At 39.0% G+C, this 72,089-nt stretch overlaps 3 protein-coding genes and 2 long non-coding RNA genes across 7 annotated transcripts; 1 reads left to right on the forward strand and 4 right to left on the reverse strand.

Annotated features, from left to right (window-relative positions):
• Window positions 1-6,727: 6,727 nt before the first annotated feature.
• On the reverse strand, window positions 6,728-9,073 carry LOC139193099 (uncharacterized). The gene is made up of 3 exons (XM_070816062.1): window positions 8,766-9,073; window positions 8,237-8,636; window positions 6,728-7,609 (listed from the first exon to the last, which is right to left on the reverse strand). The coding sequence occupies exons 1-3, from the start codon at window positions 9,071-9,073 to the stop codon at window positions 6,728-6,730; spliced, it is 1,590 nt and encodes a 529-aa protein (XP_070672163.1).
• A 5,316-nt stretch (window positions 9,074-14,389) lies between these two features.
• On the reverse strand, window positions 14,390-21,433 carry LOC103453831 (probable receptor-like serine/threonine-protein kinase At5g57670). The gene is made up of 7 exons (XM_029095925.2): window positions 21,051-21,433; window positions 20,688-20,924; window positions 20,348-20,505; window positions 20,172-20,251; window positions 19,856-19,991; window positions 16,368-16,517; window positions 14,390-14,648 (listed from the first exon to the last, which is right to left on the reverse strand). The coding sequence occupies exons 1-7, from the start codon at window positions 21,256-21,258 to the stop codon at window positions 14,487-14,489; spliced, it is 1,131 nt and encodes a 376-aa protein (XP_028951758.1). The 5' UTR covers window positions 21,259-21,433; the 3' UTR covers window positions 14,390-14,486.
• LOC139192717 (uncharacterized) lies at window positions 16,842-19,588 on the reverse strand. Of its 3 annotated transcripts, none has more exons than XR_011577041.1 (6): window positions 19,167-19,588; window positions 18,994-19,042; window positions 18,808-18,856; window positions 17,856-17,918; window positions 17,479-17,636; window positions 16,842-17,093 (listed from the first exon to the last, which is right to left on the reverse strand). It is a non-coding gene; the product is annotated as an uncharacterized lncRNA (long non-coding RNA). The 3 variants fall into 3 exon arrangements; XR_011577040.1 differs by having other exon boundaries at window positions 19,129-19,588; XR_011577039.1 differs by having other exon boundaries at window positions 19,125-19,588.
• A 7,995-nt stretch (window positions 21,434-29,428) lies between the features above and the next one.
• On the forward strand, window positions 29,429-30,345 carry LOC103453832 (uncharacterized). The gene has a single exon (XM_070815475.1). The coding sequence runs from the start codon at window positions 29,531-29,533 to the stop codon at window positions 30,140-30,142; it is 612 nt and encodes a 203-aa protein (XP_070671576.1). The 5' UTR covers window positions 29,429-29,530; the 3' UTR covers window positions 30,143-30,345.
• Window positions 30,346-40,605: 10,260 nt separating this feature from the next.
• Window positions 40,606-43,028, reverse strand: LOC103430908 (uncharacterized). The gene is made up of 3 exons (XR_528809.4): window positions 42,536-43,028; window positions 42,332-42,424; window positions 40,606-40,804 (listed from the first exon to the last, which is right to left on the reverse strand). It is a non-coding gene; the product is annotated as an uncharacterized lncRNA (long non-coding RNA).
• Between the last annotated feature and the right edge of the window lie 29,061 nt (window positions 43,029-72,089).

Below are 72,089 nucleotides of genomic sequence, written 5' to 3' on the forward strand. Positions count from 1 at the left end.
ATACATCAATTCATGCCAGAAACATTATCCCATTCTCTGCCGCAGCCATCACCCCCAATTCTTCATAGTTCCTGACCAAAATCACCCTCTGCCGCACCACCCATCCATCCTAAATACTACCATACCATTTCCCATCCGTTCTTCCATACACATAACCCCAAAAACCTATCCCCAAGCTTTGTGCCGCAGCAAGGAGGAAGGAGGAAATCGTGGATGTACCTGCTGTCCAAGTTAGAGCGTCTAGGTGTTTTCTTTCTTTGGTTTTCAATGTCTAAATTTGTTTATCTTTGCTTTGTGCGTATGAGGAATTAAACCCCCCTTGGCTATGGGGGGATTCGAAACCATGTTCATGCTTGCTATATGATTTGATTACTTTCAGTTGCGTTTCATAAGTTGTGAATTCAATTTGCTTATCTATATGAATTAAAACTGATTTGTGTGTGTTGGTTGAAGTGCATGCTTAATTTTCATGCATAAATCTGATGCTAGGATATAAGGGAGTTTCACCTAATCGTTATGAACTTATATTCATGAGTAGTAAAGGTTGCTAATCACAATCGCGTTAAGTAAATTCTTGGCATAAGTTTCTTGCAATTCATAGTAACAAGTGCCTCGTCAATGCTTATGATTTTCATAGAACTTAATGATCTTTGCTTGTATCTCTATTATGCAATTCATGTGGGGAACTTGTGGGGAATACTTTGGGTTGTCGTATGCAATCATCCAATTCAATAACTTTAGGAAAATCTGAGGGTTAATTAGTGCAATTCACGGTTAATCTGGGGCGTTCAAAATTCATGGTTTATTGAAAAGCAATTGGAAATCGTTTTGTATGCAAGTGTGACATGTGTGGAGAAGAACCTCCTAGCTAGCCAATTATCCATCTAATTCACCCAATTTCGTCTAGAATCTGTTTAAGTCTTTCTTGTTTTATTTTATTTGATTTTCGTCCAAAACCAAATTCCCCTTTACTTTAGACTGTTTAACTAGTTAGAATATGTTTTAGATTGTGGTTTTAAGTGTTTTGAGTCTAGGAAAACCCAAAATTCGTCCAAAAGAGTGTTAGAGTTCAAATCTGCCCAGTTTGTGTTTTTGGGCAGATTTGAGTGTTTTTAGGTAGATTTGAGTCTTTTGAGTTGTTTTAGTGTTTTCTAGTTTAGTTTTGCATTCTTTGAGTCTAGCTTAGTGTTTTAAACTTTGTTTTACGTTTTTGAGTCAGTTTTAAGTGTTTTAGCAATCCCTCCTAATCCCCGGCCTAGAACGATCCCTACTTACATACCTTGCTATAATTGATAAAAAGAGAATTTAATTTGTGTGCTTATATATTAATTTGTGTGCTTATACATTTCGCATCAACCAGACACTGTCTAGACCGAGTTAAAACCCGACTCGGATTAGAATTTCTTCTTCTTATCAGACACCATCTTGACCAGTTTTATTTTCACTATGACTTTGAACCTAGTCCTTTATCAAACCAGATTCACTTCTTATCCATCTCTAGCCAAGACTCCTTATTGCGCCAGGATTCAATTACTCGTCTCGCAGCATGACTTGACCAACCTATATTAGGAAGCTCATGAACTAAATGATCCACAGTAACCTTTTTTGTACGGCCTTCCGGGCCGAGAATACATCTCCACCCAAACCAATATTTTGGGCCCAAACATTGCCCCTTCGCTTCTTAGGACCTTTCGACCTGAAGTCTCTGGCTGAGCCCTGACCTTGAAGAAGCAACACCAAGCTCCATTTTCTAAGGAGCATTTACCAAGTGTCCTCTTCTCAGCCAGACCTAAAGTGTCCTTTCATTATTACCCCTTTGATCTGCGAGATTTTTTGAATTCCTTAAGACGTGCGGATGTCCAAACATCTTCAAATCAATATACATGTCGCCGCATGCCATCATACAATTGTGATTTATGAATCTTTCGGTATCCTCAAGATCGTACGGACACCAAAACTTCATTTCTTCATAAAAGGACGTCGTCACGATATTATCATGACCCCTTAATCTGCGAGTTTTTTGGTTCTTTCTCCTGAGTCTGTTAATATTCTGCATCACTCTATCATTATTAGTGATCTTCCCGATCACTATCCCCATTTGGTCTTCCATTCCACGAGTCTATAAATACCTGGCCTTCTATCATTCATTCTTACGCTTTCAAATTTTCCGAACTCTCTCTTGCTCAAAGATTAAAAGAAACCTCCTGACTTTCTCCCAGAAAACCCTTCGAAACCATTTCCAATGGCCTCCTTCATTTCCAAGCTCTCTAAGGAATGCGACAAATGTGGGATCATCATCGATCAGCGCTTAATTAAGACTTTGCACTTTGAGAGCGATATGAGCACCCCCCACAAAATCCTTGGTCCACTTTTCAAGGACGCAGTGCCACCAGCAATTACCGAGCTCTTCAAGGATCAATGCCTAACACCCCTACTGTCAGGGTTTGAATGGTCGATGTGGGATTTGGCGAAACCCCAAAGCTCCTGGCCCTCGACCACTGTGACCTGGGCAGCCTGGGATGCTCGGATGGAAAAGATATTCGCGAGCAATGGAAAGCTTTTGGCATTTACGATGCTATTCGTCTTTCGTCTATGGAACTCGTCATGGACAAGGAGCTTCTTATGGCAGCCTCAAGCCTATGGTGCTCAGCTACCAACACCATGGTCCTTCCCCTCAGCCCTATGGGCCCCACTATCCTTGATATCACCGCGATTTTAGGGACTTCCCCTTTCGGTATCTCGGTTGACGCTACCCTCTCCGGGTACCCGTCGACCATTGACCTGAAGGCTCTTTTCAATGATCGGGCCATCAAAACGCTGAGCGGAGAGGGCCAAGAACCCTCGAAAGAGGAAGTTCAAAAACTTTATAAGAACTTCCTCAACTACAACACTTTCTATCTTCACATTGCCGGCCAAGGGGATAAAAACCTACGGCAGGGGGAACACGAAGCCTTCCTCTTCTACTGGTATAACAAATTTATTTGTTGTACCAAGTCCAACAAATGCTTGGTCGAGAACATGCCGGTGGCTAAAGCCCTGGCTAGTGGTCATACCCTGGAGCTCAGTCCAGCCATTCTTGCCCATCTCCTTCGCTGTTTGGCCAAGATAACCCTTCACAAGATCGACCCACACCAGAGTGGTCCCCTCTGGGTATTCCAGCTCTGGCTGTAGGTTTATTTTGTCACCCTTTGGCCAGAGCTTGCCAGCTTCTCACCTATTGAATTGCTCGGTCTTCAGGTGGCCCCTCGACCAGTACCTCTTCACCAAGCTGAAGACGTGTGCAGATACTTCTTTAGCCTTGATTTCTTTTCGATGACGAATTCTTAATCTGCCATTGTCGAGAATATCCTTTATCGATCAAACTCCCCATATCAGCATGGAGTGCAGATGCTGATGCTGATCTTCGTCAATCCCGGGGGTCGTTTGTGCTTACCTGCGACCTTCCTCTTGGGTGTGACGTGCACCGAGCAAGTGGGGAGTATATCACCCCCAATTCACTGCTCGGGAACTCGGATATCTTCAGGGTTGCCCGGTGCCTCTTCTTACCTCTCACTCGCTGCTGAGTCGAGGACACCTATCAGGCTCTTCAGACAAGGAGTGCAAGGATGCCAAGAAGGAGTTTCAAGAGCGGTGCCAAAAATTTTGCCGTCAACCAACCATTCCCGAATCTCTTAGCACTGACACTTTTGGTGATTGGTGGGAAGAGTATACCCAAAGCTTTTTTGGTGCTCCGGTCGAAGACGTCCTGAATAAGATCTTCGACGATCGACCCAATAAGGCTTCTGCCCCCCAATCTCAAGGTAACGATCTATTTCTACCTTCTTCCTTCGACTTTAAACTCTACTAACTCACTCTTGCTTTATCAGGTGGTCGGTCGCTAAAAAAGCAAACGTGGTCATTGCGGCTGCGGCCGGGAAAAAATCAACCATCTCCAAAAGGGCTAAGACTACCGCGCAGGCCTTGCTAAGCAAACGACCTCGTTAAGAGGCCAAGACGGCCTTCGACCCTCCTCACCCTGCAAAACGGGTCAAGAAGCTGGTGAGGAAATGAGAATTGGAGATTCATGTTATCTCCAGTCAAACTACGGGTGCAACGACTCCTAGTGTTGCCTTTCTACCCCTGTCGTTCAAGCTTCGATAGAGAGAAGGCCAATTTCGACCAAAGAAACAGCCCATGTACAGTAGGTTCCTCAAGTTGCTGGACCAGTTGTTGCTCTACTAGTTAAGGTGCCTGCAACCTTGGAGCCAGCTACTGCGCCTGTCTTGGAAGGGGCGGTCCCCTCGGCTGAGAAAAAACTTCCTGAAAATCTAAAACCCACGACAGTCGTTCTAGAAGAGAGCGACGGAAGCTATGAGATTCCACTGACAAGTCACCTTCAACCACACGATCTGCCTCTCCCTACGTCAGAAGTGGTTATCCAAGTCGGCCCTTCTGCGGCCGTTCGTGGCAAACGACCTACCATCGAGCCAGAAGCGACGACGAAAACACCCGTTCATCCGCAGGACCAGGACCTCAACATTCCTCCCCAAGAAGCCACTTCGACCTTCGTAAGTACCCCTACCGCCTTTCTTTGGTTAGTTTTCTGTCTTAGATCTCTAAACCAGGAAGATACTGAATGTCAGGTGCCTACCCATTCTTTTCATCGAACATTCTACGCTCAGAAGGGTGTTATCTATATTTCTTGGCCGCCTCCGTGGCCATCGAACGTAGATAACCTCCATCAGCCACGTGAACTACGAAGCAGTCTAAGGCACTGGGCTCGGCCATTAAGTTCTTTAGGTTCGAGCAACGAACCCGAAGATATGATCGAAGTTTCCTCTCGGTAGGTTTAAAACAAAAACTTTCTTGCTATATTCTTTCATAATTTCCTTGTACTTAACATGATTTTTGTGTGTAGCCTTCATGGGAAGTCGAATTTAATGCTCTCTTGTCGAGCACTTCTGAAGCGACTGGTCCTTCGGCCGCTACAACTACACATGCCGATTCAGCTGCTTTGGTTCAGCTACAAGAAGTTTTATCTCTCTCGACATCACAAGTCCTTGAGCGCAAAGGGCTCGATTCGTTGGATGCATGCCTAAACAATCTCAGAGCAGATGGTCAAATAAGCGCCGACGCTGTCGTTCAGGCATCATCCACCTTGGAATGAGTTTGGGAATCTTTTAATATTCTTGAGAACACTCTTCGGGCTAATGATGACTTGAAAACTGCACTGGTCATTTAGGAAACCCTTCGTCTGAAGATCGATACCTTAAAGACAAAAGGGGAAGCCTTGGCCGACCTCGACCGTCAAATGGCTGAACTGGCAAAACGAAGGTCGGCCCTTGCTTCTGAGCTTGCGAGGGACTTTGAGTCGGGCGGGAAAACTTGTCTAACTGAATTTGCGACGAACGTGAGGCGAGTCGAGCAGCTGAAGTTGGATAAGAAGAACAGGCAGGTCGAGGTCATAATGGGCGATGTGAGTGGCTGGAGTTGAAGGCACTTCTTGGAACTCTTCTTCCTTCATCGCCTTAGAATAATTTGATTGTAAACCATCTTATTAATGAAATGAAACAAGCTTTTACTCTTGCATCTCCCATGTTACTGGGTAGTATTTTTTTAAGAACTTTCCATTAATTGGTAATTTGTGAATAATACCGGTTTGATCTCTAAGATGGTATGCCCTCTTACAGAGAACTTTATGGACGACAAACGGTCCTTCCCAATTCGGCGACCATTTGCCGAACCTGGGGTCTTTAAGTCCCACAAGTAACACAGTTTGCCAAACTAACTCTCCTTCATCGAACGTTTTTTGTTTAACTCTTTAATTATAAGCTCGCTCGGCAATTTTCTTTTGTGCCACTAGAAGATTGTAAGCATCAAGCCAATCTTCTTCCAAATCTTCTAACTCTTATAACATGGCCTGATTATATTCGGCATTGGACAAACTACTCTGCCCGATCGCACGTAAAGAATTTACACTTAGCTCGACTAGTAACATCACGTTATGTCCATAGGTTAACGCATATAGGGTGGTCCTCGTTGCCGACTAGGTTGAAGTTCAGTATGCCCATAAGGCTTCATTCAATTTTAAATGCCACATGCCAGGTCTTTCTTTTATCATTTTCTCGAGAATACCAATCAAAACCTTATTACTTGTTTTAGCTTGTCTATTCGCTTGTGGATAGTATGGTGTGGACTGTTCGAGTTGGATTTTTAAGCTCGCCGTATACTCTTTGAACCTTTCAGCTGTGAAGACTGTGCCATTATCAGTTATGATCATTTCTGGCACGTCGAACCTGGTCACAATATGTTCCCCCACAAAATCGTAAACCTCTTTGCATGTTAATTCGGCGTATGATTTTGCTTCGACCCACTTAGTGAAATAATCCGTTGCCACGAGTATCCATGAATGTTTTGCTGCTCCAGAAGATGGTGTGATTTTGCCGATCACGTCCATTACCCATCCTTTGAACGACCAAGGTTTGGTGACCGAATGAAGTAATTCGGCCGGGGCCCTTTGGATGGGTCCATGAATTTGACACTGGATGCATCTTCGTGCATACTCGATACAATCTTTCAATATGCTTGGCCAAAAGTAACCATGTCGGTGAAGTAGCCAACACATCTTGCATCCTGATTAATGGGCTCCGTAAATTCCTTTGTGTACCTCTGTGATTGCTTGGGCGACTTCTTGTGGGTCGAGGCATAAAAGTAATAATTCATCCTCGCCTTTTCGATACAACTCGTTCTAGTATGAGACGTAGTTTGTGGCGTGGACCCTTGTCTTTTGGTCGTGTTTACCTCTAGGATCATTAAGGTATTGCATAATTGGCCTTCTCCAATCGTTTGGTAGCGTCTCGACCGCGTAAATATCTACAGGATCCTCCCGTTCCAATAACGAAGGTAAGGACATTACCCATGTACGGATGACTTGGTCACGCTGAAGGACTTGTTGATTAACCAAAGCTGGATATGATTGCCGTAAAACGGGTATCATCGGTCCACTTTTACCCCTCAGGAGTTGTGCTTCGGAAGCTATCTGAGCGAGTTCGTCTGCGACGGTGTTCTGTCCACAGGAAATATGTTTGAATGTGATACCGTCGAACGACTCGACCAAGTAATTGGCCACCATGTGATAGGGCGCCAAAGTGCAACTCATACACCGAAAAGTGCCATTGAGTTGGTTGATCACAAGCTCTGAATTGCTGAAAATGAGGACACGAACAGCGCGTAAATCATGAAGCATGCTAAGGCCGATAATAAGGGCTTCGTACTCGACCTGATTGTTGGTACAATCGAAATCTAACTTAAGGGAAAAGAACCAACGGTGTTGGTGTGGAAACTGGAGGATGATCCCCACGCCAACCAATGTCGACGTGCTGGAACCATCGAAATACATCGTCCAATAATTGTCATGTGCTTCCACCATTCCGATTTCAACATCATTGCCCCCGAACCTATAAGGAGAATGGTGATGGGCTAAGAAATCAACAAGCGTTTGTCCTTTGACGGCTTTTTGTAGGACGTACTGCAAACTAAACTCTGATAATGCCAGTGTCCATTTCCTGATTCGGCATTTGACTATTGGCCGAGTAAGCATATATCGAATGACATTTGTTTGGGCGATGACCTGCATAACGGATGAGAGCATGTAGTGTCAGAGTTTGGAGGCGACAAAGAACAAAGCCAAGCAAAGCTTCTCGACGGGTGAATAATTGATCTCTAGAGTAGTGAGGTTTCGGCTGAGATAGAAAATAGCTTGTTCTCGCCCAGTAACGGTATCTTGCGTGAGGAGGCAACCGATGGATTCTTCAGCTGTGGAAATGTAAAGCTTAAGGGGTTTATCACGTCGGGGCGGTACGAGAACATGTGGAGTTGTGAGAGCAACCTTGATTTGTGTGAAAGCCGCTCGATGTTCTTCACGCCACTCAAACTTGTCTGAGTCCTTGAGTTTCAATAATGTAGAAAATGCTGTCATTTTGCCAGCGGAATTAGCTATGAATCGGCGAAGAAACTTTATTTTCCCGAGCAAGGACTGGAGTTGTTTTTTGGTCGTCGGTGGTGAGGCGTCAATAATCGCGCAAGCTTTGTTCGTGTCAACCTCGATGCCACGATGGTGGATAAGAAAACCTAAGAAATTACCGGCCGACACACCAAAGGCGCATTTGGCTGGGTTCATCTTAAGGTTGTGTCATCGTATGCGAAGGAAAACTTGTCAAAGATCATCAATATGCGTTCGGCAATTTTTTGATTTGACCACGACATCATCAATATACACTTTTATGGTAGTGCCGATTAGGTCATGAAAAATGGTGTTCATCGCGTGTTGGTATGTGGCACCAGCGTTCTTTAGACCGAATGGCATGACAACCCACTCGTAGGTTCTAAGTGCCCCCGGGCAGCGAAAAGCAGTTTTATGAACATCGGCCTCGATAATAAATATCTGGTTATAACCGGCATGTCCATCCATGAATGACAGCATTTCATGATTAGCCGCGGCGTCGATAAGCAAATCTGAAATGGGCATAGGATATGCATCCTTGGGTGTTGCCAGATTCAAATTTTGAAAATCAATGCAAATGCGTAGGGCCCCATTTTTCTTAAGTACGGGTACGATATTCGCTAACCACTCGATGTATCGAGTGGTTTGGATAAACCTGATATTTAATAGTCGAACAATTTCATCTTTTATGCCGAGTTGTACTTTAATCGAGAATCGGCGAGGAGGTTGTCAAACAGGTTTGATACATAATTCATGTTCGACAAGGGTCCGTTCGAGACCCGACATTTCATGATAACTCCAAGCAAAACAATCTTTAAACTCGTGAAGCAATTGATGGAGTTCAACTTTCATGGCATGGGGCAATAATGCACTAATAAAGAGCGGCCAAGGATCATCGGCCGTTCCAACATTTATTTCCTCTAGAGGATCCTTTACTTGGGGTCGGTTGTCGTCGAGCTCGGCTGGTGCAGCCTGAACTTTATCCAACGATAGTACCGGGCCGTTATCGTCTTCGGCCAAAAATTCGATTAAGTTGATGCCCCAATACAGGTGCTTGGCAATAGCATACCAATGGGCCAGCAGGCGTTCCATTGTGGATGAAACCGCTGCCCAACGCCTCTCGCTTTTGGTGTCAATCATCAGTGGTGGGGAGTAAATTGGCCAAACCGAGTCTCGCCAAATCCTGGTGGACAGTCTCCACGCCTACCTCGATGGCTTTTTGGATTGAGATCCAGGTCAGCCATCCATCTTCATTAAAACCCTGTAGGGTAATATAGCCGATGTTATCATCATAATAGCGGGCCTAAATCATGTTGGTTTCAAATGGCTAAATGTCGGCCGGGTGGACCACAACTGATTTACCATCCCAAAAAATGAGAACTTGATATAAAGAAGAAGGAATGCAATTCGTTTGATGAATCCAATCCTTATCGAGCAAAGCATTATATTCGATTTTGGAGTCGACGATAAAAAATGCGATCATGTGATTGCGACCTGCGATGTTTACCTCTAGAGGGAGTACCCCTTTTGTCTGAGACTTGTCGCCAACAAAGCTACTCATGGTTATTCCTAAAGGAATGAGTTTGTCGGTGGATCGTCGTAATGCTTTCATGACGGATACAGGCATGATGTTGACTGTTGCTCCGCAATCAACGAAAATTTTGGAGATTGGGTAGCCTTCAATATGGGCCGTGACATACAACGGTTTTAAATGCGAAAGATTAGTCAACGAAGAACGGGGAAACAAGATATCCAAGGTTGTTTTAAGTTTATCGTCGCCGTGTGGTAACTTATCCTCCGTCGTAGTGACGAAATCAACTTGTGTTGCTTCCTCAGTGACCACATCGCCATCCAAGGAACTTGGTTGGTGTGTAGTCAGCTAAAATTCGGTCGGTAGAACATGGACCATGCTGATTTCCATATTTTCGAGGACTGAAAGGCCCATTGGATCCTGGTCGTCATCTTCTGGAGTTGTAAGGACTATATCATCGTGTGTCGAAGCGTTCGCGGCCAGCTCGATGTGTGTCTCAACATATTCAAGCGCTTACGCCATACAATCTGACGATATATCTTGTTAACTATCGTATTCGGGTTTGTATGCATCTAGTGTCGAACTCTGCTCCTGCCGTATTTTGCGAGCTCATTCTTCATAGGCGATCCGGGCATTCCTGGTGTCCAAGTAAGCGTCCAGTCGTGCCACATGCTCTGTCTCATCGGCCGTTAAGCCGAACAAGAAGACTATCGAAAAAACTTCGAAGTGATACCGAATGTGTTGAAGGTCTTCAAAAGAAAAAATGAGTTCGGCTGTGTCAATATCCTTGTATGGGTCGACCTCGAAGCTGAGAACCTTAGCTTCTCAAATGTGCTGGAATCTGGCTTTCATTGCTCGATCAGTGGTTTTTTGGATGATCTACTCAGCATCAGGGCAAGTTAATGCCAGGTCAAGAACTTCTTGGCAGGCCTTCGGCAACCCATATAAGGCGTTAGTGGAATATTTCTTGTGAAATTCTTTCATATATTCCAATGATTCGCCAAGGAATGGAAGGTGCAGATTCCGTCGAACTTTGATTAGAGGTTCTTTCAATGGTAACGGAGGCAGTTGGCTTTCAGCCTCTTTCTTAAATTGCTCGAAACGAGCTTTCATTTCCCCGGGCCAAAGAAGAAGTTTGATGCACTTCTCAGTTTCTTCAATGGTAGTTTCGAAGTCCCGATTGGTTTCCTTCTGCCCTTGTAATTCAGCCATGATTGTTGGGGTTGGCCGATCATCTCCGCTTCCTGCCGTCTCTTTCGACTGCCATTTAGTGGCCGAGATAGGCTAGGCAACTTGTCGTCGAGCCAAGCAATCTATACGCTGACGTCGACGTTTCTGAGATTTGGATAGCGAGGTATACATGCCGGTAGGAGAATTGTAGCTGTACCAATGTTGGTCACGTGGTTCAGGTGGTTTGAAGGTTTTTTTATTTGCTGATGAGCTCGAACTGTTAGAATTGCGGGAATAATAGTCCTCGTTGTAAAACGGTGTGTCGAAATCAAGGCGCCGTTTGACCGATGTAGGTCCATCTGTCTGTTTCCTTGGGCCGAGCCTATTGAATACTTTCTGGCGCTGGCCTTCACTAGGTTCCTTTGAAGGTTTTGCTCTAGTCGCCGATTAGTGTTATCATGTCGGCATCTGCATCGGAGACAGTTTCCCCTTGGGCTCGGTTAATACAACGCGTGCCTTACAATTGCTACATAGAACTATCGGCCCGCCATTTCCATCTTCGCTGGAGTCTGACATGGACTCGACTATGGCAGGTCCTGAGAGTTCGGTGGGTGGTGCATTAGAAAACAAGTCAATCTTGAGTCGAGGTTGGGAACCTTTCTTTAGGATCTGTGGTACTATTGGCCAACCATTTTCTTCGTTGTTGTAGTTCAACATTGGTTCAACTATGGCCGGTCCTGATAGCTCGATAGATGGCGCGTTAGAAAATAGATCGATCTTGAGTCGAGGCTGGGAGCTTTGCTTCCGGATGTGTTGTACTGGGGTAAATTCGACCTTCTCTTTTCTATTTCTTTTAAGCAAACGAGCATCTACCATGCTGACTGTCACTGAAGGGAATGGATCCGTATCAACCGTCATGTGTTTTTCAGGAAACTTTAGCTTGCCTTTGTCAATCCAGCTCTTGATATCATCACGAAATATGACACAATTGTTTGTTGCATGCTTTGTGGAGTTATGGTATTTGCAATATGTCCTTCCTTTAAGTTCTTCGACCTTGGGAATATTATGCCCTGGCTGAAGTTTAATGATCTTCGCTGATAGCAATTGATTAAAAATTGCTTCAGCCTTTGTGATATCAAAGGTATAAACTTTTGATGTTTTTGCTGTTTCTTCAGTGGCCGAGCGGGTTTTGACTTCTTTGGAATTAATTTGAGTCAATGCCTTACACACGTATGGTTTATCTATTACTATCTCGGCCGCGTCCACGCTGACGTACTGAGATTCCTCGCCTTCGATCGACGGGTAATTGACTGTAGGTTTTTGTAAATCGTCCCTCGAGATGGGGGTTTCAACATCTTTTCTTCTCGGAGAAAATAGTCATATTGCTCGACATGCTGGGCTAATTCATACATATCCCGAAAGTTTGCCCCCAGAAATTTCTTTTTGTATTCTATATCGAGTTCGTTCAAAGCAAGTCTAACAAACTTAACTTCAGGGAGGGGTACTCGGCACCAATTCCTGGCCGATTTAAATCTGGTAAGATAATCCATTGGTGACTCATCAGATGCTTGAACCATCCTTGCCAACGAAGAAACTGACATTTCCATCCCTGGCCGATAAAACTGCTCGTGAAATCTCTCGACCAATTCCTCCCAGCTTTGGATGGAATTGGGTGGAAGGTTGATATACCAGGCAAATGTTGAACCTGGCAATGAAAAACTGACAGTCGCAGCTTGTGAAAATCACAGTTGACATCTCCGCATTGCGCGGTGAAACGGGCCACATGTTCTAATGAGGATAAAGACCATTCTCTAGTGAAAAGACTAAAATCTGGAATTTTGAAACCTTTAGGATATTCGAACCGTTCCACGTAAGCTGGATATGAGTAGATGAATTTAGGGAACTTCGGCCCGTTTTTCATGGCCGAATCAATCATCCGCTGGACCTTGGTTATATCGACGGACGTTACTTTTACTTTCTAGTCAGGTCCATCTGTCCTGCTACTTAATCCTCCTTTTTTTTCTAAGTCAATTGGCTTGAGCCGAGTAGGAATTGGCTCGGCCTATACTACTGGCAACAGATTATTCCTTGGTGGCAAGTACCGGGAAAGATCAAATGACCTGTCGTCGCAGACCTTGCTAACTAGTATTTCAAGCAATTTGTTTTGTACCTCACTGTTACTACGTATCACATCGTGCAGTTTATCGATTCTTCGACTAAACGTTTGTTCAACCACCCTAGACTGTTCGTCAAGTCATCTTCAAAGAAACGATCTTGTTGGTGGATCAAAGCCTTCACCACCATCCTCATCACAGACCTTCACTATCCCTTCATTGAGGACGCAGGTGTTCTTGTTGGGGATTTCTAGACTGCAAAGCTGACCACCTAGACCAATTTCCTTTTCTTGGCGAGTCGCGCTTGTGGACTCAAGTGTCACGGCACTAAGTGGATTCTGTGTCTGTGATACACTTTGTCCTATGTTCTGAATTAGCAAATCGGTTGTTGATTTTTCCATAGCTATTTTCTTTTTAACCGATCGTGTTTCAATTGGCATGAACTTCGTAGTTTAGCACTGGGTCCCACTGGACGTGTCAAAATGTTGACCCTAAAAACTACCAAGCCTACGTGGTGTGTAGGCCGAGTAATCTATAAGCTAACTACGTCCTTCGGTTGAATGCAGGGCGTGCCAACTCGTCGGTCGAGCTCAACCGAGGAGTAAAATTTATTGATGTTGCGTTAGTGCATGGCTAACTTCTGCGTCTCACGATTACGACTGAGGAAGGAACACATCTCGACCTCTTGGGTTCTCGAACCTGAAGACAAGGCTACTATTTTTACGAAGTTCACAAATCGTCATCGTTGTCGGATTCGGTCACAATGATGGTATTTGTCAAAGTAAACTCACACCGAATAGACACCAAGGTGTAAGGGCACAAATACTCAAAGCGGATATATATCTTAACAATAAACATGGTTCAGCCATCGGAATGCCGAACTCTAAATCCCACTTGAGAGTATCCAATCATAAACCAACTCGGCGTGCAATGTGCCGAGCTTAATAAACTGTAACACCTCACTTCGCCGAGAAGGCTAATGATATGACCTCGACCAAAAAGGATTCAGAAATCCTTTTCGGCCGAGACTTGGATCAATAACCAGTCACCCTCGATGCAGTGCTATCTATGCCGACTGAAGATGCTGCGAGACTGGCTGGTTCTACGGTGACAGTGCTATCTATGCCGACTAAAGATATCACTGGTTGCCTTCACAGTGTTGTTTATCCAAACTGAAAGTGTGTTGGCGAAAAAAGAAAAGGAAAAAGTCTCAAGGTTGTTGAGAGAATTTGCGCAGGGCAATTGTGTGTTGAATTGGAAGGGGCTTGAACGATGCACAGCCTTTTCTATTTATAACACCAGGCACTTTCTAGACCGAGTTAAAACCCTACTCGGATTAGGATTTCTTCTTCTCATCAAACACCATCTCGACCAGTCCTATTTTCACTATGACTTTGAACCTATTCCTTTATCAAACTGGATTCACTTCTTATCTATATCTTGCCGAGACTCCTTATTGTGCCAGGATTCAATTACTCGTCTCGCAGCATGACTTGACCGACCTATATTAGAAAGCCCATGAACTAAATGATCCACAGTAACCTTTTTTGTACGACCTTCCGGGCCGAGAATACATCTCGGCCCAAACCAATATTTTGGGCCCAAACATATATAATAATAATAAAATTGACATAAAGTTCATGCCTAACCCCTTTTCTTTATAGCTCTTCAACATAATTATTACATCTAATTAACAACTTGCTGTTGATATGGAATCGTGTGGTGAAATTGAGAAGGAAGCGTTGCACTCATATTCTAGATCCTCAAAACCCCAAAACTCATCTACTTCTTCCTCTGCCATCTTCCATCTCTCTTTGTCTATTTGCCCTTCTGATTCCATCACCTCCAATACCTGCAAATATAGTGGCAAATTAAATTACTATATCGAATGTATTCATGTTAATTCTTCGTTTTTTTTTTTTGAACAAACGATGTTATCTTCACTAAGAGGAGGGGATCAGCCTAGCCTCACAATGAGTTAGTAATACTGTTGATGCACAAAACCGGAGGTCTTGGAACAACGTAAATCCGACCGTGAATCTTCAAGTAATGTAAAGAACACAAGATGTACCGTGGTTCACCCCAAGGTTTGGGCTACGTCCACACTGATATTGTATTTATCTGAGAGGTGAGGAAGAGAACCTCTGAATATGAGAGGGGATGTGAGAGGGGTGAGAAGGCTTAAGAAATGGTCTCCCCTAATTGTAAGGGTGAGAAGTCCTTTTATAGAATAAGGACTCCTCACTTATTACATATTTGCCCCTCCATTTATTACATAATTACATTTGAGTCTCCCGAGTATTTGTACAAAATCTAAATACGAAGGCCCTAAGTATGGTATAAACAAATCTAAAGACCTCATTTACAAGTAAAGAGAAATATCATTAGACCGTAGTACTAAGTGACCATCGTTTCTTAAAGTTGAACCATAATATTGAACCATAATGTATTTTCTATATACCATAACAAGTATACTAAATCCACAAACTCATTGATTAGATTGGATAATGATTTTCGCACGCTTTTTTTTTTCTTATGCTTATCTCTTTTTATTTTTGTCTATTAAATATCATAAATAATTAGAAGTGTGCAGAAGGAAAAGATAGGTGTACAACCTACAACATAATTATGATACAACTAATTTTTATATACTTCTATCTTAAACTCATAAATTTATGCAAGGGGAAATGATATGGATGAACTTTTTGTGATTCACATTGTGCAATTTTGCGAGACCAAATTTTTCAAACCAAATAATGTGTCACCAATAAGAAATAAGCACGTTAATCGATACTTAATTAATAATCCAATCATCTACAACTATATCATTTATTTTACGAATTTTGTTTAAAAATTTTGATCTCCCTAAAAGCACTCATGTATTATATATGCAAATGAAAATGACTAGTGAAGATGACATGGGTTAAAAAAAAATGAGACAATTAGGACCCACTCGCCTAATCAATTTGGTGATCACATCTAAATCTTTTTTTAAATCATGGTGCATGATTGTTCCTTATTATAGATATTCACCAACTTCCAAAAGGAAAGGTAATTATAATTAGTTTCTTCTTCTTTCAGGCATACCCCCCTTTTTCTTTTCGTATTATTTTGCTTACTATACCTGCTGCTGTAGCATTATAAACATTATTGTTACTCTTGCTCCCGTCGGGATAAATCTGACCCCTTCCCCTGTTCCCGCCTACATATATGGGATATTTTAAGAAGTGCACATCTAACCGCATACCATAAATGACTACTTTAACTAAGGAGGTCATGTAGTAATGTGTTTTTTACGGCTTAAAATGCTTTTAGATAATCAAAACTAGCACCTGGGATAAATTTTGATAATTAAAAGTGTTTTTAAATTATAAGAATCATTTTGCGTATATAACAAAAGTGCTTTCAACAAGAATAGTTTCGGGCTAAAGTACATTGTACAAATGTCAATTTTTTGCGAAAGAATAGCTAGTTAGGTGACTGGTAAATCAGAATTTTACGATTGGGAATTTGCATTCATCAATATGACAATTGACACACAAATGAGCTTATAAATAAAATAAATAGCTACCTCGTTCATAGGAGGGCGCCATGTTGGAGATGCTCTAATGCAGAGAGATCCTGCAAAGGCGAGTCTTTTCAGCTGTGTAACATCAAAGGCCCCTCTAAGCCTTGGATCTACTAGCCTTTCAATCTCCCCAAGATTCAAAATTGGTTTTGCCTGTTGAAAAACCACAACAATTTGCAAAATATAATATATATATATATATATTTTCAATTATTAATCACTTAATTAGTCTTGCTAAGATGGAATAGGATAGTGACTTGCATGCACCTCTCGAGGCGGCGTCTCAGACAAATATTTTATTATATTTTGTGGAAAGCTGAAACAGATGATATTGTATTTTTAGCTTGAAACTAGCATTCATGCCCGCGCGCGGGTTCATCAATAGTGACATTATTTTTTCAGTAGGACATGACATTTTAGTTACATAATAGAAAATGATAGAAGACAGAAATTGTAAAAATGAAGTTGATCAAAAGATTAACAGCAATAAACTACTCATTATTAGAAATATACATGAAAGTTGTCATTCACATGATCCAAATGGTAGTTAATGCAGAGGACAAAACAGAAGGAAACAAATGTTATAGCAGCTAAGTTGAATAATTGCAGCAAGCAAACAAATAGAAGACTCAAAAATTGGAAATGAAAGCAGGTAACATTAAGTTTTAATAACCGAAAAGGGACCTCATTTAAGCAGCTCCACAACAACATTTATACTTGGATGATGAGCTGCAAAAACAGAAAAGAAAACACAAATTAAACTAAAAATATAGAATTTAACACTAATCCAAGGATTAAATATTAAATATCAAATATAAAGTCATTAGGATTAGAAATCCAAACAATAAGCAAATCACAATACCAATTTGATTTTATATGAGAAGAATGAATATGTATAAATTGAATATCAATCATATATATATATACTAACCTAAATAGAAACAGTCAAATTAAAAATTAAGATCAAAAGACTGATCACACACTCTATTCATCTAAATAAACCTAAGGGTTATTATTCAGCATGGAAAAGAACATGATAGAACAAAGTGTTATTTCTAGGTTAATTACCCTTGTTACCAGTCTTAATTAATACAAATGAATAACAACTGCTCACCATTTCATCAAGTAGCACAGAGTGCAGAGCTGTGTATGTTTGAACAGCTCCAGGAATCGACGAATTCCATATCCTGCAAATTTGGACTCTTATCTTCGCCACCTTTATATACGGCTGTAATTTATCGATAGGAGTCGGAGCTGCATTTTTCATTTACCCTGGTCAAACAAAGCATAAATTTTTTAATTTCTCTTTCATTCTTTATTTATCGTTCCCTATTTTCTCTACTCTAATTTAAACACCAAATTCATCCAAAAACATAATTTTTTTTAATCATTATTCCCTATTTTCTGCGCTCTAAGTTAAACATCAGATTTACCCACGAAAAGAAAATAAGCAAAAATAAGTGGAAAAAAAAAAAAAAAAGAATGACATACCTAAAGTAGAACCAGCGCGAAAATGGCAACACAACACCTGGGAAAAACGAACAACACCGTTTCCTGCAAACACAAAACAGAACTAAATCATGCACCCATAATAACATTGATGACACACAAACGAAAGAAAGATGAAGCATCGTTTGCTAAAACGTGAAAGAAAGAAGCAGAAAAAGCAAAGGAAAAAGTGAGGAAAGAAAGAGATGAAAATGAAAGAAATAGAGAGAAAACCTCTCAACAGAAAGCCCCCCGATGAACAACACGTGGAAGACAAAAAACAGAGCTAAACCAAAATACAAAATAACCAAAGGCAAAATGGGAGACCGGGGGGTGGGGGTTCTCACAATTTTTAATTTTTTCATGCATTCAAAAAAAATTTATAATTTTTTATTGTGTTATGTGCCACAAAACATGTGGCCTGGTTTAACTTACTTTTTTAAATATATTTTTTTGTTCTGTCACCAATTTTTTAATTATTATTTTATCTTTATATGTGCCACATGCTGCGGGAGACTCGGCGCGTGGAAGACAAAAAGCAGTGCAAAACCCAAAAATAAAATAAACCAAAAGGCAAAGCAATGGGATACAGGTGGGCTTCTCACAATTTTTAATAATTGTTTTGTCCATGCATCCAATTTTTTAATAATTTTTTAATGTAAGCATCCAAAATTAAATTAGTATAAAGAAAGTAAGAAACAATATTAAGCCTTTCATAACTCTTTTTTGCCCAACCTCACCATCACTTCTGATACAATCAAATTAATCTCCTACCTACCAACTTATTTGTCAAATTCTATACATTGGAAAAAACCACCGGACTCTTTCATTAAATCAAAACTCACAACATAAGCTAATTAAAAATTCAAGGCCAAAAAAATGTTCAAATCTTAACATTTTAAAATTGGAAAAAAAAAACTAAACTCGCAAATATAAATCATTATGTAAATCTCACCCTCAAATGTTTTAAAATCACAAAAGCTATCCAAGATGTTGTTGTCCCTCTGCAAACAAATCAAACAACAACAAAACCAAACGTTAAATAATAAAGCATAAAAAATCCAACAAATGAGAATATGCATGTTTGTTTATGGATGTACACATATGTTTATACATGTACTGGTACTATAGAGAGAGATACCTATTAGCTGCTGAACAGTGAACATATCTCTTCTGGGTTCTTCCTTTACCTACACAAAAAAAAAAAAAAAAATTAAAAACCCACAAACCAAAAACTAAAAAAAATAAAAATAAACTTTCAATTCACTCAACGAACTCAAGTATAGGTAGAAAGATCGTCAGGAGAGGATCAACTTTCTCTCTTGGGCCGAGACCAAATTCCGGCGGGATTGGGCGGAATGAGCAAAACTCCGCCAAAAAACCGTCACTGTTCTAGGCTCCAATCTCTGAGCACAATTGATTTTGAGGTGTGGGTGTCATATCAGATGGAAGAGGGCTCTGATACGAATCTATAGGTTCCGACCTTGCGCGATTTCGTTGCCGTATGAAAAAGTTATGATGAAATGAAGTTTTTGGAGTGGAAGAATTAAGGAGGAGGAGAGGAAGAACAGCAGTGCAGTTGCTGATCTGCACGCAGGGAGCAAGAGAGGAAAGCAAACCGATAGAGAAAAGCTTGGGTAGGGTGAAGGAGGAGACAGAGGACTTTTAGAAAGAGAAGGAAGAATCTTTTAAAAAGCGTGACAGAAGCAGAAGAAGTTCGGCGTGGAAGAGAAAAAGCAGAGCAGAGACCCGAGATGAAAGACGCGTGGCCAAAAGGGGCGAAACAGACTTTCTACTGTAGAAAAGCCAAAAGAACACTCTAACACAGAAAAAACTGAGGGCATTTCCGCCCTTTTACTATTGCTGAACAGTGCCAGGTTCAACTGAGTTTTAGAATATATAATGTTGAGGGGTATATGTAAGTCCATCCTGTCCGTGGAATATGGTAAGTTGCAATAAACAAAAATCATATAATAAGATTTGGGAGGGTTTCCATTACTTACCCAGCCATGTAAGCTTTGGTTAGAGCCATCCACTGGTTTCCTGCCTGAGATGAGCTCTAATAAAATCACTCCAAAAGCAAACACATCTGTTTTCTCATCCATAATCCCATGCATATAGTACTCTGGTGCTAAGTGCCTGCACAGTCATATACAACATCATCGATTAATCAACAATAACAACAACAAAGCTTTATCTCACTAAGTGGGTTGGCTATATGAATCCTAGAACGCCACTGCGCACGGTCGATTAATCATTTAAGAAAAATGGTATTTAGAATTTTAATAAATCATGGATTTGATGTTTATTCAGACTTACCCAAATGTCCCTTCAATTGGAGCAATTGAATGATGAGTCCATTGAGATGGAAGCCACTTTGCCAGTCCAAAATCTGATATCTGTGACATTTCAAACAATAAAAAAACATCACATTCAATACATTGGTTTCAAATCTTGGTTAAGAAGAGAGCAAGAGACTACGATTCTATGTGAACCTGTGGTTCCAAATCTAGAGTCAATAGAATATTTGTGGACTTTATGTCCCTATGAATTATCCTTCTCTGGCAGCCCTTGTGCAAGTAGCCGAGGCCTCTTGCTCTCCCAATAGTTATCTTGTACCTTGTTTTCCAATCCAGAGGTGCCAAATCCTCATCTGCAACAAGGATTTCAAGAAAAATATATTATCATAGAAATTCAAAGCCCAATAAGCAAAACAAGATTTCTAAATTGGTAAATTTGTGTCAGAAAATGATTTATGCGCACCTTTTTAAAGAATAATCAAGGGCTAGAGGTGCGCAGAAATCATTCCCATATAAGTTATGGTGAAATGTTTACCATGGAGAAGAGAAGCAACAGAGCCTTTGGAGGAGAAATGGAAGATGAGATAAAGGCCATTATCAATACAACAACCCACAAGAGACAACACATTTGAGTGGCAAACATGGCCAATGGTCCCAATCTCATTCAAGAACTCCTTCTCTTTCCTCTCATCAGTCACAGTTTTTGTGAGCCTCTTCACCACAATTTCCTCACCATTTTCCAGAACTCCTCTATAAACTTCTGCATACCCTCCTTTCCCAACCAGATTTTTTGCCAAAACCCACATGACAAAATATGAATACTATATAAATTTCAATCACCCAAAGAAAACCCTGAAAAGATCAAATAGGTTTTGAACGAAAACAAACAAAAACCTACCTGAGCTAAAAACATTTGTGGCATCAGAAATCTCTTCATAGGAGAAGCATTTCCAAGTGGGTCTTGGAGAAATCTCTTTTGCTTCAACATTCTTCAGGATTTCATTGTTTTCTACACCTTTGGAGCCATTCAGACTAGTGACTTCCTCTAAGCTTCTCCATTTGAGGGAGAATAGCCTTTTCAGGCTGTTTGTTCTAATGTATTTCATTCCTACAAATTTCTGAATTATGAAAAGCACTTTCTCATATGCAGAGCAAATGGGCAATTAAGCAACAAATCTCCAGCCAGAGCCAGCTCTTAAGTGAAAAAGCAGAAACAAAGGGGACCAAATTCTCTCTCTCAATTTATGGAGAAAGAGGCAGAGAGAGCAGGGGCAAGGGATGTCTGTTTCTTTTGTCTTGGTTCAAACTTCGAAGGAAGTGATTTGTCCTGTTTTTGTGGGTGTGGGTGTTGTGGAACTTGGGAGGAATGATGGTTACCCATGCATGGGGTAATTTACTTTTTTTGGGGGGGGGGGGTGTTGGGGGACTAAAAGAAGCAACAAACTACAACACAATAATGACAACAAAGGTCAAGCTAAAAACAAGGGTAAATTGTTATTTGACCATTTAAACTATTACTCCAATTAAAATTGACCACTTGCACTATTTTTTTGGTAAATTAACCTCTTGAACTATTTGAAATAAGCCAATTGACCCCTTGTCTGTAAATTTCATTCACTATTATGTCAAATTCAAAGGAAAATTAATCTTTCATTCATCAATTCTTACTTCTCAACCGTAACCACCAATGAAATTATTCACATGTGAAAACAAAATAATATGTAATGACAATGTGAGATGGTCCGTCATGTAAATGTTTGATTTCTTTTTATGTTTTCTCATTATACTATATGTGAAACCGCACCCTCAATAAAGATTGTAATTTCACATTTTTGTTAAAAGATTAATAAAATTACGAAACTACCCCCCCCAAAAACTTTCTACCAAATCCGAATCCCCTTTCTAGATTTTTCTCCTCTCTCTATCTGCCACGTGGTAGCACCCTATCTCCTTTTCTCTTCCCCTCCCCACCCCCCAAGTTAACACACTATCTCTCTCAACTCACACACTCTCACTCTCTATCCTGAAGCTCTCTTGGACCCCCTCCCTCTCTTGGACCCCCTCCCTCTCCTTTTCCCGGCAACACCCACACCTACGTACACCCGAGGAGGCACACCAGCGACCTCACCACCACCACCAACATTGCGTAGACTCTCTCTCGCTCTCCCTCGTCTTTATGAAGCACGGCAAAGCACAAAAAAACCCCCCAGCGAACCCCTGAGACCTTTGAGCGAAATCTCGGCCGTCTCTGGCCACTTTACAATGCATCATAGGTACAAATTATCTTCCTCTTTCAGGTACCTTCCTTTTTATGGTTATATCATAGGTTAGTTTGGTCGATCGACGTCAGCCAGGGCTCATGAGGCTCCGGCCTTCATTCCCGATGAGAAACGGGTCGAAAGACTTATAACCGGAAACCCAAACCCATATAACCCAGGCCTTCGGGCCTTGGCTCGCTAAACCCCTGAGCCCAAACCCAAGGGAACCAGCCCGTTTCCCCAACCCATAACCCTTTTACCTTGGGTCGGACTATCAAGCCAAGCCTGTTGAACCCAAAACCCCACTAAACCTCAGGTCCTTTGGGCCATCCAACTTAGGCCTTTGACCCAATAGCTTCAAGACCAAATCCTTTTAAGCCTCGCCCCAGCCTATTAAACTGGTCCAGCCCAAACCCTAAGCCCGTTGACCGACCTTTGACCTGGCCCGTTGACCAACCTTTGACCCGGCCCATTGACCGACCTGTGACCCAGTTGACCCAACCCAAACCCGTTGACCCGTTTTGACCATTAACTTTGATCGATCAACGTTGACTTTTTTTTACTTTTTTGGGTTTTGTCCAAGACCCCTTGTAGGCTACTTTTGACGTCCTGGATCCATTTTTTAAGTCCGTTTTCCGAAATTCAATCGTTTGGGTATAGTTGTGCTTACCCGTCATTCCTATTTCGTACAGCTCTTCGACAATGAAGTATGTGTGAGTGGATCTCTTCTAAAATGCATGTTTTAATAGTAGAAATGCATACATGAAAAATATGATTTAATGGCTACGTTCTACGAAACGTTTTATGAGTAAATTTGATTTACACTTTATTATTATTATGCTTTATTGAGAATATTTTGGAATACCATACTCTATCGAATTTATGTTCTTTGTAGTATATATGATGGATGACTATATACTATTTATGAACATGTTTTTACACTTCTTTGTAGTATTTATGATGGATGACTATATGCTATGAAGATGTTTTTGAGATATATGTTTATGTTGGAAAGATTATATTCAATGATTTTTATGCTTATCTAGTCGTCACATATATGCCTTCGGGTGGGTGCTGTAGGAGCTTACGGGCAATGATACTTATATATGTCTTCGGGTGGGTGTTGTAGGAGCCTACGGGCAATTGATATTAGAAGTATTTCTGAATGAAGGCCTTCAGACGAATGAAGAGTTCTATGTGCCTTCAGGAGACACTGATACCATTATTTAGCACATTATATACGAGATATGTTTTATGGCATGCTAAGGTTTTCGGAAAACCTACTACTTATTATGCTATGAGTTTTCATAAAACTTTGGGGGATAGTAAGATAATTGTTTCAGTATTATATATATATATATATATATATATATATATATATATATCAACTTGATCCACTTATGTTTGTTTTGCGCCCCCTCAGGACATAGGAACAAGGCATACGATCCGAACTACGAGACATTTCCCTACTAGTGATATCATATCATCATCTCTATATCAACTTGGTCCACTTATGTTTGTTTTGCGCCCTCTCAGGACATAGGAACAAGGCATACGATTTGAACTACGAGACATTTCCCTACCAGTGATATCATATCATCATCTCTGCTTTGACATCATTGTAATAGCACTCTCTATCGTACCTAAAAACTCTTATAATACTTGCAAGAATCACAAGGTTGTTGTAGTATAAACGGATCTTGCAAGGTCATTCTCCACAGGGATTATTAAATAATTCGAAACAAACCAAATTTCAATTAATTATTGTAAAGTAGAATTGAGGTGATTGATTTTATAACTTACTTAAAATAAAAACGAATTTAACTATTAAAGATAAGACAATCTGCAATATTGAAAACTAGAGGGAAAAGAAAACAATTTTGGGAGAAATCAAATTAAGAAAGCACTAGGGTTCCACCATCACCTAGCAATCCTATGAACTTTTACCAATTACTTATGTTCTACACGTGCCACTTTGAAGGTTAGATTTTTCTAATTCATATTCTACTTGGAACCTCCAACATAGAACGTATATCTAACATGCAACCCGTCCGGACGTTCGGATCAAATCTGAACATGAAAGACTCATTATGCTTTATGAAAACCCTTTGAAAAGCCATGCAACCCTTAAGACGTGGTGTTCATCCTAAGTGAAATTACAATTATTAATCACAAGAAGCCAGCGTCAATTTCAGGGAACCTTCCGACCAAAATTGCATCAAAGTACTTTTCTAAAGATCCTAATGGTGATCAGGCATTAAGACAATTACATAGTTTTTATCTCGGTGATTAACAATTCAAAGTATGCATGCAATCAATCATAAGCAATTAAATAAAAATCACATACTCATGCTAAGGCTCAAGGTTTCGCCCTAGCAAAAGGAAATTAGTTACGCATATTCATAATTGAAATCATAGAAAATATTATTAAGAAAATGATTGAAAACACCTTCAAGTAGAAAATCTCCGAAACCCTAGCACTTCTCTCTGTCTCCAAAATTGCATAAAATAAAGCGTACCGAAAAACTGTAGACGGCCAAGCAATATATCTGCCCCCCTCACAAACCCTAAAAACATGTCCTTTATTCCCACTAGGAAACTAAAAATAATAATTAAATAAAATAGGAAACATAACCCTATATTAAATGGTAAAATTTGCCTAAAATCTGAACAGCCATGTTTTGGACCCATAAGCTGCTCCAAAACTGGCCCAATATAGCTGGATTTAATGTTTGGAATATTTTGAACACTTCTCCAGAAGGCCACGAACCCATCCGAAGTCATCTTGGGCTCCAGAAACGCAATTTAAGCCCAAAAACGTCATTTTTCAGCATTGTGCATCACTCCTTTATTTTATCGCCAGAAAATAACCGCTCGGTGGAAAAATCCCAAATTTTGATACAATCAAGCTAAGTGACTCATGAATGTCCTCCAACTAGAATTACTCCAAAATTCGTCCATTTGATCCTGTTTTGCTTCAGAGGAAGTTGAAAGTCCTATATTGAAAATACAATTCAAAGTATCAAAATTCTTCCAAAGTATTAACCAAAATATACTAAAATTAGGGTAAAATATATAATATAAAATCTACTCATCAGTACCTTCCGCTTGTACTCTGGACTTAGTTGTATGCTCTGAACATGTCATGCATCATTATATTCATTGTTGGCAGTTGAATATTATTATTGTATTTTGTAAGACTTATATTTGAATACTACTTTGCGTAGTTATGTGCAAAATTTATATGCATGTTTCACATGTTATTGGCATATAAATTCATTAAATGGCTTGCGTCAGCTTCGGGTGTCGGCCAGCATATGGCCATCCCGATGTCATTCGGACATCAGGATCAGGGCATGTCACTATATGTTTTCGAATTACTCTGTGTCTATATGTCAAAATTTTATGGTGGTTATAGCTGACAAGTAACAATTGATGATGAAAGGACTAATTATCCCTTGAATTTTACGGAATTGATTCCACAATCTAATGGCAAGGGGTTAATTGACTGATTTTAAATAGTTCATGGGATTAATTTACCAAAAAAATAGTTTAGGGGGTCAATTTTCAACTGAAGTGATAGTCCAGTCGGAACCATTCTTATCAATAATCTCTCTGACCAAAGAATTTGGTTGGAGCCTTGATTCCATAATGATACTAGAAGGCCATCTAAGGGTACGAGACTCGAATAGGTGCCAATTGTCACCATAGAGAGGTGGAGCTCCCATCACTAATGACATGAAAGAAGAAGGGTCTAACAAGTCCTATGAGATGAAGAAATTTCCTCCAATTCTAAAAGCAAACTAGAGGAAAAGAGGCATTCTACAAAGAATTACCTTGAAGTAAATACACCTTCACCTAGATAGACCATAAATTAAGCTCCAAATATGATAGTTCATAAGAGCTTTATTCCAACCTTGTAATCTGTTTAAGCTAAGGCCCCTCAGCATCAGGGAGACAAATGTCAGACCAAGACAAATGTCATACATTTCAATTTGAATGAGGAACTTAATTTGTCATTGTAATTTTAAGAGATGAATGAATTGTTATGTTTAGGTAGAGCTTACAAACTACCAAGCTTATGTGGCACGCACGCTGAACAACAAATGAGTTAACTACGTCCTTCAGTTGAATGCAGGGCATGCCAACTCGACGACCGAGCTCGGTCGATGAGTAAATGAATGTGTGGTGGTGGTGTCAAACGCACTACTGACTTCTTATCCGAGCAATTACGGGTGAGGAATGAACTAGTCTTGGCCTCTGGGTTCTAGAGTCCGAAGACAAAGCTGCTAGTCACTGAGAAGTTCAAGATTGTCTACATCAGGCTCAACTACTTCAATTATATTTGTGTAAATATAAGTGCACTGAATTGGTACCGAGCTGTAAATACACAATACTCAAAATAGATAAGTGTCTTGATTGTAAATATGGTTCGGTCGTCGAAATGCCGAAGTCTAAAATGCACTTGCGAATATCCAACCATAAAATGGGTTTAGATTTCAATGTGCATATTTGTGTGTTGTGTTGAAGGTCACTTGAATGTTGCAAATCCCCTTCTATTTATAAGAGTGATTTTCACCTTATACCGAAATAGAGTCCTATATGGATTATACTTCCTTGTCACCAATCTGTTCCAATCTCTTCATAGAGCTCGAGAATATGGACCTAGTCCCTTCTTCATATTTCATTCATTCTAATCCTAATCAGCTACAAATATTAATCCTCAGAATATTACGAATTTGATCAATATTTATCTTAATCCTTGACAAGTTTACCAATTGAGGACTCAATCGAATCCAACCCTGACTTTTAGAATGTCATGCTATTATAAGATTCGGCTACTTTTCCTTGGGCCAGACCGAACTCAAACCAACCCAAGGTACTGAAGGCTTCCATTTTGGCCAAGCCCAAAGAGTTACTAGGCTTAGGCTCAATTATTTTCGGCCCAAACAGTTTGACAAAACATTGTTCTTTATTAATTAATGATTGCATTATTGTAAGGGAATTGTTATTAGCACTCCAAAAATTTCATTCTACACTCCAAACTTTCTATATTAGGAAAGAAAAATACACTTGTCAGGCACTTAGAATGAGATTTTTGGAGTGCCAATAACACTTCCCTAATGTAATCCAATTAATAATCTCTACATCGATAGAGGTGATGTGGCAGTGTTAACCATTTAGAATACAATAATGTCATACAGAGGAGTGACTAACCATATTTGGTTGTAACACCTTGGTAACATAAATTACAAGTTGGCCTTAGATAGATGCTTTAATTTGGATCGTTTGACCCAGATCCAATGAGCTTCTCTTAAACTTGTACATAGGCAAAATGTTAGAATCTTTATTCTTTGAGAAAAAAGAATGATTCATAAAGTTGTTGAGGTTAATTCACTTAGGTAATAGTCGTATATATCCATTGCATAATACTACTCATGGTTTATTACATCCACCAGATTTTTACTATCTAACCAGGTTTTAACGAGGCACTCATCCTGGGTTGGTCCTTACTTTCTTACTTACCTCCAGAAGACGTATAGTTTTGACTTATTGCAAACTTCTCATGTGTTCTTCTTAGACTATAAGTTTCTCTCTCATATTGGGTTCCACCATAGCGATGTTTTGTGAGTTTTACCTTTTTATGCATTCTTTCTTTTAATTTGAAACTCGCATTCGCTCATTGTGCCAACGACTTTATCAACTGAATTTACTTCATTGCTAAAGACATGATGCGCCATTTACTTGAGTATTTACACACCCAAGAGGGAATGTTGCAGTCCTAACCTAATTAGGAATGCGATTGTGTAATTCCTTATGAGATTCTATTTATATCTTATAGATAGTTCCCAAATTGTATTGTAATACTTAAAGGCTAAGGAATTTACTTTTCAGCTACTATAAATAAAGGTGAGAAATCAGATCTTAGAATACACTGAATTCTCTCTATTTCATGCTACACCTATTTGTCTCTGTATCGTTCTCTAGGTAAATAAGGCTACAACAAAATTTTATTTTTCTTTGATAAATAATTTTCAAATACTTTTTTTCACTCCTCAAATTTTTTATTTTTATTTTTGACAGTCTGATTGAAAAAACTAAAAAAACATCAAACATAATTAAGTAAAAACATATATGCTAAAGGCTTTTTTTATTAGCATCCCACATAATGTTGAATGCACCCCACATTAAAATTTAATATTAAGTGGCTTATGTAACATACTATACAATGACAATTTCGACTTTATGAGGTTTAAAGAAAATAACAAATTTCTAAATACACCCCAAATTACTTTTAACGTATTATTTATTTTCTTCAACTATCAAAACCCCTCTCACCCTCCACTCCATTGTTGAATAAAATTCTAACTATTGAAACTATAAACACGTTGCTTGAGGAAAAAAATTTAACGAATGGAACATGATATCAATATTTCGGAAACTTCACATGAGGTAAAATTTCATATTTGTTATTGTTTTAATTATTCAACGACATCGGTAATTATTTAAGCTTGCTTTTGCTTTCCATACTACCCAATTTCATAGGAGGCCAACCCAGCAACACCTTTACCATTCTTATTCAACTTATGGGGTTTACTTTTACTCTGTTAGGTTCCTCCCAATTGCCATTTTTTAGCAGAAATCCTCTTTTTTGTTAGCAAAAGGCTTAAGAGACAGAGAAAAGGAGATTGGTTATGATGATCCAATGAAATTCAAGCTCAACAAACCAAATTGTAGACTTCTCTTTTTAGAGAATGTTAGGGTTTTAATTCTAAGTCAATTTAATTTATAAAAAATGAAAATGAGTATTATAAGATTTAAAGAATGTGGGGTTGTATAGAAAATGTGTGGTGTACGTGGAAAATATTAGGTGTATGAAAATGTGAGGTGTAAGGGTATTATGAGAAAGTATGTGGGGTGTATTAAGATAAATTTTAATTAAAAAAAGTAAATGTGTGATGTATTAAATATATGAGGTTTAATAAAAAATATATGAGGTGTTAATAGAATAAGCCCTAAATCCAAACTCACACCGGAATCAACTTGGTTTTACTTGATAAAAGCACCTCTCCTAAAATCATGAACCACCTCCCAGTTACTCCTTACTCTCACGCGGACTATGGGGGACCGAGAACGAGACAGGGACCGGGATCGTGACCGAATTCGGGACAGAGACCGTGACCGAGAAAGACGCCGAGAGCGAGACGACCGCGACCGTGACCGCGTCCGCATCAAGAGTTCACGTACACCTGAACGCACCAGACCGCGCCACACCCGCTCCCCCACGCGCTCGCCCGACCGGTACCGCTCCCGCACTCGCTCCATCTCCCGTTCTCGGTCTCCAGACGACAGGTCCCACCGGCGGCGCCAGCACCACCACCGCAGCCCCTCGCCAGAGCCACGCAAGCGCCAGCGCCGTGAGTCGACTGTAGAGGACGAGAGGGAGCGGCAGAAGGCGGCGGTTTCGAACTCCGTTGAGGGCATCTCGAAGGAGCATAAAACTCAGCAGAAGCCGAGCAGCGATGGTGGTGGTGGTGAGGGTATGGACGAGGACGAAATTGAGATGATGAAGAAATTGGGGATTCCGATTGGGTTCGACTCGACAAAAGGGAAGCCAGTGGCGGGCGCAGATGTGAGTGGCGTTAGGGCGGTCACTAAGCGGCAGCCGAGACAGTATATGAATCGCCGCGGTGGATTTAATCGGCCGTTGCCTGCCGAGCGCAATCGCTAGATTACTGGTTAGGGTTTATAATCCCCTTATTTGCTGATTGAATTAGGGTTTTGGGTAATCGCTAGATTACTGGTTAGGGTTTATAATCCCCTTATTTGCTGATTGAATTAGGGTTTTGGAATGTTCTTACTACTGCTCCTTCAAGTTTACATTATAAGTTGGATATTGTTGAGTGGTATAATGTTAGTTTATGATTTCTTTTATTCGTGTTCTGGTAATTAGAATTGGATTAATTTGAATTCTGAGCTTACTAATTTCATGTTTTGTGCTGCAATTGACTTAAATTCATCAACCTATCTATGTTTTTGTGTATTCATCCTTTTGTCAGCTATAATCTAGAGATATTAATGTGGGAATCAATTCATAATTTATGGGTTATAGCCTTCTAGGGTAAGGTTATTCATGTTTTTAGTTTCGAGGGGGACGGTTCGTTTTACTTGCGAAGTGGGATGGAGGGTTTATTTTGTTGAAAAACCCACACACTAGACTTTGTTCTTTAATGTAACCAACGGCAAAAGACTAAACTAGCAAATATTAGAAAACTTAGAAACACACAAGAATTATACTGGTTCGGCAGAACTTTTGCCTACGTCTAGTTGTGATTTCTCCTTTGATTAATAATAGAGATTACAGAACTTTTGTAAACCCCAGAACTAATCTCAAAACTCTTGGCTGTCTGGCTGTTTTCTTTCTCTCTTAAAAAAACAGTCTTGCCGCACCCTATTTATAGACATAGGGTTGGTTTACATGTCCCAAGGCTGATTGAATTCCTATTTCTAAGTGGACTAGGAAATTACACTATCCAAATCCAAATAGACTTCTAAAAATCCAAATCTAAATTGAATAAGGAAATTGAAATTCTTTCCTAATCCCTCTAGCACGAGAATCGGTTTACCTCTAGGTTTTCTAAAACAATCCTAAACCAACTAGAACATATTTGACGAGCCAAAAACCTAACAATCTCCACCTTGGTGAGTCAAACCAAGTCTTGATCGTTGCACCCCAGAGTATCTTTGAACCCTCTTGAAGCAGCTCTGGAAATCTTCAAGAGTCTTCACCTTGGCAATCTTCTTCTTGCCTCATTGCACCTCAAGTGAGGAGGTGCTCCACTTTAATCAATCAACGAGATTGATCAAGTTCAAGCAATGCATGAACTTCTTGGCTGACACTATCTTTTTAAGGAAATTTGCAGCATTGTCATCCGTATGAACCTTTTCAATCCAAATTTCCTCAGACTCCACCCAATCTCTGATTCTGTGATACCTTGCTTCAATGTGCTTTGATCTTCCAAAAAAAACCTGATTCTTTGCCAAGTGAATGGCACTTTGACTATCACACTTCAGCTTCACACAATCTTGAGTGATTCCCATTTGACATACCAAGCCACTAAGCCAAATCGCTTTCTTTCGAGCTTCGGCCAATGCAATATACTCTGCCTCTGTGGTCGACAAAGCTGTAATTGATTGCAGTAGTACCCTCCAACTGATTGGTCCTCCTGCACATGTAAACACATAACCAGAAGTTGATATTCTCGTCCGAGTCCCCTGCATAATCAGCATCCACATATCCTAACACCCTTGCACTTTCCTTTTGCCTCTCAAACATAATCCTTTGTCGCCAAGAACCTTTCAAATAACGCAAAATCACTTTACTGCATCCCAATGTTGCTTTCCTGGATTTGCCATGTATCTGGAAATGACACTAATTGCATGAGCTATGTCAGGACGTGTGCATACCATTGCATACATGAAGCAGCCCACTGCATTAGCATAAGGCACATTCTTCATTACTTGTTGCTCTTCCTCGGACGTAGAACACTGTTGCCCACTTAACCTGAAGTGAGCCGCCAAAGGAGTCGAAACTACCTTTGCTTCTTGCATGTTGAACTTCTCAAGAACCTTTTGAATATACTTGGCTTGTGATATCCAAATCCTTCCAGCTGTCCTATCTCTCTGAATTTCCATGCCAAGAATCTTCTGTGCAGCACCTAGATCCTTCATGTCAAACTCCTCGCTTAACATTTTCTTCAAGTCTTGAATTCTAGACTTGTCTTGACAAGCAATTAGCATGTCATCCACATATAGCAATAGCAATATGATCATCCCATCTTGGAACACATGATAATACACGCAACAGTCATATAAACATCTTCTAAAATTGATTTTCAGCATGAATGAATCAAACTTCTTGTACCACTGTCTTAGAGACTGTTTCAGGCCATACAGGGAGTTCCTTAGCTGACATACTAGGTTCTTTCCCATATTCAACAAACCCTTCTGGTTGAGCCATGAAAATTGTCTCCTCTAGATCTCCATGAAGAAACGTGGTCTTCACATCCATATGCTCAATCTCCATGTAATGCTAAGCTGCCATAGCTAAGAGTAATCTGATAGAAGTATGCTTGACTACAGGTGAAAAGATCTCATCATAATCCACCCCTTCCTTTTGTGAGTACCCCTTAGCCACGAGCCTTGCTTTGAATCTCACGGCATCTTGTTTATGTAGTCATTTTTCCTAAATACCCACTTGCATCCAACTAGCTTTCTGTCTTTCGGCTTAGGAACCAACTCCCAAACAAAATTCTTGTAAAGAGACTCCATTTCTTTTGTCATAGCACTTATCCAACTATCTCGCTCATCACTAGCTATAGCTTTTCGATAAGTAGTCGGATCTCCTTGACTAATGTTAAGAGCATAATTAACTTCGTCTTGGTCAAACCCAAATCTATCAGGTTTCTTCTTGTTCCGCTTAGGTTTGTCTAGTGCTATGCATCTCTGGAATGCAGGTGGATTGTTGGTTGGAGTTCGAACCCTTTGGGATGTCTGGCGGATTGGAGTGCCTTCAATCTGCCTTGTTTCTTGCTCCACCTGATTCCTAACTGGTGAACGATGCTGATGGTCTTCTTCCTCAAAACCATCAGATTCGGCCTCTTGCTCGATTTACTCCACCTGAGCTTCTTTTTCATCTGCACTGATTAATGGAATCTTTGTTGCTTCAATTTCAACATCGTCCGTCTTCTCCCTACTTCTCTCGACTTTATTAAGAGGCATGGTTGTCTCATCAAAGACATCTCGACTGACAACCTTTTTCCTGTTGTTGAAATCCCAAAGCTTGAAACCTTTAACTCCTTTCTCAAAACCTAAGAATATGCAATGTGTAGACTTTGGTTTGAGCTTGGACCTTTCATCACTTGGAATATGTGCATAAGTACTACAGCCGAACACCGTAAGCTTGGAATAGTCCACTGGCTTCTCAGACCATACCTCTTCTGCACTCTTAAACCAAGAACTGTAGATGGTGACCTGTTAATCAAATAACTTGCATGATTAACAACCTCTGCCCAAAAACTATCAGGCAATCCTACATGAAATCGCATGCTCCTTTCTCTCTCCATGAGAGTTCAGTTCATCCTCTCAACAGCTCCATTTTGTTAGGGATTGTTCTTTACTGTGAAGTGCCTTATGATGCCTTCCTACTTGCAATAATCGGTAAACTCATTACTTGTATATTCACCTCCATTATCACTTCTGAGGTACTTGAGCTTTCTTCCAATTTGATTCTCGACTTCTGTTTTCCATTCCTTGAACCTTGCAAAAACCTTGGATTTCTGCTTCATGAAATAAACCCAAACCTTCCTAGAAAAATCATCCATGAAAGTAACAAAATACCTGGCTCCACCATTTGATTTAGTTGGTGCAGGGCCCCAAACATCTGAGTGAATATAGCTAAGTTGCTCCTTGCTTCGGTTATCTGCATTGTTACTTGCGAATGATACCTTTCTTTGCTTTCCGAGAACACAGTATTCACAAAAGTCCAGTTTGCAAGATGACATGCCTTCCAACAGGCCTTGCTTGTGTAATTCTTGCAACCTTTTCTGGCTTATGTGCCTGAGCCTATGATGCTAGAGTTAAGTCTTGTCTTCTACACTCTAATTTACAGAAACAGCTGCTCCCCCGACTATAATGGTCCCAATTAACTTATACAACTTATTGGGTTGTAGGTCACCTCGCATTACCACTAGCGATCCTTTGGTTACCTTGAGTCTTCCTTTTTTAGACTTGTACTCATAACCGGCCTTATCTAAAGTACCCAAGGAAATCAAATTCTTTCTTAGTCTAGGGACATAAATGATGTTCCCCAAAGCTCGTATCATCCCATCGAACATTTTGATTCGAACAGTGTTGATTCCTCTTACAAGACATGAAGAATCGTCCCCCATTAAGACTCTCCCGCTGCTGACTTCTTTGTAAGTATCGAACCATTCCCTTACAGCACACATATGAAAAGTGCATCCAGTATCCAAAATCCAATTGGTGAAAGCCTTGGAGCCTGATGTTACTGAAAGAAGCTCCCCGTCACTTTTATGCTCAATGATTGCACTAGCTGAACCTGAGCTTCTGTCCATCTTGGCTTTCTTCTCTTTCCAAATCTTGCAGTTCTTCTTCCAATGATCTGCTGAACCACATTTGAAGCAACCTTCCTTTTTTTTCTTTTTCTTCTTGGATTTTGACCTACCTCTATTGCCGATTTTCTCTTCCTTAGTCTTTTCCCGCCCCCTCTCCTTGCCTTTTGGCATAAAGGCCTTCAGGGACTCTTTTCCAAACATTAGAGTTGTTCGAAAGTGCTTGAAAGACGAAGGTAGAGACCTCATCATCTTTGTAAGTTTCTTCGACCTTTTGAAGATTAGCTATGCAATTCTGGAACCTACATACAAGATCTTCAATATCACCTCCTTCTAGTCGAAGCCCGAATAGTTCATCCTTTAGAAAAAGTTATTGGACACGATTTTGCCCATATAAACATTCTCCAACTTTTCCCATGCTTCCTGGGCAGTCCTCTTTTCAGTGATGTGTGACCGAACTGATCTTGTGAGATGGATGTCGATGGAACTCTTGACCTTCTTGAGAACCATAGTCCATGCTGCCTCTGTCATGTTTTCCAGCTTCTCACCATCGAGTGCATCATCCAAGTCTTGTTGTATCAGTACGTTCTTCATCATCATTTGCCAGTCCGTGAAGTCATCCTTGCCATCAAAAGGCTTTAACGAAGGTCCTTGATCCGCATTCATCTTCCCTTTTAACATCGTAGAACACCTTGATCCTGGCTCTTGATACCAATTGTTGAAAAACCCGCACACTAGACCTTGTTCTTTACTGTAACCAACGGCAATAGACTAAACTAGCAAATATTAGAAAACTTAGAAACACACAAGAATTATACTGGTTCGGCAGAACTTTTGCCTACGTCCAGTTGTGATTTCTCTATCCTTTGATTAATAATAGAGATTACAAAACGTTTGCAAACCCTAGAACTAATCTCAAAACTTTTGGCTGTCTGACTGTTTTCTTTCTCTTTAAAAAAAGTCTTGCCGCACCCTATTTATAGACATAGGGTTGGCTTACACGTCCCAAGGCTAATTGAATTCCTACTTCTAAGTGGACTAGGAAATTACACTATCCAAATTCAAATAGACTTCTAGAAATCCAAACCTAAATTGAATAAGGAAACTGAAATTCTTTCCTAATCCCTCTAGGACAAGAATCGGTATACCTCTAGGTTTCCTAAAACAATCCTAAACCAACTAGGACATATTTGATGAGCCAAAAACCAACATATTTATGGGCTAAACTCGTGCCCATTTGTTAACTTGTGTGGTACAACTGTCTAGTATCCGTTTGCTAGTTTTGAAGATATAGGGCTTATATTTGAATGTATGTCAAGTATTGATAAGAACTAGGCCTTAACATTTAGGCCTTAATACTAAAAACATGGGGTGCAGCATCATTTGGCATTGCTAAATTTGCTCAATACTGACAGATGTATTCGAGAGTCAAGATGATTCCTTCTGGTCTGTTAGTTTGAATGGAAATTCACTTATGGAAGTCATCTCCAAGTTATCTAGATATGTTTCTCTTCTTTTCTTCCAAAATTAAGTTCGTTTAACTGTGAATCATGTTAACAGTCACTATCAGAAACGGGATCATTACACATAAAAGTACAGTTTGAAATGGCTGAATGTTCACGTCTTTTCTGCTACCTTGTGTGAATCGATTTTTGGCTTGGCTATTTTTTATCATAAATTTTGCTTCCTGGGATATATCATATATGGTTTGTCCTTCTCCTTCCCTAACTGAACCTGATTTTTAAATACGTTAATTTTTCTTTGGTAGAGCTTTTCTTGCTTTTGGGGCAAGGCCAGGATGCTTGGATACGTGATGTTATTGTGAATAAAATATATTGACAATGAATACATCAAACATGTTTTTAAGGTAAGAATCAATAAATAGTTTGATGCATATATCCAGCAAAGGCTTTCAGGGCATTCCTGAAAGTGTTGTATTGAAGCAATGAAAACTAGAAAGATGTGAGAAAGATGTGCGTACTGTGTATTTAGCAAATTCTCTATTAGATTGAGCTGTGAATCAATGTTTTCATATGAGCATAGAATTTGTCTTTGTTACGGGTGACTTCAAAAGCTGTGATAGGTGTGTTCTGTTGATTCTTTTGTATGAGTTTATTTGTTTTTGCCGTAATGTTTGTTAACCGTATGGAGGCTGAAGACATAAGATAAAATGGGTTTGGAAGTTGGGATACTACAAATGGAAGTTTTGTTTTATAAGTGGTCCTTGGTTTTTTTATCAGCTATTTTTCAATTAAAATGTCCAGGAAAATTTGAGTTATGTTCTTAGAGCAAGTTCACCCCTAAAAAAATGCGCTAGCATTTAGCCCATTTAATCCACTCAGTGAATAGTGAGACCCCAATAGGCCAAATTCATCTTCATCCCTAAAAAATGTGCAGGCACAAAGTCCAAAAAATGTGTTGGTACTAATGGTCTTCAACCCTACAAAATGCGCTGGCATCTAGTCCATTTAAAATATTATTAAGTTTTTTATAAAATAATAAATAAATAAATAATTTTAATTTTGGTTAAGATTTTTAGCCAATCTCGTCACGTTATGTGTCATTATCATAATAAAATTACGTAAACTCATAAAAAAAACTTAAAAAAACACACTAAATAAAATTACGTAAACTCATAAATAAACTTAAAAAAAAACACACTAAATAAACTAAGAACTTTATTGTTCCACCACAAGCTCCTTTTAATTTCCTTTTAATTATGTTGACCTTGTTGCAATTCCCATTGGTGCTCAATCAAGTCACTTTGACAAGTACAGTGCCAGTATGGCTCTTGCAATGAAATGTATCATTCAACGATCAATTGATTGCAACGTCCATCCCGTTCCAATGGCTCGTGTTGCATGGGATCTTCGGTGCCGTCATGAGCACAAGAGATACGTGTTTTTTAGTTGTTCATTGTGTCTTGCTCGTATTCGTCAACGACATCATAATCATACTCATCTTCCACAATCATGTTGTGGAGAATGATACACGTCATCATGATGGATCGAAGTGCCTCGACATCAAATATTCTGGCCGCTGACTTGACAATCGCCCAACGAGCTTGCAGGATACCAAAACAACGTTCCACATCCTTCCTACACCCCTCTTGACATTTTGCGCAGTGTTTTTCTTTTTCACTTTGTGGATGTGGGACTTTTTTGACAAACGTTGTCCACCTTGGTAAATGTCGCCTGCAAGGTAGTACGACATTTCGTATGTATGGCCATTGACTGAATATGTGACTCTGGGTGCTTTTCCTTGTAGCACTTCGTCGAAGACTGGAGATTGAGCAAGGACATGTAGGTCATTTTGAGCTCCTAGAACACCAAAAAATGCATGTTAAATCCATGTATCAAATGAAGCCACCGCTTCCAAAATGATACTTTTGGCTCATTTTCTGTTGCCATACGCTCATTGCCACGCACTTGGACAATTTTTCCAGGTCCAGTGCATGCAGTCGATGCTTCCAATCATGCCAGGGAAGCCTCGCATCTTACCCTTCCTCAGTAACCTTCGCAGATCCCTTGGTGTCAGTTAGTTTCCAAAGGTACTCCTTCGTATAGAGGGCTTTGATTGTGGAGCAAAACCGCATCAGAGACTTTAGAACAGTTGATTTTCCCATCCTCCTTATCTCATCCACTTGATCTGTAGATGCTCCATATGCAAGCATCCACAAGGCAACATTAACTTTTTGCTCGAGAAGAAGACCTAGAACATGAAAAGCATCATTTTTTGCACAAAGTATTGATCATGGTTGCAAATAGCACTCATGATTTTGTTGAACAAACTTCGTTGCATTCTAAAATGACGTCTAAAAACATGATCAGGGAATACACAGTTGGGATAAAATAATCTTCCAAGAGATTTGTACCTCGTTTTTCCCTCTTTCTATAGAAGTTTGCAGCAAGTCTGGGTTTGGATATCTAACCCACATCTTCCATGACATGGCGGGAATGTGAGGCCCTCTGCCTTCTATGGTCATCATCCTCATCCTCCTCCATTGCGAAAGCCTCATCTCACCAATTCTTCCTGTTGTGCTAACAATCTTTTATGTTGCTCCTCAAACTGTTTATACACTCTCCTTGAAGAAGACATTGTAAGAACTCAAGATTTGAAAATGATGAAAATGGATGTAGGGATATAGGGTTTATATGGACAAAAAAAGAAAGGATGAGGTTCTTGGTATTTTTTTCACACAAAAAGTATATGAAAGCTTTGGTAGAAAGTGTTGAAAATGTTGAAATATGGTGCAAGGTGGAGGATGAGGCTTATGTATTTATAGGAAGAAATTTTTTTTTTTAATTTTTTATGTATTTTTAACAATTTTTAATAAATTATGTATTTATAGGAAGAATTTTTTTAAAAATTTTTTCTGTATTTTTTAACAATTTTTAATAAATTTTAATTTAGGTAATTAATATGGACAGTTAGATTTGAAAAATAATCAAATCCAACAGCCTATACATTGACACGTGGTCAACGGTCATAATTCTGACCGTTGTGCCTTTTTTTTTTTAACTTTTGGGGAAAAAACGTGGACCAATGATCTCTGGATCGGACGGTCCAGATCAAGCCATGTAACTAGCCGTTGGATGTCAAATTCAAAATTTTTTTACTGTTGGAAATCCAACGGTCCAGAAAACTAGTCGTTGGAAATGCAACGGCCCAAGACGGGCCACATGGCCTCCCATCAGTTCGGTTTAGTACGCGTGGGCAAGCGGGCCAGCCTCTGATTTCTTGTCGGCGCTTGGCGCAAATTTTTTTTTTAAATGGCCTTTGACGTCACGCTGGCGTCAACATGATGTCAGATGGGCCTGTCGATTTTGGGCTGGTCTGGAGACTAGCTTGGGTTGGGTGCCGTCCTATCCACATGGGCTGGAGGGGATTGACTGGTGCCGGGCCAAAAATGGTGCTGGGTGCCGGCCTAATAGTCCCCGGTGGACTTGCCCTTTTTACTCTAAGTTTGAGGCATAACTATTTAGATTTACAGACTCCAGGGATGATTTTAGTATTATCATGTGCAATTTTTCTTTGTTTTAGTTTGGATATTTCTAATGATCAGTTTGTTTAAAATGCAGATGATGGTCTTCCAGCATGAGCTGAACCATGTAAGGTTTTCTCTAGTTCATTGTATTTTGCATCTAATGATGGATTCCCATGAGAGATTCATGTGATGATGTTATGTCGGGGTTTTTTTATTTTTTGAACAAATTAATCATTTTATAGTAGCTTTTACATTCCGAATTCATATATTGAACACAATTGAAGATTTGCAGTGCAATGTCAGGCTATTTAGTATAAGCTATACTCTCCTATGTTAGAGACTTCAGCAGCGGTAATGACTTAAACAGGATGCACCAACAAGCTGTAGGGGTGGTGTTCCTTGAACCAGAGGTAATGACTTCCCCGTGGATAATATGTAGCGTATTAGCAGCAGCTCATTCGATCTATTTGAAGTTGTATCCAACAAGCCAGAGGGGCCAAAGCAGCGTTGTCTCATTTTGATACGTTTACAACTTCCGAGTATTTCATTTTTCTTCCCTTCTCACAAGCCGGCTTCTTGTTGACGTTAATCCTTCAGGTTTCGTTTTGCTTTTAGGTCTATGTACCCTCTTATTCCGATTGATGGTAGAGCGATGGGCGGGGACTTTGGTAGAGAAATAGATGGGGTTGGGGTTTTATGTTCTTCTAGGGCAAAAGCTGAAGGGGATTCTTGAAGAAATAAGGTACCTACTGTTGGATAACTTGTTTTGAAAAAGAAATTTTGTTGGATCTAAGAACACCAATGCCCTTGTATATGTTCTTAATTTAGCTAACACCAACCTTAATTCAATGGATGCACATACAAAATGCCTTGAAATGAGCATTTTACATTTATATTGTTGACCGAAAACCCTTCAATAGACTATTTTACATCTTTAGAATGTGGGCCTGTGAGAGGGGAATTAGATGATACTAGTAAATTTTAGCCGCACGTTGTTGCAGGAGCGAAAATATAACTATAGACTACGTTTTTAACATGTAAATATGCAGAGTGTTATAAATACTAAACAGAAAATGGAATAAATAATTTTACAAAGCTATCTAAGTTTATATAATTTACAGAAAAGACATTATCAAACACCTTATCAACTATTTACACAGAAAAAATGTGAACCAATACTTGTTTGTTTTAGATACACAGACTTTAATTATGACAACATTTTTATATGCCACCAATTGATCAAACCGAGTTGGACCTTCGTCTTCCATTTAATCTATACAAACGAAATACAAATTTTAAAATTTATAAACGGCCACAGGATCAACTTGTTGGAAACTGGAATTAACTTAAACGTAAAAGGATGCTTGAACAAATCTATTTCACGGTGCTTGAACACTGCAAGTTTTTTCTCTTGTTATCAACTGAAAACAAAGCTTACAACTTAAATAGAAAAGAACAATCTACTGCTGCAAGCAACATAACGTCCACTTTGCAGATTTTTGTGGAACCACTTTACAGGTTTTGCGGAACTAGTTTAAAATTCAAATCTTTAAGCACCTGATGATCAGATTTACTGGAAATTCAAAACTTCAATATGTATCTCTCCTTACCACAGATATGTAGTTTTAAAAATAAAACCAAAAGGATTCATTCCAATTAACATATACTTTAAAACTACCATAGTAATATTGATTAATTAAACTACTTTTTAACTATACCCAGCAAGGTAACTTTTGGGTTTGACAAAAATTTTAAACCTACGAATGGATATATCAAAATGAATTTGAAAGTATGATAAAAGTCCCTATGACAGTATCAAAGCAACTATAATCACAAAGAAGTTGAGAGATTACTTTCTGATTATGAAAACAACTACTGGATTTATCCATACACACTACACCATCTCTATAATTAACAGCTTCAACTAATCTGTAGAGTTGTTAGAGATACTTCATTATCGTACTGCCCTAAAAATGGACAATTTGAGCAAGAAAGACTTCCTCACAAAATTTAACAAACATAGACCCATATCAACCATTCAAAAACAATCTAGTCTAATAGGCGCCTATATTCGTCTTCCCAAGTAACTTCAGTAAGTTTGCATGCATGAAAAGATCATAAGCAATAATCTAATAACCATAGGTGCACTTCTCCCTATAATTTAACAGGTTTAAGTGATCAAATCTTCCAAGTTACCTTCCACTTTGAATTAATCAAAATAATTCAGTAATATCCATCAGTGACACACCACAAAATTGCAAACAGTAATCAGTCTGCTTAACTGAAAAGCAAGAGGTGCAAATTTCAGAAAGGAAACAAATAATCCTAACAGTTAAGAAATGTAGATACATTAAACCATGACACAACCTTATATTATTTAATAAGTCAACTATATATCATCCATATAATATTTGAAAAGGCTTTCAAAATCATCACAAAAAAAGTAGAACACAAATAAATGTTTCCACATCAAACTATCAAATTTAACCACAAATCCGAGAAAATAACACATATTACACAAAACATGCTAATTATATCTTCCACATGATCAAATTATACAATTGGGTACTTTCAATTTCAATTCTATAAAAAAAAATTGAAAATCACATTTAAAATTAATGTTTTTCTCTCTTCCTCTCCCTGTTCGTGTTCCCTCTGTGGGATTAAAGCAAACCACGCAAAGCTTCCCAAAATTCCAGTTATTTTTCTCATCTCTTCCCAAAGATTACACATGCATTTTAATCCAACAATCATAAATGAATGTTCAAATTGGGAAAAAACATGAGGACAGAAAACATACCCAAAAGTAGCAGCACCGTTCCAGCTGCTGTCAAATCTCATATTCATCAACTGAGAAAGCAAAACGCAGAATACCGTTTTAGCCTGGAAATCCCTAAAAAAACACCACAACTCACCAGAAAACCAAACCGTTAGGGTTTTGTCCAAATTAACAAAAATCCAAAACAAAAACTATAATTCTTCAGAGCTGGATGAGAGACTAAACCTTTGATGTGGAGGCAGTCCAACAGTAGCATAAGCAACAGCTGCAGCAGCCGCATCTTGCTTGGGGACCTCATGAATACATTTAGGACAGAAAATAAACGTTTATGTTAATCCTGTACTAATCAGCTAAATTTCGCAGTAAGCACAATATTCAAGACTGCTTCAGCTGAAAGAAAGAAAAAAAGTCTCTAGAAGGGCCCAGATGATGAGGAATCCGGAGCTACAAACAAAATCCCCAAAATCGTTTCGTCGTTTTTAGCAAGAAAGAGAGAGAGGGACAGAGAAATCCAAATCCAAAAAAAATAATGAAATTTTTTCTAATCTTCCCGCCAACCCTCAAAAGAGAGGCTCGAAACCCAACGGATCGCAGCCATAAACAGACAAGAAAAAACAATGAAAATGAGGAGAAAGAGAGAGAGAGATGTGAGGGATGAGAGATGAGAGAGAGAGAGAGGGCGGGGGGGGGGAGACCCGGCTTCTCTGCCTCCCAGTTTCCATGACCATACATTACCATCTCCTTTTATTTGCAGTGGACGGTTAAGTCACATAAATATTTTATATTAATTTTTTTATAAAAATAATAAGATAAAAAGTAATAATGATATAAAATATTGACGTGACTTAATTATAACCGTACAAATAAGAGAGGATGAGAGTGTATGGAAACTGAGAGTGTTGAGAAGCCAGGTCCCATTACTTAATGCCTTTCATTGTACAAAGCAGGCAATGCGAACCGAATCCAAAGCTGATGAGAGACGTGAGGCTGGGAAGGACAAAACGAACTTCTTACTGTAGCAAAGTATAAACAGTACAAGGACCAAAGTAGAAACTAAGCGCATACCCGTCCTTTCACTGTTAATGAACAGTACACTCTCTCGCATGATGAACAGTATTTTTTGCTGAATTTTAGTAGATATAAATTTGTTGATAAATTCTCGTCTCATAAAAATGTTCGGACCATGAGTTAGCACGTCCCGCATTCAATCGAAAGATGCAGTTAATTCATTAGCTGTGGGTTGATATATTCGAGCAACAATTTTCTTCGTAGCGAATTTATATTCATTGTTAAGCCTATGAAATTTTGCATTCTTGCGCTCATTCATTAAGAGAAAAAGCCAAGGACATGCATATAAGAAAGGTATGGACCAGAAAGGGTTTAAGATTATACTTTTTTATTTTTTTTATTTTTTTTTATTTTGAGGGATCAAGAATGGTTTTGGCTATGTGTGAATTTTTTTTATAAGCTGACATTTATAAAATTAGGGGCTAAAATTTGGCCATATATGATAAAAACTCAAGATTGTTGCAATCCTAACAGAGAGTTTCTTGATTAAGTTGTAATATCTAAAATATAAGGAATTTAGCTTCCTAGATAACATTACATCAAATCTCTCTTTCTCTGTGTGCCGCATCTCTCTCTCCCACTCTAATTCTTTAGTGTCATACAAGCATGCATACATACATACATACATATATATATATATATATATATATATATATATATATAAACATATATATATTGTTATTAGTGCTTAAAAAATCTCATTCTACACTTCTCACAAGCGTATTTTCTTTCTAATTATAGAAAGTTTGGAGTTCAAAATGAGATATGTGGAGTGTTAATAGCTATATATATATATGAAGTTGTTATTAGCACTTCAAAAATCTCATTCTACACGCCTCATAAATAAAACTTTTGGAGTGCTAATAACAGCTATATATATATATATTTGTATGTATATTTAAATAAAAACTTATCTGCACCTACAGTTTATGTTGGCTTGCTTTGGTTGGGTAGAGAAGAAAGGTGAGAGGAAGAGGCATAAGGTTCAAAAGATGAGCTTTTGTCGGCGGCGAGGAGGGAGAAGATTTGCCGGTGACTAGGTGGTCACGGGGTTGGGTGGGTGTAAAGGAACGGTGGCCGGTGGGTTTATCTGTATTTTTCTGTTACTTTCGTATAAACCTAACAGCCTCAAAAGTGTAAAAAATTATGCTAAGGAGATTTTCGCACAACATAATTAAACTCGATTTTTTAATTATTAGAGGTATTATGCTCGAATATCGTTAATGGTGAGTTTGAAATTAATTTGTTTTCTCAAATTTTAGTGTAAATATATTAATGTAGCCAACAAGTTTGAGAGGCTTGCGTAAGACAAATACGTCAAGGTGGTGTTGTCACAAATTTATTACGATCTCACGGGTGTTTCATGACACCCCGACCGGAATCAAGGCATGATGGCCGTCACGTGAATGTGACATAACCAAAGGTGCAAATGATGTAAGAAAAATATGAATAAATTAAAACCGACACTAGAACTTAATTAACTAATAAGGTGAGTGCGCAGTAGTGGTTACAACCCAAAAACTACAAATATTTAGAGCATAGATAACATAAAGGTAAAGCAGTCGAACGAGAGAAGTACTTATTACACAACTAGAGACAAGTTCCTACATTAAAATGGAGATATGTCGGGTAATCCTTGAGTGCCACAGAGTAGGTCAGCTATCTAGGACCTAGAGCGGCGAAAAATAGAAGGGCGAGGTTTATAAAATTCATTTATTTTACAAACATAATAACCCCTTGTTGTAAAACACATATAGTTTCCAGAAAATCATACTATGTATAAGTATGAAATCAAATGCATGCCAACAGTAAATCTAGAAGTATGCCACATCACAATAACTCAACAGCAATATAAATATAATCATGTGCTCAACAAGCTATACTAGCACGCAAGTCGAAGTCACCTAATGTGACCTGTACGACTGCACTTATTGCTCATCCATATATGCTAACACATGAGTCGGAGTCACCTAATGTGACCTGTACGACAGGGCTAGGTGTAATAATATATGCTCTAGTGCTACGATCATGTGAAGGCTAGCGCTATGCGCGTCACCTACAAGTCGGAGTCACCTAATGCGACTTGTACAACAGGGCTAGCACCTACTTGGATCCAAGGCAAGCTTGCAATGCAAGGTGAACATCACATAAAAGACTGACCTTGGCCCGGGGCGGGAGCATTAACATTGGGTGTAGCAATGATGAGCCACTGTATGAAAATGAGCATGCCATAGCTCAAACATTCCAAACAACACAATAAACTCACCTGAACTCACCTGCAAGTCCCGTAGAATTACTTAGCATTTCATAATAACATAGTTGTAGACATCAAAATTTCGGTGAAATAAATGTTGACCAATAGTTACAATTTCAACGCTCACGTGCCACATAAATTTTACATGTAGTGTGTGACTAAACGAAAAATCAAAATAAATCGGAAAAGTCATCAAGCATGACATGTGTCAACACCTGGCAGAAACGTTTTATTTCATCTGAATATTATATTCAAAATTAGGCATTGGAAAATTCTATAAATAGAAGCCATTTCATTCATTTTAGATGACCCAATGGACATATACATTTTCTCTACGCCCAAATTGGAAGAGAATTCCCTAAATCCTTGAAGCTTTGAAGTTTTAAAGCTTTCAAGCATCCAACCTCCTAAATTCCCAAGAAATCCAGAATGATCAAGAAAGCCTTCTTCGTTCTTCGTCAAATCCCTATTCAAGACCGAGCCTCGACGACCCTTGAAGAACTTCCACCAATTCAAGATCAAGCCCCGACGGCCCTTGAAGAAAGTTTTCATCGTTCATCATCCGTTCATCCTAAGATCAAACCCCAACGGCTCTTTGGATCAACAACACCAACAAATCCACATATCCAACCGTTCTTGAAGATAAAGCCCAAAAGCCTCGAAGATCCATTCATCAACTGTTCATCAAGATCAAGCCCCAAAGGCCCTTGAAGATCTGTTCATCAACAGTTCTTCAAGATCAAGCCCAAAAGCCTTGAAGATCCGTTCATCCATCAACTTTCAAGATCGAGCCCAAAGGCCCTTGAAGAAATTTCCCTCAACCTTCAAGATTAAGCCCCAACGGCCCTTGAAGAAAACTTTCAACCGTTCATCCAAGATCAAGCCTCGACGGTCCTTGGATCAATCGCATATCCACAAATCAACACCTTACGGAGATTGAATCAAAGGATTAATTTAGAGAGAGATTGTAACCCCAAAATCATTAATACAAAAAATCATTTTGTACACGTGTTCTTGTCGCTTTCATTGCAGGAATTTTTGTGTTTACAAATTTGGCACACCTAGTGGGACCATCTCTGCCTCTCATCTCTATCTTCAAATCCACAAGAAACACACATGGCATCAAGGAAGGCTCAAGCTGTTCCGCAACCAACGCGAAGAACAAGAGCATCCTCGCCACAGGCGGTGTCACTTCGGGCATCATAACACGAAGCAAGGCAAGAGCTCTTTCTGCCTCCTCTTCCACCGCTGCATCAATTCTGCCGAAGGAACAAAAGCACCTGAGGCACGAACCTGTGATCACCCTGGCCTCACTAAAGGCGCCAATGGAGGAAAGCCCAAGGAAGTACTCTGGTTCCATGCTTTCCGATGCCAGCTCAAACGACAGCTCAGCCATGTAAGTTATGACCACTAGAGTGACTTCTATCGATGAGCAGCTGGCTCATATGAATGAAGTGATCGCAAGGCTAACACGGACTGTGGAAGAAAAAGACTCACAAATCACTCCACTCATTAACCAATTAGAGGCGCAGCACGACGAGAAACCCAACCTAAAGGGTAATCAACCAAAGAAAGGAGCTGGCGAAGAAGATGAGCCTTTGGCGGAGAAAATCGAAGAGAAGCCGGAGCCATACTAGGCAATGGCATTCATGGGATCTCTCTCTATCCAGCAGCTACAGGAGATGATCACCAGCACCATCAAGGCGCAGTACGAAAAAAGCTCGCATGACTCTGTACTAAACTCAAAGCCCTACTCCAAAAAGATTGACGTTTTGAAGATGCCGAGGGGTTATCAACTGCCAAAGTTCGTGCAATTCGATGGAAAGAGAAACCTAAAGCAACATGTTGCCCATTTCATTGAGACTTGCAACAATGCGGGGATGGAATGAGACTACCTCGCCAAGCAGTTTGTGCGCTCCCTGAAAGGAAATGCCTTTGAGTGGTACATGGACCTAGAGCCTGAGTTCATCAACAGTTGGGAGCAATTGGAAATGGAATTCCTTAACCGCTTCTATAGCACCCGCTGCACTGTGAGCATGCTAGAGGTGACGAGCACGAAGCAATGAAGGGATGAGCCAGTTGTGGACTACATGAACCGATGGCACAATCTAAGCCTCGACTGCAAGGACAGGCTCTCGGAGATCTCTTCAATTAAGATGTGCGTCCAAGGCATGCAATGGGGGTTACACTATATCCTTCAAGGCATCAAACCATGGACCTTCGAAGAGTTAGCCACCCGTGCCCATGACATGGAGCTGAGCATTGCTCACCATGGAAAAAAAGAGCCAATCACCAACTTCAATAAAGACAAGATGTTTGCCTCAAATGTAGATAAAACTGGGAAGAAGCTCGCCAAGGAAGCGTTCACTGTCAACGCTGCGCCTATCAAGATCTCCTCTAAAACCAAAGCAAATGAGATAAAGAGAGGTGAGCCTCCTCGCACCCAAGACAGGTACAAAAGCACCTTGAGGGAATTAGAGCAGAAGGCGTACCCTTTTCCTGACTCAGACATGGATACAATGTTAGACGACTTGCTAGAAAAGAAGGTAATTGAGCTACCCGAATACAAGCGGCCTGAAGAGGTGAATCGCGTAAATGATCTTAAATACTGTAAGTACCATCGAATCGTGAGCCATCCTGTTGGTAAGTGCTTCGTCCTTAAAGAGCTCATCATAAAGCTAGCACAACAAGGGCGAATCAAACTTGACCTCGAAGACACGGTCGCAACACATACTACTACAATTGCATTTGGATCTTTCGATCCCGTGCCTCTCCAAGCGACACCTGACCATTCCTATCAATGCTCAAGTTGCACGATGCCTTCTATGCAACCATCGCCGGGGGTAAACGACTAGGGTGCACTTACTAATGATGAAGAAGGATGGACGTTGGTAACCTATAAGAAGACGAGGAAGCCAAGACCACAAGCTATAAGGTCAAAAGAAGAGCAAGGGAGAAAGCACCGTCGCCGTAACAGTAGGAAGCCTAACAGAAACAGAAAAGTTGCCAAACCAACGTATGCTAGGGAACCTATGGATCAAGAGCCACGCATTCCTGTCTCATTGCACGAGTACTTCCCGAAGGACTTTTTCCAACAGTGCACTACCGTCGCCTGTCACATGGTTAAAATAGAGATGGAAGAGCCCTCAAAAGGCAAAGCTATCGTCATCGAGGGAGAAAAAACTATCACGCTCGAAGAAGGTCTGCCAACACACTTTAGCATCGAGGAAGCGCTACGATTGCCAAAGAAGATGCGAAAAGCACTGGCAGCGGTCTTGGCAAGTCCCGACGACCACGAAGTGCAAGAAAGCAAGAACGAAGGCTTGAAGCTTCGGCCACATGAATGTGCCACATGTTGTGCCACCTAAGACGCAATCCACTTCACCGACGAAGACTTGCTGCTAGGATCCAAGCCTCACAACCGCCCTCTCTTCGTCTCTGGGTACGTCAGGGAGCACAAAGTCAACCGCATGCTTGTGGATGGTGGATCAGCCATAAACATCATGCCAAAGTCAACAATGACTATAATCGGCATCAAGGTGGATGAACTGTCCCTAAGTCGTCTACTAATCCAAGGTTTTAATCAAGGAGGACAAAGAGCAATGGGCATGAGCCGAGTGGAGATGACTATTGGCGAACTCAAGTCAAGCACGATATTCCACGTGATTGAAGCAAGAACTTCCTACGGCTTGCTCTTAGGAAGGCCTTGGATCCATGCGAATGGAGTAGTACTGTCTGATGCGAAAATTATCTTAACACACAAATTTAACCCTCTTTTGACAATTGTAGTACAAGTATAAGTAGGGATCGTTCTGGACCGGGGATTAGGAGGGCTTGCTAATAACCTCTAAACTAACTCAAAAACATAAAACTAAACTTAAAAACACTTAACAAGACTCACAAGACTCAAAGCAAACTTAAAATACTCAAAACAGCTTAAAACAACCAAATAAACTTAAACTAGACACTAAGAATGACTTTGGACGAAAATTGACTTTTACTTGAATCAAAACACTTAAAAACACAAACTAAAACAGATTTGAAACACTTTGAAACAAGAAACTAAAAGGGGGGTTTTGATTGGGATGAAGTTGAAACAAACAAACAAGTATGAAAAACTAGACAGATTGTAAAACAAATTTGAGAAATAAGATGATGGATGGGATAGCTAGAGGATTTTTCTCCACACATGACATGTATGCAAATAACTCGATTTCCAGTTACTACTTCATTGAATTATGAACAACAATGCTCCAAATTAACCATGATATCACTAGTTAACTCTCAGATTTTCCATGTTTTATTGGATTGGATGACATCATTCGACAACCCAAAACATTCTTCTAAAGTTCCCTACATGACATCATAATAGAGATACAATCAAAGATCATTATGTTTAATGAAAATCATAAGCATTGACAAAGCACTTACAACTATGACATCATGTCACTCATGCTAGGAATTGAACTTAACGCGATCGTTTATAAGCGACCTTCACTACATGTGAATATAAGTCTGTAACGATTATGTGAAACTTCCTTATATTCTAGCAAAGGATTTATGCATGCCAATTAAGTGTCGACCCTTAGTTAACAAATACAAATAAGCTATCAATCAAATAGTTAAGCCAATTGCATTCACGATTCAAGAGTTCATAACTGGAATTTATCAAATTATATTGCACACATAATCATGGCTTTGAAATCACCCCTAGCCAAGAGGGGTTTAGCCACTCATATTTACAACAAAACGAAGGAAATGAATTTAAACATTAGAAACAAAAGAAAGAAAACACCTAAACGCTCCAACGATCCAAGTTGGACAACAAGCACGTCCAAGCACTTTCCTTCCCTTCCTTTGCTACGGCACAAGGTGTTGGTGAGTGTTTGAAGGTTTGTTTGTATGGAGGAATGGATGTGAAGATGAATGGATCTGTTTGGATGAAGGTTGTGTTGAAATGGGAGTGAATGATCTAATAAAGTATCAACTCAATTTATGTTACACACACTTCCTTTTATAGAGGAAGTGCATGGCAATGGAAGGGAACATGGAGTGGTGTAGCAATTGAGTGCAATGATGCATGAAATCTGAAATGATGGAGGGAACAAGGATTGGTGTAGCAATTGAGTGCAATGATTCAATGTAATGATGCATGAATCTGAAATGATGGAGGGAACAAGGAATGGTGTAGCAATTGAGTGCAATGAGTGGTGTTTGAAATGATTCAAAGGTGAAAGTGAAGTGATGATGCAAAGCATAGGGGTAAAATGGAGTGGTGTTGCAGCTAGGGAACATGAATGATTGTGCACATGGTAGAGAAAGGAAAGGGAGGTGGAACTCAATGGAGGGAACATGGATGATGATGCACGGCATAGGGATCCAAAGGGAGTGCAATGGTGGTGCACGGCAATAATATAAAGGTGAATGGTGGAGTGACACCCCTTTGTGGCTGAGCTCTTTGTCCTTTTTACATTAATTCTTCTTTCTCTTTAACACATTCCTAGCCTCTTTAGTCTTCAATTTCGTCCATCCACCTTGCTCCATGCATGTGCTATTCATTCCAAGCCCAAAACTGCTCCAAAATGCACCAAAAGGCATATTATTGCTTCATAAGGCTTATGGACCTACAAACAAACGAAAATAGCTTAAAATACATAATTAACTAAGAAGTAACAACATAAATGCATGAGAACAAGCTAACTTAGTCGCATAAATATGCTTCTATCAAATTCCCCCACGCTTAGCTTTTGCTAGTCCTTAAGCAAAACAAAACAAACGAAACAAACAAAACACAACCTAGACCTTCCAACATTTGCCTCAGGGATTTTTAATGAAACATGACATGTTAAAAGTCATCATTCCCACAGATTTTGGTCATCTTTACACTTGAGCACATACTTAATCATAGTCACCACTTACTAGTTCACAATTAACCAATTAAAACGATGTTTTGAATGTAGTAACATGCCTTAGAGAATTTGCTCAATTTCTTACAAGATACTCTCTATTTTCACACACATTTTCTGACTACACACCCTACACTAGTATATGTGAGAAGATTAATGTAAACACGAAAGACTAGGACTCACATATGTTATAACAAAGAAAGCAATTTTCTGGAGTTATTAAGCATGTTTAGATATGATCTCATGAATGGAATGCTACTACTTAGATGTGAGAACCAGTGACACCATATGCTTATACCAATTTCGAACTCCACAAATTGAAACACACAACACTCAAGATTGAAGTCAAGGGTTGTAATAGGGCTTGAGGGTAATGGCTAATAAAGAAATGATAGGAATAACAAACGTTCTTAAAGCGATAGCAAGCAAAGCAATGAAATAGACACTTGGAATTCACTTTAGAATGCAAAATCAACTTTTAAATACAAAGGGAAGATTCATGCAACACTTAGGGCCGAATTCAATGTTTTGGACCATTTTTTAACAAACTTTTTTCTTTTCACTCTTTTTTTTTTTTTTCTTTTCTACTTGTGCCTTATTAAGGACTTTGGCGCACACACACACACACACAAGAATCACTTCCCCCACACTTGTTTTCTGCAATACATTGATTAAAAAAGAGTTCATTTTAAGTCATGCTTTACTATGCTTCAAGAACAAGGGTATGGATGGTCCTAAAACTAGGCTAGGTAAGGATAGTGTGTATTAACAAAGAACATAGGCTTAACAAGGCTCAACGGGGTTAAACTTAAACACATAATGAAATAGGGGCACGGCAATTTGGCTTTGGTGGTCACTACACAACTTCATCTTGAATATGTGTTATGCAAATCAATAGCACGCTTTGAATGAAATAGGCATGAGTTCTAGCATTTGGAACTAAATGATGAAACGCCTTCTAAGTAGCAACCAAGCAAAGAATAATGAGATCATGCAACGACTTTAGAAAACAATGATGCACATATTATTAACTCTCCAAATAAACGTTTAGACTCAAGTCTCACAAGGTTGTAGCGTTCATTTGAGTTCCTTCCTTCAAGCATGTTACAAAAACTGATTTTTCCTTTATGATTGCATGTGAATTCATAAATTATAACCACAACCAAGCGTACACCAAAGAGTAAATATTTTCATCCATGTTTATAAATCTCTTTAACAGTCATGTAATTAAAAAGAAAATCCTCATCATTGTGTTGGAAGGTACCCTAAGACACAAATAAACACACAAAAACAACTCTTTTTGGGTTTTTCAAAACAATTTTTCAAATTTTGATGAGATTTTCGGGTTTTTATGTCAAAATACACTAAAACACTCCAAAACAGCTTAAAAATACTTATAAACAGCAAGGAACAACACTAGAAGTAATGGGTGATAAACTCCTACGAATTTTATGCAAAACAACTTGGCTACCCCCCCACACTTAAATCAAACATTGTCCTCAATGTTTCAAGCATAAACTCACACAAAAACAAGCAAACAAACAAACAACGAATAAACATGACAAGTATAGCAAAGTAAAAACCAGACAGAGTAGAGTTTAAGAACGCAAATTTGGTTTTAGAGATAGATGATCTTGTTGACTTTCCACAGCTTTGATCTCGAACTGGTTTGGAATTCTGAGTGAGGAATATTAGAGTTCCTTGGTTGTGCAGTCTGCATTCTTCTCTGCTTGTTTCTTCTGCACGGCAGGCATACACGAGGTAGATGTGATGGTCTGTTTCTTTCTTCAATCTTTCCAAGTACTGACCATTTGCTTTCTTTCTCCTTGTCCCTAGCCGAGGATGAATTAGCACATTGTCTCCATATGCTTCGAGGTATCATTTTCACTTCCCTTATCTGTTCCCCAGGTAGATGTGGTAGCTTGAGGAAGCATAAGATGTTGAAAATAAGTACTCGAGAGCAAGACTAGGTAAGCAATCAGGAAGGGGTTCCAGGCAGTCGGTTCTAGATCGGAAGATTGATACCAAGTGCTGGCTGATTGCTCTCTTTCTCCTTGTCCCGCAGGTGAAAAACAACGACAAGGAGAAGGACAGGGAGAAAGCATGATATGAGATACTCTTGCTTTCAACCTTCATGATATGAAATACTTTTGCTTTTGATGGGTTGTTTGCAAAGGTATCCCAGGGAATAAAGAACACTGAGTGACTCGAGAGGCTTTGTTGGGAAGGCATTCTCGGAGATGGAGAAGGGTTATGTATGTCTGCCTTGCAATGGAGGGTGAAGGTCGACATTTATATGAATTAATAACCGGTACTATTCTTTCACTCTTGTCGGTAACCGTTGGATGATTGAATAGTAATCTTCACGTGTTTTCTACGTCACCAAAAATCTTCGACAGATTGCCCGTAATTTTCGCAAGGCTGAGTGTGCATGTGACAGATGCTGACACGTTTGGAAAAGCAAATGCCTCTTTGATATTTGAAATCGGTGCTTCGGTAAATTGCCCGTGATTTCCGCAAGCTGAGTGTGCATGTGACAGATGCTAACACGTCTGGAAAAGCAAATGCCTCTCCAATTTCTGAGCTTGCCCCTTCGATTTTTGAACTCTGTCGAGTGCAGAGGTTGCATGTGACAAGTGCGGACAAATCTGGAATAGAGGATGGCCCGTGGTTTTTGAATAAGCCCAACTTTTGAGAAAGCTAGCGCCTCTTCAATTTTTGAATTGGCCTCTTCGATTTCTGAGCTCGCCTCTTCGATCTCTGAAATCCCATCGAGTGCTAATTTTTATATAGGATAAGCAGTTCGTTTCTAAGGACACTTGAATTTCTGCCCGTAGAAACTCCCTTATTTGCACTTCTAAGATCTCGATTTGTCCAACCTCTTCTTTCTTCAACACATTTGAAAATGTTTGGCCTCTCTAACAGTCGTTTTGACTTGAACCTTGATGAAGAGGCATCCATGCCCTCTCCAGACAACATATAGGCGCCCATCCTTCATATACCCTACTGGTTTTCTTACTGTTGGGGATTCAGTGATGAAGAATGATATGACCGTTGCGGTGGTGCCCGAAACCTTGTCACTCCCAAAGATAACAGACTACTTTCCAAACAGTCTGATAAGTTGGCTGTTAAGGATTCTCTGGCTCTCAATGTGCAGTGTGCGGGTTATGTGTCTAATATGGCCCAACATCTATTTGCTCGAACCGGTCAAGTTGAATCATTGGCGGCTGAAGTGATGAGTCTCAAACAGGAGATTAGAGGGCTCAAACATGAGAATAAACAGTTGCACAAGCTTGCACATAACTATGCTACAAACATGAAGAGGAAGATTGACCAGATGCAGGAATCTGATCGTCAGATTTTACTTGATCATCAGAGGTTTGTGGGTTTGTTCCAACAACATTTGCCTTCGTCTTCTAGGGCTGTATTGCGTAGTGAAGCTCCAAATGATCAACCTCTGATACCTTCTCCTTCTGTGGCTCCGCCGACTGCTGATGCTCCACCAACTACTGAGACTTCTCCTAAGCAGCCTTTGTGAAGGCTCCTTCTTGTATTTTTCTGCCTCCTGTTCATTTTCAAAAAAATTTAATGTAAAATACCGTGCATATCTGTCAATGTTTCAAAAATAAACCCACACAAAAAACAATTAAACAAGCACCAAATAAAAATGACAATTATGGCAAAATAAAATTGTAGAAAATGGAAGGTTTTTAGGAACGCAAAACATGGGTTGCTTCCCAAGAAGCGCTTGCTTTAACATCTTGCAGCCAAACGAAACTTCCTTCTAAGCTTGGATAGGGCCCACGGCATTGAGTGGGATTTCTTCCACAATCTGCCCCCCATCACTCTCATAGTATAGCTTCAAGCGATGCCGTTCACTTTGAATTCGTCGCCGTTCCTTAAGCTTTTAACTTGGACTGCATGATGGGGAAAAACATTAGTGACAACAAATGGCCCAATCCACTTAGACCGTAGCTTACCAGAGAACAATCGTAGACGGGAATTGAATAATAGCACTTTCTGTCCAATTGAGAATGTTTTTCCCCGAATCATTTTGTCATGAAACGCCTTTGTTTTCTCCTTGTAAATCCGTCCATTCTCATAGGCTTCATTTCGTATCTCCTCAAGTTCATTCAGTTGGAGCTTCCTATTCATTCCAGCAGCATCTAAGTCCAAATTGAATGTTTTCACAGCCCAGTGCGCTTTGTGCTCCAGTTCCACAGGTAGGTGACACAGCTTGTCGTAGATTAGTCGAAATGGAGACATGCCTAGAGGTGTTTTGTAGGCAGTACGATATGCCCACAGTGCATCATCTAAACGTAAGCTTCAATCCTTTCAGTTTGGCCCAACAGTCTTCTCCAAGATTTACTTGATTTCTCTATTCGAGACTTCGGCTTGGCCACTTGTTTGAGGGTGGTATGGCGTGGAAACCCAATGCTTCACATTGTAATTTTTAAACAGCGCCTCAATGGTGCGATTGCAAAAGTGGGAGTCTCCATCGCTTATGAACACCCTCAGCATGCCAAATCTGGAAAATATATTAGCCTTGATAAAATCTACCACCCTTATAGAATCGTTAGTATGGGTGGCTTTGGCTTCCACCAATTTCGACACATAATCAACGGCTAGCAAAATACAAGTAAAACCATATAAGGGCGGAAAGGGTCCCATGAAATCCATACCCCATACATCAAAGATCTCCACATTAAAGATGGGGGTTTGCAGCATTTGGTCCTTGGCACCTATTGTACCTGTTCTTTGGCATTTATCACAAGTTATACAAAATGTTCTAGCATCCTTAAACAATGTAGGCCAATAGAAACCACTATCTAAAACCTTAAGGGCTGTCCTTTGGGTGCCAAAATGACCCCCAGATGCATAACTATGGCAAAATGCAAGAGTTGAATTAAACTCGGAATTGTGCACACATCTACTAATAATCTGGTCAGGACAATACTTCCACAAATATGGATCATCCCACACATAAAATTGTGCATCATTTCTGAGTTTATCATGCTTGTATTTATCTAGAGTGCTAGGAACTTGTTTTGTGACCAAATAATTGACCAAATCAGCATACCAGGGCTCACTTACCTCTAGGGACAGCAATTGCTCATCAAGGAATGTCTCTAGAATGGGTAAGGAGTCCTCTTCATGCACTAAATGGTTGAGGTGGTCAGTCACCACGTTTTCACTCCCCTTTTTGTCTCTTATTTCAATGTTGAACTCTTGAAGTAGGAGCATCCAACGAATCAGTCTTGGTTTGGTCTCCTTCTTGGTGAGAAGATACTTCAACGCTGCATGGTCAGAATATACAATCACTTTAGTGCCAAGTAAGTATGAACGAAATTTATCTAAAGCAAATACAACTGTAAGAAGTTCTTTCTTAGTGGTAGAATAATTCAATTGAGCATCATTTAGGGTCCGGGAAGCATAATGGATGACGTGGGGCTGTTTGTTCCTCCTTTGGCCTAAAACAACACCAATGGCACAATCGGATGCATCACACATTAGCTTAAATGGAAGGCTTTAATCTAGTGGCATGATGATGGGGGCCAAAGTCAACATGTCCTTGAGGGTTTTGAAAACGGTCTCACACTCCTTGTTGAACTCGAAGGCTACTTCCTTTTGGAGTAAATGGCAAAGGGGTTGGGCGATTTTTGAGAAATCCTTGATGAATCTCCTATAAAATCTTGCATGGCCAAGAAAAGAACGAACCTCCCTCACCGAAGTGGGAGAGGGTAAGTGACGTACAAGATCTATTTTAGATTTATCAACCTTAATCCCTTTTTCTGATATGATATGCCCCAAAACTATACCTTGTTTTGCCATAAAATGGCACTTTTCCCAATTCAAGATAAGATTAGTTTCGATACATCGTTGTAAGATCAAAGTAAGATTATTCAGGCATGCATCAAATGAGTCACCGAAAACACTAAAGTCATCCATTAACACTTCAATGATCTTTTCCACAAATTCTGAGAAAATACTTACCATACACATTTGGAATGTGGCTGGTGCGTTGCATAACCCAAATGACATGCGTCGATAAGCAAAGGTACCAAAGGGACATGTGAAGGTAGATTTTTCTTGGTCATCAGGAGCTATCACAATCTGATTATAACCTGAATAGCCATCAAGAAAACAATAAAATGAATGACCGGCTAACCTTTCCAACATTTGATCAATAAAGGGCAGCGGGAAGTGATCTTTTCTTGTCGTAGCGTTGAGCTTCCGATAGTCAATACAAACTTTCCATCCAGTTTGGATTCGGGTGGGCACAAGCTCATTATCTTCATTTTTTACCACAGTGACTCCAGACTTCTTAGGAACAACTTGGACTGGCGAGACCCAATGGCTATCAGAAATTGGGTAAATCACTCTACAATCTAATGACTTGATGATTTCCTCTTCACAACGTCCATCATGGGTGGATTGAGCCGGCGTTGTGCTTCTCTAGATGGTTTGGCTCCTTCTTCCAAGAGTATTCGATGCATGCAAGTGGTAGGGCTAATTCCCTTGATATCGGCCAATGTCCACCCAATGGCAGTTTTGTATTCCCGAAACACCCTCACCAACTTGTCCTCCTCTTGTGCAATGAGTGAAGAAGAGATGATGACGAGCAGCGTCTCTTGTTCTCCCAAAAACATATATTTCAAATGGCTCGGTAATGGTTTAAGCTCTAAGGAGGGTGGTTGGATTATAGAAGGAAGCAACTTGTTAGTCGAATTGGGAATTGAAATTAGTTCAGGAGACTTACCAATATGCCTTGGATTTGACTCTAGGGCAGCAACGATCTCCACCAATTCTTCTTGAATATGCACGGCAAGATGTTCCTTGTTGTTGCCGTCTGCATGCCTAAGTGCTAACCCTTCATTTTTGAGTCTAATGCTTTGCGTGAGAGTCTTTTCAAGTGCATCCTCACTCAAATCATCAAGGAATTCCTGCGTCCAAGAGTCAATCACATCAATAGAGAAACAAGAGTAACCATCATGAGGATATCTCATAGCATCAGAAATATTGAAATCAATAACTTCCCCATCAAATTCCATGGTCATTGTTCCCTTGAATACATCTATCTATGTACAGGCAGTCTTCATGAATGGTCGGCCAAGTAAGATTGGTAATTGAGGGGAATGGTTCGAGTCTTCTATTTCAAGCATGTAGAAGTCCGTCGGAAAGACTAGGTGATTCACTTGTACTAAAACATCCTTCAAAACACCTTTTGGATACGCATTAGATCTATCAGCCAGTTGAATGATCATTCCATCATTTTTTAATTCTCCCAAGTTCATAGATGCATATATTGAATAAGACATGACATTTATTGATGCACCTAGATCTAACATGGCAGATTCAAAGCGCGCATTTCCTATAACACAAGGAATTGTAAAACTGCCGGGATCTTTGCACTTAGGAGATAATTTTCATTGCAACACAGCTGAGACATTCTCACTTACCCTTACCACCTCTTTGTTCGAATCCCTCTTCCTTGTAGTGCACAGCTCCTTTAGGAACTTAGCATACTTGAAGACTTGTTTAATTGCATCTAGAAGTGGAATGTTGACTTGCACCTTTCTGAATGTGTCAAGGATGTCTTTGTCACTCTCATCCTTCTTTGATTGCATAAACTTGCGAGGAAAGAGTGCATTGGTTGGAATGGAATTTGAACCCAACTTACCTTTGGTTGTTGAATTAGGGTGTGTAGGTGGCTGCAGCAAAGATTGCTCAATCCTTGCCGAGGGCAGGCCTTGTTCCTTCTCCTCAGATTGCATCTTTTCGTCCTCCTTTTGATTGGATTTAGATGGGCTAGGATCAGATCCAGTTTCTTTTCCACTTCGCAAGGTGATGGCTTTGGCAGATTCGAAGCCTCCATTTAGATTCACATCCGTCGAACTAGGTAACTTACCTGGTTCTCTACTAAATTGCCCCATGAACTCAGCCATTTGTCCCATTTGTCTTTTCAATTCAATCATTTCTCGAGCTTGATTTTGCACTTCCTTGGCGTAATTGTGCATATCTTTGGCTTGATTTTCCTGACCCTTCGCCAACGTAGTTAGTAACTGAATAACTTGAGCATTATCAAAAGACGAACCTGAGTTATTTTGGGCAGGTTGTGCTTGGGGTTGTGCGGGTGCATACGGCTTTTGATAGAATCTCGGAGGTTGCTGTCTGAATGCAATTTGTTGTTGGGTTTGTTGGGGCTCCCTCCATTTGAAATTTGGATGATCTCTCCAACCTAGATTGTATGTATTCGAGAACGGATCATTCTTTGGTTGGTTTTGACTCCCAAAACCCACGGGGTTGGCAGATTCCCACCCTCTGTTCTCGATCAATTGAGGGCACTTATCCGTGAGATGTCCATTCATTAAGCACACGCCACAAGCAGCTACACTTTGTTCTTTTGGTTTTTCAACCACCTGTGAAAGAAGAGTAGTAAGATTAGCCATTTGATTTTGAAGTTCGGAAATAGCACTTACCTCATTAACTTGTTGTTGTCGTGGGTTGTCTCTTTGACCAACGCCTTCATATTGTTGCGCATTCAATGCTCGGTTAGCAATTAAGGTCTTGGCAGCCATGGGTGTTTTGTCCACCAAAGCTCATCCCGCTGAGGCGTCTAACATTTGACGTTCAATTGGTAGAAGCCCTTCGTAGAAATACTGAAGAATAAGCTCCTCCTTCATCTAGTGATGTGGACATGAAGCAACAAGGGTTTTAAAACGCTCATAGTAAGTGGGAAAGTATTCACCTTGGTTTTGCTGAATGCCACTAATCCTTTTGCGTAGTAGAATGACTCGAGAAGTTAGGAAAAACTTCTCCAAAAATGCCTGTTTCATACTCTCCCATGATGTGACAGTTCCGGGGGCTAGCTCGTACAACCAATCTTTAGCCTTTTCCAAGAGAGAAAAGGGAAAAGCCTTCATTTTCAGAATGCTCCCATCAACATTCACAGGGGTCATGCTCGAACAAACAACCTCGAACTCCTTCAAATGTTTATTAGGATCTTCCATGGACAACCCATGGAACTTAGCAATATGATGCAATAAACTGGACTTTAATTCGAACTCGTCGGTCTTGTTTTGGGCCGCCCTTGGATATTGAATGCATAAAGGCAGAGCATTGTCCAATCCCGAAGCGGAAAGTGAAGGATGATTTTGTGAAAACATGTTCATTTGAATAACATCTATAGCATGCATTTAACAATTAAAAGGCGGAATCATGCTTGCATGCATTCAAAAACAAAACATTACCCATGAAATTCAAAGCCTAGTAGATTGGTGAACCAAGACTCAACTCAAATCAAAGTGAGTTGAGAAATTTATACCTTTGTAGATTCCTCTTTGCATAAGCAAAGGCTAATCACCCAAAGAGAGGGCCTTCATTCCTTGCTTCTTAGATCCATGGATTTGGATGGAAGAATATGGTTCTCCAAGTTCCCAAAATTGAGAACCTCTAAGTATCCACACCAAGGTAAGATTGATGAAGAAATGAGTGACCTTGGAGTAGTGGGATTGCTAGATCCACCTTCCAAGGGGCCGGCCTCTTTAGAGAGAAATGGAGAGACATGTTCTCTCCAATTTTCTCCAAAACAAACCCTAAAATGAATTTTGGCTATAAAGTCATATTTATACCTTAATTCATTGGAGTGGCAAACTTGTAAATAAGTCCAAAACCCACTCCAAAAGCATCATGGCCGGCCTTGGGGTTTCATTGGGCCTTTTAGGCCTTTGTGAATCATTATTCATTAAGTTGTCATACAACTTAAGTCAATTGGCTTAACGTTCGAAGCCCATTGGACCTTAAGGTCCAAAACTATCACGAGGTCTTTAACGAACTTATTCATTTGATTAATTAACATATTAATTAATCCTTGCCATAAATAATTAAACCATTTAATTATTCTTACTCATCTCCATTGTTTCTTCAATCTCCACCTTACACGGTGTACGATCCATTAGGTTCATTTTAGCGAGGCAGTGGGCGATTAAAACCATTTTACATCGATTTTGAATTGAAACTTACTTTCAATTCTCCCTTTAGTGATTATACACGTTTAGGGCTTCCACAAACCATGAGTGACACCTAGCAGCATATCATGGTTACCCAAGCTAATTAGAAGAGGTGGAGAACCTATTCAGTTTAGGATTACAAATGCAATACGGTCTTTCTCTAATACAATACTCTTGACCACATTGTTTGGTTTCATAGTTTATTTATTCATGTCTACTATCCAAAGTGATTCGTGTGCTTATATGATTACCTTGAATGTGATTTGGAACGCTTTCCTAAATCTCATTCATACTCTGGCCAGAGGTTCTAAATCATATCATAGAGTATTCTCCCTCAAACAGTTTGAAGGTTAGAGATCCCTTGTTGCGCATTCACTTGTCTCCATGACTAAGTGGCTGAACCTCAATGATGTCGTAGACACCCCGATGGGGTGACTTTGACATAATCAAAGATCAAGGACTTAACCACAAGACAACTGTGATGCCTCAGGTCAAATGACTACTTTGCATTATCCCAACCATGAGTTCTCATGTGACATAAATATGAGAACTCTTTGTTGATCGTGTTCAGTGAACTCATTCTCTATTGAGCACCTACATACTTGACTTGATGTCACACACACCAATGACTCGAGACTAGTCACTCTCCCTGAGAGAAGACACAGTACGTACTGATCTTAACGGACTGTCAATGCCCAATTGGCAATCCTATGATCAGGAACATTTAGGATGTGTCTACGAAAGAATGGTCTCATGAATCTAACTTCTTTAGATCGTATTCTCCCAATCACATATTCCTTGGACTTTATCGTTTAAGCATATAACATTTATATGAGACGGCTCAAACAATAATCTTTGCCCTTTATAGTTAAACTAGATTAGTTTAACATGTGAAATGTCCGTAAAGTATCATCATATGATTGGTTTTAGGGCACATTTCCAACAATCTCCCACTTGCACTAGAGCCAATCAGCTTGGTCATCATGATGATACCTCTTCTATAGTCATTTCATAAATGGCTGAGTAGTAGGCCTAGACAATGGATATCTATATGTTATGAAATAACGACGTCACCATTATACATGATTCTCAATCATGTGGTTCAGTCTTTCATTTGAGTTCGGACCTTGATGAGACCTTGATTCCCTGGCTTGAGCTATCGCCCCATTAGTGTCATAATGTCAGTACACTAGATACACTTTCTGGTTGGAACCGAATAGAGAGTTCATAAATGAACTTTCCCATCCAAACAACATTGTTGTAAGCTTCTAAATGGCAATATATTTTGCATTCATAATGGAACACACTAAAGTCATTACTTTAATGTTTCCATCCAAATATCTCTTTAGTCATAATAAAGAGATATCCGTTTATCTCTTCATTCATAATGAAGAAACATCCAATGATGGATTAGATTCATAATCTAATACATTTACGCTTCCTTTACGTTACTCTAATTCTTCCTCATTCTTTGAGGAATCTATCCTTTAGTATTTCTTAAATACTTAAGGACTCACTTGACAGTTGCCATGGTTCTGATCCTGGGCTTGCACTAATATCGTCTTGTACCGTTCTAGGTACAACTCATATCAATGTTTTTCATACAATATGAAATACATAAATCACCTTTATGCGTATGCATAAATGATTCTATTTACGCATTATTTCTTTGGGAGTCAAAGAGTACGTTCTCTTTGAGAAGAGCAACTTCTTAGTCTCATTAGAGTTGTCCTTCTAATTGAAGTTTATCATCATATGAGAAACTTCCTAGCATCTTTTGTGTATTATTAGGGATTGATATAATCAAATTATATCTTGAAATCTATCAATATAGATTTCCATCCCATGTATATAGACTATGTCTCCCATATACATTCTATCTTCATATAATGTTTTAAAGTCATAACTTTAACGAAGAAGTATTCTTTTCATTTCCAAAATTAATATATCATATATATATTCATATATATCACATATATATTTATATATATATACAAATTTAGGAATATGATTAACTCCCACTAATCTTTTGTAAACCTAGTAAACAAAAGATTCATTTACATCTTTATGAGAAATCAAACGATTTGACCTTTCTCTCATAAGACGCTTATAGCTCCCACTAGCTTGCTAAGATCCATGATGGATGGATCTCTACAACTTACATGTCTTGTGATTCATAGTTTTTAGACATATATTATCAAGATTATCTTAATAATGGTTTCGAAAACCCATATTATGTCCAAACATTGAATCACCATTTAGTTGTAGCTAGCAATCTTCGAATTAATTGAAACCAAGACTATCTCAAAGATGGTTTCTTCAAAGTCAACCATTCTCTTTGATTGTAGTCACCTTAAGCTACCAATTAGCTTATAAAGGTTTCATTATTTCGGGTCAAATGGTACTTTACCATTTCCTTAAGCATATATCATATATATACACTCAATGTAGTCATAAGGATTTTCATTCTTATTTCTTTCGAATTAAGAGGTGTAACTCTATGACATAGTCATAAAGTTCAAACCATTCAACTGAGACGGTTTATAAATCATTCTCGACTACCTTGGAGCTTGTGGTATAGGAACTAGATTGTTATATTTGTTGATTACTATCTTGTCTCTCAAAGAACCCATTCTTTGAGTTCTATCTCTCGTTCATTGCTCTATCTTAGACAAATCATATTGTAGGATTATAATGAACTACCCAACAAAACAACATTTGTTAGTTGGTTTATAGAAGTGATATCCAAAGGTTAATTTAAGGATATCCATAAGATAATTCTCAAACAAATATTGCTTATAAGCACACAACCCCTTAATCTTAACATGATTAAGATTTGTCTTTCTTTCCAACTACATCTTATGGAGTCGTGAAAATCTTGGAAGATCTTCTAATTGACAATCATATTGTCTTAGAAGTATATATCCTATATATGGGTAATAGATAACAACCAACGAACTAAATCTTATTCGAGTTCGTTCTTCTCTTAATGGAGAAATTCATTATCTTATGATGCTATTTTCCTTGATATCTTTCAAGGAAACTCATCTAAAGTGTTACTCTTCCTTGGATCAAATCTAAGGAGGTAAATACTTTAGACGTCTTACTCATCAACTTACATTTCTTGAATTCTTTGAAACCTTTTGCAAAGTATTCAGACTTGTGTTTATTCAAAATAAACTATAGTCCAACCGAGGGTGATCTTCGGTGAATGTCATCCAACATGAGTAGTATTATGTTGTGGACAAGTGCCACTAACATCTAAGTGAATTAATCTCAACAACTTTGTGATTCTTTCTTCTTTCCAAAAGAATAAAGATTCGAACATTTCGCCTCCATACATTTTAATAAGAAGGTATTGGATCCGGATCTAACGATCCAAAGCGTCCATCTATGACCAACTCGTAATTTATGTTTTTAGAGGTATCACAACTTTAGTTGGGATTAGTCACTATCTTGCAACCTTTTGGGTTTTAAGCATCATTGTATTCTAAACAGTTAACACTACCATATCATCTCTACTATAGAGATAATTAATTAGATTACAATAATCTAATCATTCATTAATAAAGAACAATGTTTTGTCAAACAAAACATTTATCCATTTCACATAGTGACGGAATTTAGTTCCTTAAAATTGGAATATAAAGACAATCTATGTTTTTCCAATTTCTTTGGTAGTTCATATGAGGAAGTAAGTACCATCTGCTTTCGCAGAGATCTACATTTGATTCACGTTTCGAATGTGAAGTACTTTCTCTTCTCTCATTAATCTTCTACTTCTTATTAGCCACACTTTTACAACGATTGTAAAACATAGTTACTAATACGGAATCAAGCATTCAAGTAGAAGAACCAACTGTTTTGAACTATTCAAGAACAATTTACAACACCTTCGAAAGGTGTGTTCTTGACACTTGCAAGACATTTCTTGCAAATACCCCTTCCAATGTCCATCCTTTCATAAAGAAAGTTTGTTCCCTTGGAGTTAATTTTATCTTCTTTATTTGACTTCTCTTTTGACTACAATAGTCATGGTCCCTAAACTCCCACTATCTCTCTTGAAACGTTTTTCAATTGTGGTATACACATCAAAAAATTTGGAGAGCGGGTGGATATTGGTTACTATATAGTTTACAATAAACTTAGTGAACCATTAGGATAGGGACACATAGGTGAAGTCCTTGCCTAGTTTCCGTCTCGTTAAGTGGTTTATCACTTCAACACTCAATGATTCAAAATCATCATAAGTCCATGTTAATGGACTATTTTTGTCAACCAACCATTATGTTCTAAACATAATTACAAACTTTCAAGAGTTGTACAAGGCAACTCTTATTTCTTCATACAACAAATTGTAAGTGAAGAATCATGGCACATTAAGTGTCCATGCCTTTCTGCTTTCTTCTCAAGTTCTTTGTTCATATAACAAAGAAACAAGCACTAAGTGTTCGCATTGACTAAGAGTTGTTCAAAGCAACTCCTATTTCTTCATACAACAAATGACATTAAAAGTGTTGTCCTCTTTATGATAGACTTTTTCTAACATATTCTTCTAATGATACATTATCAATAGGAAGATTGTGAGGAAGAGACGACTTAGGTACTTTTACAAGCCATTAAAGACAATCTATGGTTTTGTAGTACCAAGTCCGGAAACTAAAGCTTTCGCCATTTATTTGTCAAGTGTTGGATAGCGTTTGCAAATATATTGGTAAACAAATACATAACGAATATAAATTGATTGATTTTAAGCCATTTGATTCGGGTCTTTAAATCAAAATAGCACCACCCACTATTTTTGGCAAATTCCATATCCCTCATTGGAATTCGAGAGTTTTGGTGAAACTCTTAGTAGGGTATGGGAGGCTCACTATTACCAAGCCCACCTCACAATGATATGATGTTGGCTAGCATTAATAATAATGAGAGAGTACGCTTACTCATTTGCAACTAATGCAAGTACCCATCTTATTTGGCCTCTAGAGAATGTCACCTCACAATGATATGATGTTGGCTCCATTGCACTTAGTTAAGTCATTCCCACCATGCTTAGTTCGTGAAGGGGTTCAAGAATAGCCTCACGATGATACGATGTCGGCCATCCTCGTTGCCTACACTCACCTCATCAAGTATGTATATAGACTCCTCCTGAATATAAGCATGCACTTTTCACTCCCCCATGATAGGGTGAAGGCGGTGTACAAGTCATAAACGATCGTAGCCTACCACGGTGGAAGGCTATGAAAGAGTGTTCAAAGCACTCTCACGCTTGTCAACTTAATAATTGTTTGGTTGAGGGTTTTAGGTCTCATCACATATAAATATTCATTTTAATCTTTATTAAAACAATTTTGGTCCTATTACAACTATTGGTCCATTGGATTGTTTTAGTTGTATATAATACTCCCACTATGCTTATAAAACGGTTTTTAAAGCAAGAGTATATGATACTACTAACATAAACTTTGCATTTATTTGATGGACTATATAGTTGCCTTAGGGCCTTAGGATGACTATGAACCTTTGTTTAGATTCAACACGAGCCTTGTGTTGAATCTCGGTCTAGGGATGGTGATTGATTTTAGTTACGCGTTTAATCATATTAAGGCGTGTTGTCTTAGGGGCGTTGGACCCAACTACTTCATTTTCATGCATATCAAATAAAGCAAGAAAGAAGTACTTCAAAGTAAAGGTGAGCTTATGCTCATTACAACATTTGCATAAATCAAATTACTTTAAAGTAAAGAAGAGCTTATGCTCTTTTACAACATTTGATCAAATCAAATTACAACCAAAATCTAATCTACACATTCCCATGGTTCAAACAAATTTGAAACGGCCTTTCACATAGCTCAATTATCGTAGGCTTAGGTTCATAATCACCCTTTAATTAATTAACACTTTAACTAATTAAATTGAATGCAACATTTTCATTTGGTTTTTGTATCCATAAAATTGATTTAAATGGAGCTAAACAAAATGAAATCCAATTCTCATTTAAAGAGACAAAACAATTTTGTTCTCTATCTAATTTGGGCCAATATGCAATAACCACAACTTATTTGGGCTATCTTGCAATTAACCTCAACTTTTGGGCTATATTGCAAAAACAAAAACTTTTGGGGTCACTTTGTAAAATCACAAAAGTACACTACTTCATGAAATTACACTAGAACCCAAAATTTTAATAATGCAAAAACTTCATTAAAGGAGCAAAACAATTTGTCCTTTAGCGTTTTTGGACCTAAACGTAAAAACGTAAACTTTTGGGCCAAAGTGCAAATACACAAAAGTATCAAAACTTTATGTAATTGCATAAAAGCCCCAAAAGTACTCCCACTTGAGGGAGGGCCGGTTTTGGATAGGAGAAATGAGTGATGTGTGTGTTGATTTGTGAGTTTTGACATAAAGCATGCAAGTGATGCAAATGGTGTGTGTGAAAGGAAATTAATCCTTTCACACCCACCATAATATCTCTTACATCTCTTACACCATTTAATCAAATATCTAACACATTAAATCATTTGAAAAACATAAAACAAAAATTTTATGAAATAAATCAAAACTTTGAATCAAAACACAAAACTTTTTGTTCTTGGCAAAAATGTCAAGCACAATGAAGAACATTCATGAAAAACTCAAAAAAATTCCATGAACATTTTTACTCCAAAAACATCCCAAAACCATTCAAACTTTAGGGAAATAACATATAACCAAACTAGGGTACATAGGGGTTCCAAAAGTTACTTGAAAACACTTTTAACAAGTCAAACAAGAACCCAAAAATCCACCCTTTGGATTTGGCCGAAAATTCCCAAAAACATGGCACCAAATTTTAGCTCCAATATTCATGCTCATAAGAACTACATCTACAACATTTGAGATGGCAAATTTTCTAACAAAATTTACATTCAAAGAAACAAGAATAAAGCTTGTAACATATTACAACTTTTAAATCACAAACTATGAACCACAAAACCCAAAAGGATTCACCAACTACTAGACCTAGGCTCTGATACCACTTGAAGGATGATTTTGTGAAAACATGTTCATTTTAATAACATCTATAGCATGCATTTAACAATTAAAAGGCGGAATCATGCTTGCATGCATTCAAAAACAAAACATTACCCATGAAATTCAAAGCCTAGTAGATTGGTGAACCAAGACTCAACTCAAATCAAAGTGAGTTGAGAAATTTATACCTTTGTAGATTCTGAAGGAATATTTTGTGAAAACATGTTCATTTAAGCAACATCAATAAGCATGCAATTAACAATTAAAGGCGGAATCATGCTTGCATGCACTTAAAAACAAAACATTAACCATGAAATTCAAAGCCTAGTAGATTGGTGAACCAAAACTCAACTCAAAACAAAGTGAGTTGAAATTGTACCTTTGTAGATTCCTCTTTGCATAAGCAAAGGCTAATCACCCAAAGAGAGGGCCTTCATTCCTTGCATCTAAAATCTATGGATTTGGATGGATGAATAGGTTTCTCCAAGTTCCCAAAATAGGGAACCTCTAAGTCTCTTCACCAAGGAGAGATTGGAGAAGATATGAGTGACCTTGGAGTAGTAGGATTGCTAGATGTACCCTCCAAGGTGACCTTCCTCCTAGAGAGAAAAGGAGAGACATGTTCTCACCAATTTTCTCCAAAAAGAAGCCTTAATGAATTTTTAGCTATAAAGTCCTTTATACAGTCTCTTCAAATAAGTGACCTAAAGAACCAAAACCAATTTTCTCCTTCATGGCCGGCCACCTAAAGGGATTTGGGCTTTTGGGCCTTTTTGAATCTTTATTCATTAAATTGTCATACAACTTAAGTTAATGGGCTTGACGTTCAAAGCCCATTGGGCCTTAAGGCCCAAAACTATCCCGAGGTTTTTAACGAACTTATTCGTTTGATTAATTAACATATTAATTAATCCTTGCCATAAATAAATGATTAAACCATTTAATCATTCTTACTCATCTCCGTTTAATCTCCAATCTCCACCTCTTATGGTGTGCGATCCATTAGGTTCCTTTTAGCGAGGCAGTGGGCGATTAAAACCATTTTACATCGATTGTGAATTGAAACTTACTTTCAATTCTCCCTTTAGTGATTACACACTTTTAGGGCTTCCACAAACCATGAGTGACACCTAGCAGCATATCATGGTTACCCAAGCTAATCAGAAGAGGTTAGAGAACCTATTCAGTTTGGGATTACAAATGCAATACGGTCTTTCTCTAATCTAATACTCTTGACCACATTGTTTGGTTTGATAGTTTATATGTTCATGTCTACTATCCAATGTGATTCGTGTGCTTATATGATTTCCTTGAATGTGATTTAGAACGACTTTTCTAAATCTCATTCATACTCTGGCCAGAGATTCTAAATCATATCATAGAGTATTCTCCCTCAAACAGTTTGAAGGTTAGAGATCCCTTGTTGCGCATTCACTTGCCTCCATGGCTAAGTGGCTTAACCCCAACGATGCCGTGGACACCCTCATGATGGAGTGACTTTGACATAATCAAAGATCAAGGACTTAACCACAAGACAACTATGATGCCTCAGGTCAAAGGACTACTTTGCATTATCCCAACCATGAGTTCTCATGTGACATGAGTATGAGAACTCTTCGTCGATCACGTTCAGTGAACTCATTCTCTATTGAGCACCTACGTACTTGTCTTGATGTCACACACACCAATGACTCGAGACTAGTCACTCTCCCTGAGAGAAGACATAGCACGTACCGATCTTGACGGACTGTCAATGCCCAATTGGCAATCCTATGATTAGGAACATTTAGGATGTGTCTACGAAAGAATGGTCTCACGAATCTAACTTCATTAGATTACATTCTCCCAATCACATATTCCTTGGACTTTATCGTTTAAGCATATAACATTTATATAAGACGGCTCAAACAATAATCTTTGCCCTTTATATTAAACTAGATTAGTTTAACATGTGAAATGTACGTAAAGTATCATCATATGATTGGCTTTAGGGCACATTTCCAACAATCTCCCACTTGCACTAGAGCCAATCAGCTTAGTCATCAGTGATGATACCTCTTTTGTAGTCATTTCATAAATGGCTGAATAGTAGGCCTAGGCAATGGATATCTATATGTTATCCATAGAAGTAACCTTGAGAATAACGACGTCACCATTATACATGATTCTCAATCATGTGGTTCAGTCTCTCATTTGAGTTCGGACCTTGATGAGACCTTGATTCCCTGGCTTGAGCTATCGCCCCATTAGTGTCATAGTGTCGATACACTAGATACACTTTCTGGTTGGAACCGAATAGAGAGTTCATAAATGAACTTTCCCATCCAAACAACATTGTTGCAAACTTCTATATGGCAATATACCTTGCATTCATAATGGAACACACTAAAGTCATTACTTTAATGTTTCCATCCAAATATCTCTTTAGTCATAATAAAGAGATATCTGTTTATCTCTTCATTCATAATGAAGAAACATCCAATGATGGATTAGATTCATAATCTAATACATTTACGCTTCCATTACGTTACTCTAATTCTTCCTCATTCTTTGAGGAATCTTTCCTTTAGTATTTCTTAAATACTTAAGGACTCACTTGACAGTTGCCATGGTTCTAATCCTGGGCTTGCACTGATATCGTCTTGTACCGTTCTAGGTACAACTCATATCAATGTTTTTCATACAATATGAAATACATAAATCACCTTTATGCGTATGCATAAAGGATTCTATTTACGCATTATTTCTTTGGGAGTCAAAGGGTACGTTCCCTTTGAGAAGGGCAACTTGCTAGTCACACTAGAGTCATCCTTCTAATTGAAGTTTATCATCATATGAGAAACTTCCTAGCAACTCTTGTCTATTATTTAGGGCTTGATATAATCCAATTATATCCTAAAATCTATCATTATAGATTTCCATCCCATGTTTATAGACTATGTCTCCCATATACATTATATCGTTATAGAATGCTTAAAGTCATAACTTTAACGAAGAAATATTCTTTTCATTTCCAAAATTAATATATCATATATATATTCATATATATCACATATATATTTATATATATATACAAATTTAGGAATATGATTAACTCCCACTAATCTTTTGTAAACCTAGTAAACAAAAGATTCATTTACATCTTTATGAGAAAGCAAACGATTTGACCTTTCTCTCATAAGACGTTTATAGCTCCCACTAGCTTGCTAAGATCCATGATGGATGGATCTCTACAACTTACATGTCTTGTGATTCATAGTTTTAGACATATATTATCAAGACTATCTTAATAATGGTTTCGGAAACCTATATTATGTCCAAACATTAAATCACCATTTAGTTGTAGCTAGCATTCTTCGAATTAATTGAAACTAAGACTACGTCAAAATTGGTTCCTTCAAAGTCAACCAATCTCTTTGATTGTAGTCACCTTAAGCTACCAATTAGCTTATGAAGGTTTCATTATTTCGGGTCAAATGGTACTTTACCATTTCCTTGAGTATATATCATATATATACACT

Source organism: Malus domestica, chromosome 16 (genome assembly GCF_042453785.1).
Source record: "Malus domestica chromosome 16, GDT2T_hap1".
NCBI lineage: Eukaryota > Viridiplantae > Streptophyta > Magnoliopsida > Rosales > Rosaceae > Malus > Malus domestica.

What these genes read in the sequence shown, in the direction of transcription:
- LOC139193099 (XM_070816062.1), bottom strand. Translation starts at nt 9,073, where the DNA reads ATGGAACGCCTGCTGGCCCATTGGTATGCTATTGCCAAGCACCTGTAT. An exon ending in GCTTGGAGTTATCATGAAAT is followed by an intron (nt 8,637 to 8,765) that starts GTCGGGTCTCGA and finishes ATTAAATATCAG; the next exon opens with GTTTATCCAAACCACTCGAT. An exon ending in TGTATATTGATGATGTCGTG is followed by an intron (nt 7,610 to 8,236) that starts GTCAAATCAAAA and finishes TCCGTTATGCAG; the next exon opens with GTCATCGCCCAAACAAATGT.
- LOC103453831 (XM_029095925.2), bottom strand. Translation starts at nt 21,258, where the DNA reads ATGAAATACATTAGAACAAACAGCCTGAAAAGGCTATTCTCCCTCAAA. An exon ending in CTCTAGATTTGGAACCACAG is followed by an intron (nt 20,252 to 20,347) that starts GTTCACATAGAA and finishes GAAATGTCACAG; the next exon opens with ATATCAGATTTTGGACTGGC. An exon ending in ACCAAAGCTTACATGGCTGG is followed by an intron (nt 16,518 to 19,855) that starts GTAAGTAATGGA and finishes GTTTTTCAACAG; the next exon opens with GCAAAACCAATTTTGAATCT.
- LOC103453832 (XM_070815475.1), top strand. Translation starts at nt 29,531, where the DNA reads ATGGGGGACCGAGAACGAGACAGGGACCGGGATCGTGACCGAATTCGG.